The sequence below is a fragment of the Oncorhynchus keta genome, unplaced genomic scaffold, assembly GCF_023373465.1.
Source record: "Oncorhynchus keta strain PuntledgeMale-10-30-2019 unplaced genomic scaffold, Oket_V2 Un_scaffold_3114_pilon_pilon, whole genome shotgun sequence".
Taxonomy (NCBI): Eukaryota; Metazoa; Chordata; class Actinopteri; order Salmoniformes; family Salmonidae; genus Oncorhynchus; species Oncorhynchus keta.
The window spans coordinates 650397-722485 of NW_026290913.1; the positions used below are offsets into that span (position 1 = coordinate 650397).

Consider the following 72089-nt stretch of genomic DNA (forward strand, 5'->3'; position numbering starts at 1 on the left):
GGACACACACCAACACACAGGTGATAGTAAACAGGGACACGCACCAACACACAGGTGATAGTAAACAGGGACACACACCAACACACAGGGACACACACCAACACACAGGGACACACACTAACACACAGGTGAAAGCAAGGAGGGACACACACTAACACACAGGTGAAAGCAAGGAGGGACACACACCAACACACAGGTGAAAGCAAGGAGGGACATGCACAAACACACTGGGATATACATGCAGGCTAGGACTCCGATTTAAAAAAATCTATGTTAACCGTTCTGAAAGTTGTCTGTTCTGATGGACCAATCCATTTTTAAACTTGTATTTCTCCATATGTAGACACACCCTACGTGTTTTAATAAAACCAACTCTACACATTGAGTTTGTCTGATGCAAGCTCATGCTTACTGTTTGATAAAATAAGACAATGCCTCAAGAGGGCGCCAGAGATCTAGATAACCAGAAGACAAAACCTTAACTTGACCCAACTATTCTCCTCCCGCTGGCTTTCACAGATTCTGCCATTACTTTCCTGAATTCGCTAGTAATAGGCTACGAGATGAGTCGGCAACCTTTCTTATGTGGGATGCCAATTTATCGTACAATTTCTACCGATCTGCATGCCATTTTTTACAATATATTTTTAAATTGAACCTTTATTTAACTAAGCACGTCAGTTGACGGCCTACCTGGTAACAGTGGGTTAATTAACTGCCTTGTTCAGGGGCAGAACGACAGATTTGTACCTTTTCAGCTCGGAGATTCGATCCAGCAACCTTTCAGTTACTGGCCCAACACTCTAACCGCTAGCCTTCCTGCCGCCTCAAATGTAAATTACATTTTTAATAACATCTTCATATCTCAAAATCATTGTCATGTGGCTACTCAAAATTATTTCCAAATCTAAATGAAAATTACACTAACCTAAAAAGTAACTTCTATTGCCATTGCCAACTATGTAAATATAGCCCACATAAAGACAACAAATAAAAACATTGCAGCCTGCAGGTAGAAAATATCCTGATAAAAATAAATATCCTAGAAATCACATTGGCTACACATGGCCTGTCTGCAATGAACTTGAATCAACTATTAACTTGGGTCAGAAGAGATGGCTTCCGGCGCCGACAGAGATGGCCGCCTCGCTTCGCGTTCCTAGGAAACTATGCAGTAATTTGTTTTTTTACAAGTTATTTCTTACATTGGTACCCCAGGTAATCTTAGGTTTCTAGGTTTCATTAAATACAGTCGGGAAGAATTACTGAATATAAGAGCAACGTCAACTCACCATCAGTACGACCAGGAATATGACTTTCCCGAAGTGGATCCAGTGTTCTGCCTTCCACCCAGGACAACGGAATGGATCCCAGCCTGTCCGGTGGCTTGCACAGCCGACCCACCCGTGAGTAAGTATTGGCTCTGACAGGGGTAGGATTAGGGGCACGAGCTGGAGAGCTTGGTGGGGTAGAAGCCTCACCTTCAGTTGGCCCATGTATCAGTTCTGCGCCCCTTACCCTTGGGCCTGGACTGTGATCCAGCTCATCTAGGTGAGTGTATGGCGTGTTCTGGTTTGTCTGCTCTGCTACGCGCAGATCCACCCGATTGCTTTTGCTTTTGCTGTTCATGAGCGTACTCGTTGCATGTGGTACAGTTGCTGACAAAGTCTTTAATTTCTGCTTGCATGTTTGGCCAGTATAATGTTTTACGAGCCTGGCGGTAACATGCGTCACCTCCAACGTGACTGGAGTGTATGCGGGTAAGCATCTCTGGACGTAGTGATTTGGGAATAATGACCTTCTGACCTCTGAACAAGACGCCATTTTGCACGCTGATCTCATCTCGAAAGGTCCAGTAATCTCTCACTGTGAAAGGTGTCTCCTCTTTCAGTTATGGCCAACCTGCGAGAGCCATGGACTTCAGTGACTGTAGGTGTTCGTCCTTGTCAGTGTGTTGCCTTATCTGGGCTAGGCGGTGATCTGTTACGTTTAAGTAGTCTGCCTGATTGATCTGTTGCACATCTTGTTGTTCTTGCTGTAGCGAACAGATGGCCTGCCGCTGATAGACAGTGCCTCTGCCTGTACATTGTGTTGTTGCCCTGCTCAGTGTGTCGCTGATGTACATCTCTGGTCCTGGCTTGTAAATGACCTTCAGGCTGTAGTTTTGCAGAGTCAGGAGCATGCTTTGAAGCCTCTTGGGCGCATTGAGGAGAGGTTTACTGAATATGGCAATGAGTGGTTTGTGGTCAGTTTCAGCGGTGACCAGCTCTCGCCCATATAAGTAGTGATGGAATCGCTAGCAGGAGAAGACGATGCTGAGGCACTCTTTCTCAATTTGTGCATAGTTTTGTTCGGTGGAGGTGAGCGCTCTCGAAGCAAACGCAACGGGCTGGCCTTCCTCCATAAGGCAGCATCCAAGTCCCCTTTGGCTGGAGTCGCTCTGGATTGTGACAGGCTTCATGACGTCGTAGAAGCGCAAGACTGGCATGGATGAAGCCAGAGATTTCATCTCCTGCATTGTGGCCTCGTGCTTGGGTAGCCAGTGCCATGGTGTGTCTTTGTCCAGCAACCGGCGCAGAGGCTCACAGACTGCTGATAGGTGTGGCATGAACTTTGCAAGATAGTTTGCAAAGCCGATGAGACGCTGTACTCCTTTTGCATCAGACGGGTTTGGCATGTCGAGGATCGCTCTGACCTTGTCTGGGTCCGGCTTCAGGCCTTTTGCCGAGAGAATGTGGCAATGGAAGTGGACGTCTTTAACTTTGAACTGCAGCTTCTTGAGGCCAAGGCGAAGCTTAACTGATCGGCAGCGCTCCATCAGTGCCAGGAGCTTCACATCGTGGTCGCGTTCTGCTTCTTCGTCTGTGTCACCACAGCCTACGATCAGGACATCATCGGCGATGGGTTCAATGCCCTTGAGCCCAGCCAGTAACTCGTGCTGCTTCAGTTGTTATATCTCAGGCGCCACTGAGACACCAAACGGGAGCTTGAGACAGCGTTTCCGACCCCAGGGGGGCCAGAAGGTAGTCATGAAGCTGGAATCGCTGGCAGGAGAAGATCCCTACTGTCTGTTGTTTCCATCTTTCCTACGACCTGCCCAGTCTGGAACTGCAGGGAGCAACAGCATAGCCTATTTTGCTACCATGACAAAGACCAAAGTCGGTGGGAGTACCGTTGAGGACAGTTGTGGCTCACTATCACAGGTGAAGAATATTTTAAACAAACCAAATTAGTTCTACAAGCAGTTGTTACAACAAGAAAATTGCTTCAAGTGTAGTGTGCAAATACTGGTGGAGTCAACTAATAAAAGGATGGATGACCTGACCAGAGAGCTCCAGGACCTGAAGAATAGTTTGCAGTTCTGCCAGGGTCAGCTCAATGAGTTTAATAAACAGGAAAATGGCAAGATGTCAGCAATCTGTAAGTCATTGAGAGAGGACATCCGTTCTGTATTTGAATCCATGATAACAACAATGAAGAAATCAGATTATCTTGAGGGACAATCAAGGCGGATCAACATGGTTGTGGATGGGAATTTCAGAATCTCCACGAGACCTGGATGGAGTCCGAGGACAAAGCGAGAGAAATTACATCGGAGAAACTGAACATGGACCACAGGAAAATTGTGGTGGAGCACGCCCACAGGACTGGTAACCCACCACCGGCCCAAGTTCCTGAGCTTCAAGGACAAGGTAGCTGTTCTGGAAAGAGCCAAGGAAATGGCTGAAAGCCTTAGAAATAAGGTTCATGAAATCAATAACTTTCTAACATCAGTTAACATTCATATACTAGCCATTTTTGAGATATGAGATAATGAGATAATTATCTACATAGATAATTATTTTCATTTTGATGATAAAGCAGCAGCAATAGAAGGATATAACATCTAAAGAAGAGACAGGAATGCTCATGCGGGACGTGTTGCTGTATATATTCAGAGCCATATCCCTTTAATGCTTAGAGAAGATCTCAGGTCAAGTGTTATTGAAGTGCTGTAGTTGCAGGTTCAAATGCTTCATCTAAAGCCTATTATTTTGGTGTGTTGCTATAGGCCACCAAGTGCTAACAGTCAGTATCTAAATAATGTCTGTGAAATGCTTGTATGTCATGTAAACAGACAGGTCTACTTTCTTGAGGACCTGAATATTGACTGGTTTTCCTCAAACTGTCCACTCAAGAGGAAGCTTAACGGCTCGCATGGTCCTAGGGCTCAGGTCCTCCGAGAGAGAGAAAGAAAGAGAGAATTAGAGAGAGCATAAGACAGGAGAAGTACTCCAGATATAACAAACTGATCCTAGCCCACCGACACAAACTACTGCAGCATAAATACTGGAGGCTGAGACAGGAGGGTTCAGGAGACACTGTGGCCCCATCCGATGATGCTCCCGGACAGGGCCAAACAGGAAGGATATAACCCCACCCACTTCGCCAAATCACAGCCCCCACACCACTAGAGGGATATCTTCAACCAGCAACTTACCATCCTGAGACAAGGCCGCGTATAGCCCACAAAGATCTCCGCCACGGCACAACCCAAGGGGGGCACCAACCCAGACAGGAAGATCACTTAAGTGACTCAACCCACTCAAGTGACTCATCCCTCCTAGGGACGGCATGAAAGAGCACCAGTAAGCCAGTGACTCAGACCCTGTAATAGGGTTAGAGGCAGAGAATCCCAGTGGAAAGAGGGGAACCGGCCAGGCAGAGACAGCAAGGGCAGTTCGTTGCTCCAGAGCCTTTCTGTTCACCTTCACACTCCTGGGCCAGACTACACTCAATCATATGACCCACTGAAGAGATCAGTCTTCAGTAAAGACTTAAAGGTTAAGACCGAGTTTGCGTCTCTCACATGGGTAGGCAGACCATTCCATAAAAATGGAGCTCAGAAATTCTAGGGACAATTAGGAGGCCTGCGTCTTGTGACCGTAGCGTACGTGAAGGTATGTACGACAGGACCAAATCAGAGAGATAGGTAGGAGCAAACCCATGTAATGCTCTGTAGGTTAGCAGTAAAACCTTGAAATCAGCCCTTGCCTTGACAGGAAGCCAGTGTAGGGAGGCTAGCACTGGAGTAATATGATCCATTTTTTTGGTTCTAGTCAGGATTCTAGCAGACGTATTTAGCACAAACTGAAGTTTATTTAGTGCTTTATCCGGGTAGCCGGAAAGTAGAGCATTGCAGTAGTCTAACCTAGAAGTAACAAAAGCATGGATTCATTTTTCGGCATCATTTATGGACAGAAAGTTTCTGATTTTTGCAATGTTATGTAGTTGGAAAAAAGCTGTCCTTGAAACAGTCTTGATATGTTTGTCAAAAGAGAGATCAGGGTCCAGAGTAACGCTGAGGTGCTTCACAGTTTTATTTGAGACGACTGTACAACCATTAAGATTAATTGTCAGATTCAACAGAAGATCTCTTTGTTTCTTGGGACCTAGAACAAGCATCTCTGAGTTTAAAAGGGTTAGTTTAAAAGTTTGCAGCCATCCACTCCCTTATGTCTGAAACACAGGCTTCTAGCGAGAGCAATTTTGGGGCTTCACCATGTTTCATTGAAATGTACAGCTGTGTGTCATCCGCATAGCAGTGAAAGTTAACATTATGTTTTCGAATGACATCCCCAAGAGGTAAAATATATAGTGAAAACAATAGTGGTCCTGAAATGAAACCTTGAGGAACACCGAAATTTACAGTTGATTTGTCAGAGGACAAACGATTCACAGAGACAAACTGATATCTTTCTGACAGATAAGATCTAAACCAGGCCAGAACTTGTCTGTGTAGACCAATTTTGGTTTCAAATCTCTCCAAAAGAATGTGGTGATCGATGGTATCAAAAGCAGCACTAAGGTCTTCGAGTACAGATGCAAAGCCTCGGTCTGATGCCATTAAAAGGTCCTTTACCACCTTTACAAGTGCAGTCTCAGTGCTATGATGGGGTCTAAAACCAGACTGAAGCATTTAGTATACATTGCTTGTCTTCAGGAAGGCAGTGAGTTGCTGCGCAACAGCCTTTTCTAAAATGTTCCAGATTCGATATAGGCCGATAGTTTATTATATTTTCTGGGTCAAGGTTTGGCTTTTTCAAGAGAGGCTTTTTTATTACTGCCACTTTTAGTGAGTTTGGTACACATCCGGTGGATCGAGAGACGTTTATTATGTTCAACATAGGAGGGCCAAGCACAGGAAGCAGCTCTTTCAGTAGTTTAGTTGGAACAGGGTCCAGTATGCAGCTTGAAGGTTTAGAGGCCATGATTACTTTCGTCATTGTGTCAAGAGATATAGTACTAAAACACTTGAGTGTCTCTCTTGATCCTAGGTCCTGGTAGAGTTGTGCAGACTCAGGACAACTGAGCTTTGAAGGAATACACAGATTTAAAGAGTAGTCCGAAAAATAGGATGATCGAGCAGCAGTAAGGGCTCTTCGATACTGCACGGTACTGTCTTTCCAAGCTAGTTGGAAGTCTTCCAGTTTGGTGTGGCGCCATTTCCGTTCCAATTTTCTGGAAGCTTGCTTCAGAGCTCAGGTATTTTCTGTATACCAGGGAGCTAGTTTTTTATGAGAAATGTTTTTAGTTTTTAGGGGTGCAACTGCATCTAGGGTATTGCGCAATGTTAAATTGAGTTCCTCAGTTAGGTGGTTAACTGATTTTTGTCCTCTGGCGTCCTTGGGTAGACAGAGGGAGTCTGGAAGGACATCAAGGAATATTTGTGTTGTCTGTGAATTTATAGCTCGACTTTTGATGTTCCTTGGTTGGGGTCTGAGCAGATTATTTGTTGCAATTGCAAACATAATAAAATGGTGGTCCGATAGTCCAGGATTATGAGAAAAAACATTAAGATCCACAACATTTATTCCATGGGACAAAACTAGGTCCAGAGTATGACTGTGACAGTGAGTAGGTCCAGAGACATGTTGGACAAAACCCCGAAAGCCTTTTGGAGTGGGTTTGTGGACTTTTCCATGTGAATATTAAAGTCACCAAAAATTAGAATATTATCTGCTATGACTACAAGGTCCGATAGGAATTCAGGGAATTCAATGAGGAACGCTGCATATGGCCCAGGAGGCTTGTAAACAGTAGCTATAAAAAGTGATTGAGTAGGCTGCATAGATTTCATTACTAGAAACTCAAAAGACGAAAACGTTTTTTTTTTTTTTTGTAAATTGAAATTTGATATCGTAAATTTTAGCAACACCTCCACCTTTGCGGGATGCACGGAGGATATGGTCACTATAGTGTAGCCAGGAGGTGAGGCCTCATTTAACACAGTAAATTCATCAGGCTTAAGCCATGTTTCAGTCAGGCCAATCACATCAAGATTATGATCAGTGATTATTAGTTAATTGACTATAATTGCCTTTGAAGTAAGGGATCTAATATTAAGTAGCCCTATTTTGAGATGTGAGGTATCACAAACTCTTTCAATAATGACAGGAATGGTGGAGGTCTTTATCCTAGTGAGATTGTTAAGGCGAACACCGCCATGTTTAGTTTTGCCCAACCTAGGTTGAGGCACAGACACGGCCTCAATGGGGATAGCTGAGCTGACTACACTGACTGTGCTTGTGGCAGACTTCACTATGCTGGCAGGCTAGCTAATAGCCTGCTGCCTGGCCTGCACCCTATTTCATTGTGGAGCTAGAGGAGTTAGAGCCCTGTCTATGTTCGTAGATAAGATGAGAGCACCCCTCCAGCTAGGATGGAGTCCGTCACTCCTCAGCAGGTCAGGCTTGGTCCTGTTTGTGGGTGAGTCCCAGAAAGAGGGCCAATTATCTACAAATTCTATCTTTTGGGAGTGGCAGAAAACTGTTTTCAACCAGCGATTGAGTTGTGAAACTCTGCTGTAGAGCTTATCACTCCCCCTAACTGGGAGGGGGCCAGAGACAATTACTCGATGCCGACACATCTTTCTAGTTGATTTACATGCTGAAGCTATGTTGCGCTTGGTGACCTCTGACTGTTTTATCGTAACATCATTGGTGCCGACGTGGATAACAATATCTCTATACTCTCTACACTCGCCAGTTTTAGCTTTAGCCAGCACCATCTTCAGATTAGCCTTAACGTCGGTAGCCCTGCCCCCTGCTAACAGTGTATGATCGCTGGATGATTCATTTTAAGTCTAATACTGCGGGTAATGGAGTCACCAATGACTAGAGTTTTCAATTTGTCAGAGCTAATGGTGGGAAGCTTCGGTGTCTCAGACCCCGTAATGGGAGGAGTATAGACAAGAGAAGGCCCGGCTTCTGACTCCAACTCGTTGCTTAATGGGGAAAACCGGTTGAAAGTATCTGTGGCTGAATGAGCGACACCGGTTGAGCATTCCTACAGCATTTCCCTCCAGAGACCTTGAGGAAGTTTTCCGGCTGCGGGGACCGTGCGAGGAGATTTATACTGAGGTTACTATCTGTACTTACTGGTGGCACAGATGCTGTTTCATCCTTTCCTACACTGAAATTACCCTTGCCTAACGATTGCGTCTGAAGCTGGGCTTGTAGCACAGCTATCTTCGCCGTAAGGTGATCGTTCTCCTGTATATTAGGAGTACAGCGACTGCAATTAGAAGGCATCATGTTAATGTTACTACTTAGCTTCGGTTGTTGGAGGTCCTGACGAACCATGTCCAGATAAAGCGTCCGGAGTGAAAAAGTTTAATGAAAAAAGTTAGGAAAAACAAAAATATAAACGGTAATTAAAAAGTAAAAACCGTAAAGTTGTCAGGTAGCAAAGTAAATAAAATAAAAATAAAACCCAACTTTGAGAAATTATCACCAGACCATGTTTTTCTCCATTAGGAGAGTACAAAGGTTGTAGACCATTGCTGAATCTTTTAACCATACCACGTGGTTAAACTCTTCGATACTTTCAATACCGACAGAATAAGAACAAGTCTTTGATATTAATTACTAGTCTGCAGCTAGGAATTCGGTATCATTGAACGCGAAGAACGACAACCGCAAAAACATACATTCTATAACAAATGAATGAATGTCACTCTGAACAATCCCCTCTAACCAAGACAGAGAGAGAGGGAGAAAGAGAGAGAGAGAGAGGACGAAACTCTCAAACAGAAACAAACTTTTCACCAGCGATCAAGACGACACACTGAGCGTAAATATATATATTGATTGCAATTGTTCCCGAATGAGTGACCGTTCATGTGCAAAGGATTAGCATTTCAATTGTTAAATCCAAAGTACCTGTACCTGACTGCCACTGAGCAGACTTTGAATGTCTGCTTTGGAGGAACTTAAAAGTATGTCTCAGCAATACTTCTGTGCATGTTGCTCTTCTCGTGCTCTTCTACCCTTTGGTTAACATGTTTCCAATCCGTCATTTCACTCATAAAAATACTGCTGTCAGTAGGCTTCAGTATAACGCATGGCTTTCTTCATTGTAGAATAGCCATTTCGGATCAGTGCCATCTTTTAAACAGAACGTTTTTTGATTGCTCCATAGGGTGGAAACAATGTTTTTAAGTCATCTGACTTGGGTCTCTTGAAATAATCAAAGTTGGTCTGGCATCCTGGCCTTCCCTGACTTTCTCTTCCACTGAAACTGGACTGGGCCTGTCATCAACCTCAATGCTCTCTTCTACTGAAACTGGACTGGGCCTGTCATCAACATCAATGCTCACTTCCACTGAAACTGGACTGGGCCTGTCATCCACCTCAATGCTCACTTCCACTGAAACTGGACAGGGCCTGTCATCCACCTCAATGCTCACTTCCACTGAAACTGGACTGGGCCTGTCATCAACCTCAATGCTCACTTCCACCGAAACTGGACTGGGCCAGTCATCCACCTCAATGCTCACTTCCACTGAAACTGGACAGGGCCTGTCATCCACCTCAATGCTCACTTCCACTGAAACTGGACTGGGCCTGTCATCAACCTCAATGCTCACTTCCACTGAAACTGGACTGGGCCTGTCATCAACCTCAATGCTCACTTCCACTGAAACTGGACTGGGCCTGTCATCAACCTCAATGCTCACTTCCACTGAAACTGGACTGGGCCTGTCATCAACCTCAATGCTCACTTCCACTGAAACTGGACTGGGCCTGTCATCAACCTCAATGCTCACTTCCACTGAAACTGGACTGGGCCTGTCATCAACATCAATGCTCACTTCCACTGAAACTGGACTGGGCCTGTCATCAACCTCAATGCTCACTTCCACTGAAACTGGACTGGGCCTGTCATCAACCTCAATGCTCACTTCCACTGAAACTGGACTGGGCCTGTCATCAACCTCAATGCTCACTTCCACTGAAACTGGACTGGGCCTGTCATCAACCTCAATGCTCACTTCCACTGAAACTGGACTGGGCCTGTCATATACATCAATGCTCACTTCCACTGAAACTGGACTGGGCCTGTCATCAACCTGGATATGAATAAAATAATATATAAATTAACTAATAAAGGCCCAATTTTGAAAAACTACAAAAATACAGCAGCAGCCCCACTATTTCATATCAAGTGAATGAATGACAACACAACACATTTTTTTGTGTGACTTTACTCGCCGTTCACACCGGACTGTTGGCATGATGATGAGTTTCAATGCATTGTCTAGTAAGAAGTGAAGTGGTAGAAACCCTGGCGATGAGGATCATAGCTAGCAAATCACTGTAGCCATATTCTCTGGCAACAAAATATGAATTTGAGAGGGAAAGGACTTGATTGGGTTTACAATTTGTATACTATTTGCTACCAATGGCTGTATTGACATGAAATCAAATTAGCTAATTAACATTTGATCAGTCATGGCCAAAGGTTTTGAGAATTACACAAATATTAATTTCCACAAAGTTTGCTGCTTCAGTGTCTTTCGATATTTGTGTCGATATTTCCATGTCAGAAACTATGAATACTGAAGTATAATTACTATGGAATACTGAAGTATAATGGCAAGCATTTCATAAGTGTCAAAGTCTTGACAATTACATGAAGTTGATGCAAAGAGTCAATATTAGCAGTGTTGACCCTTCTTTTTCAAGACCTCTGCAATCTGCCCTGTCATGCTGTCAATTAACTTCTGGGCCACATCCTGACTGGTGGCAGCCCATTCTTGCATAATTAAGGCTTGGAGTTTGTCAGAATTTGTGGGTTTTTGTTTGTCCACCCGTCTCTTGAGGATGGAACACAAGTTCTCAATGGGATTAAGGACTGGGGAGTTTACTGGACATGGACCCAAAATATCAACAATATCATGTTCCCTGAGCCACTTAGTTATCACCTTTGCCTTATGGCAAGGTGCTCCATCATGTTGGAAAAGGCATTGTTCGTTACCAAACTGTTCCTGGATGGTTGGGAGAAGTTGCTCTCGGAGGATGTGTTGGTACCATTCTTTATTCATGGCTGTGTTCTTAGGCAAAGTTGTGAGTGATCCCACTCCCTTGGCTGAGAAGCAACCCCACACATGAATGGTCTCAGGATGCTTTACTGTTGGCATGACACAGGACTGATGGTAGCGCTCACCTTGTCTTCTCCGGACAAGCTTTTTTCCGGATGCCCCAAACAATCGGTAAGGGGATTCATCAGAGAAAATGACTTTACCCCAGTCCTCAGTCCAATCCCTGTACCTTTTGCAGAATATCAGTCTGTCCCTGATGTTTTTCCTGGAGAGAAGTGGCTTCTTTGCTGCCCTTCTTGACACCAGGCCATCCTCCAAAAGTCTTTGCCTCACTGTGCGTGCAGATGCACTCACACCTGCCTGCTGCCATTCCTGAGCAAGCTCTGTACTGGTGGTGCTCCGATCCCGCAGCTGAATCAACTTTACGAGACGATCCTGGCGCTTGCTGGACTTTCTTGGGCGCCCTGAAACCTTCTTCACAACAATTGAACCGCTCTCCTTGAAGTTCTTGATGATCTGATAAATGGTGGATTTAGGTGCAATCTTACTGGCAACAATATCCTTGCCTGTGAAGCCCTTTTTGTGCCAAGCATTGATGATGGCACGGGTTTCCTTGCAGGTAACCATAGTTGACAGAGGAAGAACAATGATTCCAAGCACCACCTTCCTTTTGAAGCTTCCAGTCTGTTTTTCAAACGCAATCAGCATGACAGAGTGATCTCCAGGCTTGTCCTCGTCAACACTCACACCTATGTTAACAAGAGAATCACTGACATGATGTCAGCTGGTCCTTTTGTGGCAGGGCTGAAATGCAGTGGAAATGTTTTTGGGGGATTCAGTTCATATGCATGGCAAAGAGGGACTTTGCAATTAATTGAAATTCATCTGATCACTCTTCATAACATTCTGGAGTATATGCAAATTGCCATCATACAAACTAAGGCAGCAGACTATGAAAATTAATATTTGTGTCATTCTCATTTTGGCCATGACTGAATATGTCTAATGCAATTTAGCATTTAGAACGACAAGGCAAAAGCAATCAGAATCAAATGAAAATGCTTATTTTAGCTAACTAAAATTATACGACAGTAAATCACAGGAAGGCGAAATCGAGGCATTCAAATTTGAGTTTTTCCGCTAGCCGGTTTGAACACCCAGTTGCTGTATGTCTTTATCTCAATTATTTCTTTCTGGTACATTTACACATTAGTAGCTGACCAATAGCATTTGCATTTCACTCATAAATTCTGATATAACATGTTGTATTTGTAACACATTTAGGCACATATCTATAGCTTCGGCTGCACTGTCTTTGGCTTTGCTGTCCTCTCCGTCCACTCTTTAACCCGCAAACCGGGTTGTGGCATCTTCCACTTGCCAGTCCAGCACATCAATGTTAGAGTAGGTGGCACTGTAACTGGAATTTGAGAGACAAAGGGGGCAGGGCTAAGGATTGCATTGACGTTCGTTTGTAATAGACCAACGGGCCTGGGGGAAAGGGGGGATTGGCCCGTGTCGCTCAACCTTCTGCCAACTTTTTTATTAGTAGCAAAAATATATAAGGCAGGCAGTACGGCTGGTTGGCTGTGTATCGGAGGACGCATGACTTTCAACCTTCGTCTCTCCCGAGCCGTACGGGAGTTTTAGCGATGAGACAAGATAGTAGCTACAACAATTGGATACCACGAAATTGGGGAGAAAAAATTTAATTTAAAAAATAAACTTTTCTCTTTGAAGTTTGAATGTATTTCATTATAGAATAAGAATAACACATTTTCACTTTATTGACTGTACTAAAGTATATGTAACAAGAATGAATCAGAAATGCAGCAATTTGCTTCAATAGCCTTAATTGTTTCTATATATTTGCATAGTAATTAACCTGTGAAAAATAAAAAGTTGAAACAAAAAAAAAAAAATCCAGAAATTCCAGGTCTGCAATAATAATAACAAAAAAACATAGACAACGTGTCTAGTATAATCACTCATACTGTACAGTACTGTGAGGGTTCTAGTTCTCATCAACATGTAAAGTATAATCACTCATACTGTACAGTACTGTGAGGGTTCTAGTTCTCATCAACATGTATAGTATAATCACTCATACTGTACAGTACTGTGAGGGTTCTAGTTCTCATCAACATGTATAGTATAATCACTCATACTGTACAGTACTGTGAGGGTTCTAGTTCTCATCAACATGTATAGTATAATCACTCATACTGTACAGTACTGTGAGGGTTCTAGTTCTCATCAACATGTATAGTATAATCACTCATACTGTACAGTACTGTGAGGGTTCTAGTTCTCATCAACATGTAAAGTATAATCACTCATACTGTACAGTACTGTGAGGATTCTAGTTCTCATCAACATGTATAGTATAATCACTCATACTGTACAGTACTGTGAGGGTTCTAGTTCTCATCAACATGTATAGTATAATCACTCATACTGTACAGTACTGTGAAGGTTCTAGTTCTCATCAACATGTATAGTATAATCACTCATACTGTACAGCACTGTGAGGGTTCTAGTTCTCATCAACATGTATAGTATAATCATTCATACTGTACAGTACTGTGAAGGTTCTAGTCCTCCCTGTCTCCTGCATTTGGCCACAAGTTCTCATCAATATCACATCTTGGAAAGTATCTTCTGAAATGTCTAATCCAACCCTGGCAGTCTTCAGGAGAAGTGTCTCCACACCCTGTCAGTCTTCAGGAGAAGTGTCTCCACACCCTGGCAGTCTTCAGGAGAAGTGTCTCCACACCCTGGCAGTCTTCAGGAGAAGTGTCTCCACACCCTGTCAGTCTTCAGGAGAAGTGTCTCCACACCCTGGCAGTCTTCAGGAGAAGTGTCTCCACACCCTGTCAGTCTTCAGGAGAAGTGTCTCCACACCCTGTCAGTCTTCAGGAGAAGTGTCTCCACACCCTGGCAGTCTTCAGGAGAAGTGTCTCCACACCCTGGCAGTCTTCAGGAGAAGTGTCTCCACACCCTGTCAGTCTTCAGGAGAAGTGTCTCCACACCCTGGCAGTCTTCAGGAGAAGTGTCTCCACACCCTGGCAGTCTTCAGGAGAAGTCTCTGCACACCCTGGCAGTCTTCAGGAGAAGTGTCTCCACACCCCGCATTCATGTCATTCAGTAAAGATGTGCAGCAAACCAGTCCGTGACTGCAGCCGAATGGTGGAATGCCACATTATCCCACACAACAACGAAGGTAGGGGAATTCATTGCCCCTCTCTCCTCCGCTGGCACAAGTCGATCGTGCAGGTCATACAGAAAATAAATGTGACTCTCTGTATTGTAGGGGCCAATGAGTGGTTTGTGTAACAGCAAACCATCACTGGACAGTGCTGCACACATTGTAACGTGAGCTCCTCTGCCTGGGAAATCCATGGTTGCTCTCTGTCCAATCACATTTCCCCTGCTGCGTGTTTTTGCCAGGTTGAATCCAGCTTCATCCACAAAGATGAATGTATGTGCAGTTTGCCTGACTTCCGTCTCCATTACTCTCTATAATAGAGTAAATCCACAGTTTTACAGTACTTTACATTGTGCATAGCTGTGTATGTTCCCTGTTTGGTTATTAAACAGACATCTTACCTGGACATGTTGATACCTGAGTTCATTCACACGTTCAACGTTTCTCTTAAAGGCTACAGTGTACAACTGCTTCATCCTTATTTAATGTTTCTCTGGGACTCTGGCAATTGTCGTTGTGCTGACCGTATTCACATTACCAAAAGTGATTTTGTCTCCCAGGACTCTGTCCCAAATTTCCTGCAGTTTTATTGCATTTTTGCCAGTCACCATGTCAACAATGGCAATTTCCAGTGCACCTGGCCTCTCCCTCCTGTGGGAGGCAATCTTTGGATCCTACTGAAAAACACAAAACAATCAATATATTTCAAAATGTCAGTACAATATGTCCGTAAACACACAAGCCAGCTGGTCTGCGCATGCTCTGAGGACGCGGCTTGACCTGTGTGCACATGCGTTGTAAACTTTCATTCATAGGCTGGGTTGGAGCAACCTCATGATGGGTATAGGGGAAATGTTTTGTATCATGTAGTAACCTAAATCTATCGATGTTACATTGAACTGGGTGAATGGAATATGAATGACAGTCATCCAATATGCTCTAATAGAATTAAGGCCAAGCTTATGAAAAAAAAACAATTCTCCTCATCTGAAAAGGTACTGACCACCACTGATACACACACCAGCTGGGAAAGGGTATGATAAGGAGGGAGGGTGGGTGGGAGAGAGTGAGGAGAAGGGGGGGAACAGAGAGAAAGACCTCATGAATTAGGGATGCAGCAACAAGCTCTCACAGTCTCGTGTCAGAATTAGACGTTCACCCATGTCTCTCAAATGTCAACATTTTGATGTTGGTTAGGTATTAACTCAAATGGTTAAGGTAAGGGTTAAGGTTTGGGATAGGCTTAAAAATAAAATAAAATCAACAACTTTCTATCACTCGATCTGAACATGCAACCTCTGGCACCAGAGGTGGATAATTAAGCCCATCCGCGATCCCTATTCAAAACCGAATCCCACTTGAAGGTAACATCGCTCAATGTTGCCCCTAGTGGCCGGTTTCCACATAATCTCCCGATGTCCTCAGACATGGATGGACATCAAATACGGACTTGTATCACAGGTGAGCTGGCTGGATGCAGAGGAACAGTGGAATTGGACTGGAAAGCAGAGGCTGATACAGAATGACTGAACTGCTACAGACTAACTTCTGCTCTAAAGCTGATCCACCCTATGGGAATCAGTTCCTCTCCTCTCTTCCCTCCTTCCTTACTTCCGCTCCTCTTCCCCTCACCCATTTATCTCAGAGCATTCAGTTATCCCCTCATCTTCTCTACTCTTTCCTCCATCCCTCTCCCACCTCTATCCCAGAGTGTAGACGGTAAAGTAATGTGTCTCATTGTCAGGAAGGAAGTCCCAATAAGAAGGATGATGAATTAACACAGAGTCTGGTTTCTCTGCTCCACTTTCCCTCCTTTTAATCACATCTTTCTTTGCCCTCTTTCCCTCCTCCCCTTCCCTTCCCCAACCATCTTCCCTCCCCTTCCTTCCATCTTCCATCTTCCCTCCCCTTCCCATCCTCTCTTATCTTCCCTCCACTTCCTTTCCCTCCCATCTTCCCTCCCCTTCCATTCTCCTTCTTTCTTTTCCATCATCACTGAACAGGTGTTTCATTCCACTTGTTTTCAGATGTCAGGTGAAGGCCATGTTTCTTATTACCAACCCACATACAGGTATAGAATACAATGCTGCGTAATATATACAGTGCCTTGCGAAAGTATTCGGCCTCCTTGAACTTTGCGACCTTTTGCCACATTTCAGGCTTCAAACATAAAGATATAAAACTGTATATTTTTGTGAAGTATCAACAACAAGTGGGACACAATCATGAAGTGGAACGACATTTATTGGATATTTCAAACTTTTTTAACAAATCAAAAACTGAAAAATTGGGCGTGCAAAATTATTCAGCCCCTTTACTTTCAGTGCAGCAAACTCTCTCCAGAAGTTCAGTGAGGATCTCTGAATGATCCAATGTTGACCTAAATGACTAATGATGATAAATACAATCCACCTGTGTGTAATCAAGTCTCCGTATAAATGCACCTGCACTGTGATAGTCTCAGAGGTCCGTTAAAAGCGCAGAGAGCATCATGAAGAACAAGGAACACACCAGGCAGGTTCGAGATACTGTTGTGAAGAAGTTTAAAGCCGGATTTGGATACAAAAAGATTTCCCAAGCTTTAAACATCCCAAGGAGCACTGTGCAAGCGATAATATTGAAATGGAAGGAGTATCAGACCACTGCAAATCTACCAAGAACTGGCCGTCCTTCTAAACTTTCAGCTCATACAAGGAAAATACTGATCAGAGATGCAGCCAAGAGGCCTATGATCACTCTGGATGAACTGCAGAGATCTACAGCTGAGGTGGGAGACTCTGTCCATAGGACAACAATCAGTCGTATATTGCACAAATCTGGCCTTTATGGAAGAGTGGCAAGAAGAAAGCCATTTCTTAAAGATATCCATAAAAAGTGTTGTGTAAAGTTTGCCACAAGCCACCTGGGAGACACACCAAACATGTGGAAGAAGGTGCTCTGGTCAGATGAAACCGAAATTGAACTTTTTGGCAACAATGCAAAACGTTATGTTTGGCGTAAAAGCAACACCCTGAACACACCATCCCCACTGTCAAACATGGTGGTGGCAGCATCATGGTTTGGGCCTGCTTTTCTTCAGCAGGGACAGGGAAGATGGTTCAAATTGATGGGAAGATGGATGGAGCCAAATACAGGACCATTCTGGAAGAAAACCTGATGGAGTCTGCAAAAGACCTGAGACCGGGCCGCCCCCAGGTGGTGAGGGTAGGCAACAACATCTCCTCCCTGCTGATCCTCAACACGGGGGCCCCACAAGGGTGCGTTCTGAGCCCTCTCCTGTACTCCCTGTTCACCCACGACTGCATGGCCACGCACGCCTCCAACTCAATCATCAAGTTTGCGGACGACACAACAGTGGTAGGCTTGATTACCAACAACGACGAGACGGCCTACAGGGAGGAGGTGAGGGCCCTCGGAGTGTGGTGTCAGGAAAATAACCTCACACTCAACGTCAACAAAACTAAGGAGATGATTGTGGACTTCAGGAAACAGCAGAGGGAACACCCCCCTATCCACATCGATGGAACAGTAGTGGAGAGGGTAGAAAGTTTTAAGTTCCTCGGCATACACATCACAGACAAACTGAATTGGTCCACTCACACTGACAGCGTCGTTAAGAAGGCGCAGCAGCGCCTCTTCAACCTCAGGAGGCTGAAGAAATTCGGCTTGTCACCAAAAGCACTCACAAACTTCTACAGATGCACAATCGAGTGCATCCTGGCGGGCTGTATCACCGCCTGGTACGGCAACTGCTCCGCCCTCAACCGTAAGGCTCTCCAGAGGGTAGTGAGGTCTGCACAACGCATCACCGGGGCAAACTACCTGCCCTCCAGGACACCTACACCACCCGGTGTTACAGGAAGGCCATAAAAATCATCAAGGACATCAACCACCCGAACCACTGCCTGTTCACCCCGCTATCATCCAGAAGGGGAGGTCAGTACAGGTGCATCAAAGCTGGGACCGAGAGACTGAAAAACAGCGTCTATCTCAAGGCCATCAGACTGTTAAACAGCCACCACTAACATTGAGTGGCTGCTGCCAACACACTGTCATTGACACTGACCCAACTCCAGCCACTTTAATAATGGGAATTGATGGGAAATGATGTAAATATATCACTAGCCACTTTAAACAATGCTACCTTATATAATGTTACTTACCCTACATTATTCATCTCATATGCATACGTATATACTGTACTCTACATCATCGACTGCATCCTTATGTAATACATGTATCACTAGCCACTTTAACTATGCCACTTTGTTTACTTTGTCTACATACTCATCTCATATGTATATACTGTACTCGATACCATCTACTGTATGCTGCTCTGTACCATCACTCATTCATATATCCTTATGTACATATTCCTTATCCCCTTACACTGTGTATAAGACAGTAGTTTTGGAATTGTTAGTTAGATTACTTGTTGGTTATCACTGCATTGTCGGAACTAGAAGCACAAGCATTTCGCTATACTCGCATTAACATCTGCTAACCATGTGTATGTGACAAATAACATTTGATTTGATTTGATTTGAGATTTGTCTTCCAACAAGACAATGATCCAAAACATAAAGCAAAATCTACAATGGAATGGTTCAAAAATAAAACATATCCAGGTGTTAGAATGGCCAAGTCAAAGTCCAGACCTGAATCCAATCGAGAATCTGTGGAAAGAACTGAAAACTGCTGTTCACAAATGCTCTCCATCCAACCTCACTGAGCTCGAGCTGTTTTGCAAGGAGGAATGGGAAAAAAATGCAGTCTCTCGATGTGCAAAACTGATAGAGACATACCCCAAGCGACTTACAGCTGTAATCGCAGCAAAAGGTGGCGCTACAAAGTATTAACTTAAGGGGGCTGAATAATTTTGCACGCCCAATTTTTCAGTTTTTGATTTGTTAAAAAAGTTTGAAATATCCAATAAATGTCGTTCCACTTCATGATTGTCCCACTTGTTGTTGATTCTTCACAAAAAAATACAGTTTTATATCTTTATGTTTGAAGCCTGAAATGTGGCAAAAGGTCGCAAAGTTCAAGGGGGCCGAATACTTTCGCAAGGCACTGTAGAATATAAACTAAACTCCTTGCCTGATGGTGAATGCCCCAGAACCATATTATCTAGATTATAAACCCAGATTGATAGACAGTATACAGTATAGTGCAGCTGTCATCCACATTCATTGATAACAGGAGTTCTCCAGCTCAGTCAAACGATCTACATGAATCATCATACCTTATCATAGGATACCATACATGAACAGGACCAAGCTATGAAGGAAAGAGAGAGAGGGGGCAGAGGGAGAGAGAGAGGACAGGGGAAGAGGGAGAGAATGGAGGGAGAGAAAGAGAGGACGGGAAGAGGGAGAGAATGGAGGGAGAGAGGGAGAGGACAGGGAAGATAGGAGGGCAGAGGGAGAGAGAGAGGACAGGGGAAGAGGGAGAGAATGGAGGGAGAGAGAGAGAGGACAGGGAAGAGAGGAGGGCAGAGGGAGAGAGAGAGGACAGGGGAAGAGGGAGAGAATGGGGGGAGAGAGAGAGAGGACAGGGAAGATAGGAGGGCAGAGGGAGAGAGAGAGGACAGGGGAAGAGGGAGAGAATGGAGGGAGAGAAAGAGAGGACAGGGGAAGAGTGAGAAGGAGAAGGAGGGGTAAAGAGGGAGATATAGAGAGAGATAGAGAGAAAGAGAGAGGACAGAGGGAGAGAGAGAAAGAGAGGACAGGGGAAGAGGGAGAACGAGAAGGAGGGGGAGAGAGGGAGATATAGAGAGAGATGGAGAGAGAAAGAGAGAGGATATTTGAATGATAGCTAAAAGCCAGTCTTCTTCCAGGTTCAAAGAAATCTTCTAAATCATCTTCCAATATAATCTACCTTTCTTTTCTCCCGTTCTCATTTGTCTTCCAGCAGCCAATCTCCTGCTGTGTGAGGAATACACATAATATAAAGATGCCTTTAGACTGAAAGAAGACGGAAAGCAGACTGTGTTGTGATGGATAATTGCCTGAACCTGCTCTACACAGATGCGGCTGCTATGAAGAGAACATACAACTTTGTTCTAAATGCCACCCTATTCCCTATTTAGTGCCCTACTTTTGACCAGGAACCATAGGGCTCTGGGCAAAAGTAGTGCACTATATAGGGAATAGGGTGCCAATTGGGGCATATAACAATCTCCTGCTCATTTCAGATGGAAGCAATATGACCTCGTCTTTTACTTCTCCAGTTTCTTATCTGAACTTCTTATCCACTGTGACACAAAACAGGCTCTTGTACTCACTCAGAACACACACACACACACACACGTGCATGCACACACAATCAAAACACAGACACACACATCTATAAAAATACACACTGACTATGTTGTCATCTTATTTAAAGCCAGCTTGACGAGCTCGAGAGCTTTACATCACTAAAAACTACAGGCCTGCTTACAGAGGTAGAGTTGTGTGCGTGTGGCTCTGTCCGTGCGTAGCGGCAGGGAAAGGCTTCAACTCTGACAGCCGAAGCAGGTAAAACTGTTTCCTTGGCAACACCATGGAGACACCTGGAGCATCACCATGGAGACAGTTACTAAGGCTTGATGAGGAGCATTTGCTGCGCTATCAAGCCTATTCTTTACTCCTTGACGTGTGTGTGTGTGTGTGTGTGTGTGTGTGTGTGTGTGTGTGTGTGTGTGTGTGTGTGTGTGTGTGTGTGTGTGTGTGTGTGTGTGTGTGTGTGTGTGTGTGTGTGTGTGTGTGTGTGTGTGTGTGTGTGTGTGTGTGTGTGTGTGTGTGTGTGTGTGTGTGTGTGTGTGTGTGTGTGTGTGTGTGTGTCTAATTGAATTAACATGCCTGTCGAAGGATGGATTTCAATCAGCAATGTTTAACTCAATGGTATTTTCATTATGGTAAATCTATGTAGACATAAAGGTTTATTAGGTTTCCTGTTGTTTCTGTCTCTGTCTTCCTTTGACTTGGACCCTGTCCAGTCCACTCCAACACTCAGACATAATTTACAATTGAAGCATTTGTGTTTATTGAGTCCGCCAGAACAGAGGCAGTAGGAATGATATGGCATGTTCTCTAGATAAGTGTGTGAATTGAACCATTTTCCTGTCCTGCTAAAGCTTCTTAGGGCTAGGCGTCCCGCCAGCTAAGCATTCAAAATGTTACTAGTACTTTTGGGTGTCAGGGAACATGTATGGAGTAAAAAATATTCCTATTCATGAAAATCACAAATGAAATATATTGAGACACAGCTTAGCCTTTTGTTAATCACCCAGTCATCTCAGATTTTCAAAATATGCTTTACAGCCAAAGCTAGACAAGCATTTGTGTAAGTTTACCGATAGCCTAGCATAGCATTATGCCTTGCTAGCAGCAGGCAACCTTGTCACAAATCAGAAAAGCAATCAAATTAAATCGTTTACCTTTGATGAACTTTGGATGTTTTCACTCACGAAACTCCCAGGTAGATAGCCAAAGTTAATTTTTTCCCAAAATATTATTTTTGGAGGCGAAATAGCTCCGTTTGTTCTTCACGTTTAGCTGAGAAATCGCCCGGAAATTGCAGTCACGAAAACAGCAAAAAAATATTCAAAATTAGCTCCATAATATCGACAGAAACATGGCAAACGTTGTTTATAATCAATCCTCAAGGTGTTTTTCAAATATCTATTCGATAATATATCCGTCGGGACAATTCGTTTTTCAGTAGGACCGATTGGAGTAATGGCGAGAGTCACCCTGGGAGCCATCAGGTGACCACTTACGCAATGTAGCCGTCTATGGCTATTCTTCAACATAAATGCGTAAAATCACATCACAGTGCTGTAGACACCTTGGGGAATACGTAGAAAGCGTAAGCTGGTTGATAGCACAATTACAGCTCAATAGGGACTCATTGGAACGCTGCGCTTTCAAAATATGGGGCACTTCCGGATTGGATTTTTCTCAGGCTTTCGCCTGCAACATCAGTTCTGTTATACTCACAGACAATATCTTTACAGTTTTGGAAATGTTAGTGTTTTCTATCCACAGCTGTCAATTATATGCATATTCTAGCATCTTGTCCTGACAAAATATCCCGTTAAAAATGGGAACATTTTTTTCCAAAAAATGAAAATACTGCCCCTAGAGTAGCAGACAGGATCAGACAAGGGGGGACCAGACAGGATCAGACAAGCCCAGACTGGGTCAGACAGGATCAGACAGGACCAAAGATGGCTCGTGGGTAAGCAGCCAGTTAGCAAATAACTCATAATGAATGTCATATTTGATCTTGGCTTGCCTGAGGGTGATATAGAATAGGAATGTTTCCCAGATTGTGTTAAAGTCCATCAGATTTGATTTAATTTGAAGGAGAATCTCTCCAAGGGGGGCAGGTTAGACAGTAAATTAAGGCAGTGTAGGCAGGTTAGACAGTAAATTAAGGCAGTGTAGGCAGGTCAGACAGTAAATTAAGCCAGTGTATGGTTTAAACATTGGATCTGCTTTTCCAGTTTAACAGTATGTGTTTTTTTGCAGATGAAGGAAAACAGTAGGAACTGTTTTTTGTCCTTGGGGATAGAAGAAACACAGGGGTCGTCATCATCAAAGTACATATGCAGAGTGATACGGATGCAGGAAGGGTAATATGGAGGATGACAGAGAATGCTCAGAACTTCTTTCCAGTAATTCTCAATAATGGGACAAAACCAGTACCTCATGGAGATGAGTGTTGGGGAGGTCTGTTTGGCAGAATTGACACAGAGGTGAGTCAACAAGACCCATCAGTGACTGAGTTCTATTGGTATAGTCGAATTTATGTCAAATTTTGTACTGGATAACATTTATTTTGATATTACGCAAGATGCTGTGAGGGCTGGTAAATACTTTGTTCTGAGCTTCCCTATTAAGGGAGATGTCCAAATCTTTGGTCCATTTCTCTAGGGTTTCTCTATCCGTTTTAATATTTCTTGAACTGCAGTTGTCTAAGAAAAATTGGCTTAGCTCTGAGATGTTGTTCCGTTGGGTAGAGTTGCAATTTAGATCTAAGTAACTGTTTAATCTGTAGGTATTGAAAGCTTGAGGAGCTATTCAGATGAAACCTATCCTGTAACTCCTTAAAATAAATTAACTGTCCTTTAACAAATAACTGATAGATGCATGTAATGCCTTTATTCTTCCATAGAGTAAACTCTAACCATTTCCCTGCAATTAGAAAATCATGATTGGACCAAATAGGAGAGTGTAACACTCGTCTGAAGAAGAGGACCAAAGCACAGATTGGTACGTGTTCATGATAATTCATTCAAACTGAACACTGACAAAATAACAAACTGTCACAAAACAGTTCTGTCTGGTGCAGACACAAAACATCTACCCACAAACCAGTTCTGTCTGGTGCAGACACAAAACATCTACCCACAAACCAGTTCTGTCTGGTGCAGACAAAAAACATCTACCCACAAACCAGTTCTGTCTGGTGCAGACACAAAACATCTACCCACAAACCAGTTCTGTCTGGTGCAGACACAAAACATCTACCCCTAAACCAGTTCTGTCTGGTGCAGACACAAAACATCTACCCCTAAACCAGTTCTGTCTGGTGCATACACAAAACAACTACCCACAAACCAGTTCTGTCTGGTGCAGACACAAAACATCTACCCACAAACCAGCTCTGTCTGGTGCAGACACAAAACAGTTCTGTCTGGTGCAAACACAAAACATTTGTCTGGTGCAAACACAAAACAGTTCTGTCTGGTGCAGGCACAAACCAGTTCTGTCTGGTGCAGGCACAAACCAGTTCTGTCTGGTGCAGGCACAAACCAGTTCTGTCTGGTGCAGACACAAACCAGTTCTGTCTGGTGCAGACACAAAACATCTACCCACAAACCAGTTCTGTCTGGTGCAGACACAAAACATCTACCCACAAAACAGTTCTGTCTGGTGCAGACATAAAACATCTACCCACAAACCAGTTCTGTCTGGTGCAGACACAAAACATCTACCCCCAAACCAGTTCTGTCTGGTGCAGACACAAAACATCTACCCCTAAACCAGTTCTGTCTGGTGCAGACACAAAACATCTACCCCTAAACCAGTTCTGTCTGGTGCATACACAAAACAACTACCCACAAAACAGTTCTGTCTGGTGCAGGCACAAACCAGTTCTGTCTGGTGCAGGCACAAACCAGTTCTGTCTGGTGCAGGCACAAACCAGTTCTGTCTGGTGCAGGCACAAACCAGTTCTGTCTGGTGCAGGCACAAACCAGTTCTGTCTGGTGCAGGCACAAACCAGTTCTGTCTGGTGCAGGCACAAACCAGTTCTGTCTGGTGCAGGCACAAACCAGTTCTGTCTGGTGCAGGCACAAACCATTTCTGTCTGGTGCAGGCACAAACCATTTCTGTCTGGTGCAGGCACAAACCAGTTCTGTCTGGTGCAGGCACAAACCAGTTCTGTCTGGTGCAGGCACAAACCAGTTCTGTCTGGTGCAGGCACAAACCAGTTCTGTCTGGTGCAGGCACAAACCAATTCTGTCTGGTGCAGGCACAAACCAGTTCTGTCTGGTGCAGGCACAAACCAGTTCTGTCTGGTGCAGGCACAAACCAGTTCTGTCTGGTGCAGGCACAAACCAGTTCTGTCTGGTGCAGGCACAAACCAGTTCTGTCTGGTGCAGGCACAAACCAGTTCTGTCTGGTGCAGGCACAAACCAGTTCTGTCTGGTGCAGACACAAAACATCTACCCACAAACCAGTTCTGTCTGGTGCAGACACAAAACAACTACCCACAAACCAGCTCTGTGAGGTGCAGACACAAAACAGTTCTGTCTGGTGCAGACACAAAACAGTTCTGTCTGGTGCAGACACAAAACAGTTCTGTCTGGTGCAGACACAAAACAGTTCTGTCTGGTGCAGACACAAAACAGTTCTGTCTGGTGCAGACACAAACCAGTTCTGTCTGGTGCAGGCACAAAACAGTTCTGTCTGGTGCAGACACAAAACAGTTCTGTCTGTTGCAGGCACAAACCAGTTCTGTCTGGTGCAGGCACAAACCAGTTATGTCTGGTGCAGGCACAAACCAGTTCTGTCTGGTGCAGGCACAAACCAGTTCTGTCTGGTGCAGGCACAAACCAGTTCTGTCTGGTGCAGACACAAAACATCTACCCACAAACCAGTTCTGTCTGGTGCAGACACAAAACAACTACCCACAAACCAGCTCTGTGAGGTGCAGGCACAAACCAGTTCTGTCTGGTGCAGGCACAAACCAGTTCTGTCTGGTGCAGGCACAAACCAGTTCTGTCTGGTGCAGGCACAAACCAATTCTGTCTGGTGCAGGCACAAACCAATTCTGTCTGGTGCAGGCACAAACCAATTCTGTCTGGTGCAGGCACAAACCAGTTCTGTCTGGTGCAGGCACAAACCAGTTCTGTCTGGTGCAGGCACAAACCAGTTCTGTCTGGTGCAGGCACAAACCAGTTCTGTCTGGTGCAGGCACAAACCAGTTCTGTCTGGTGCAGGCACAAACCAGTTCTGTCTGGTGCAGACACAAAACATCTACCCACAAACCAGTTCTGTCTGGTGCAGACACAAAACAACTACCCACAAACCAGCTCTGTGAGGTGCAGACACAAAACAGTTCTGTCTGGTGCAGACACAAAACAGTTCTGTCTGGTGCAGACACAAAACAGTTCTGTCTGGTGCAGACACAAAACAGTTCTGTCTGGTGCAGACACAAAACAGTTATGTCTGGTGCAGACACAAAAGAGTTATGTCTGGTGCAGACACAAAACAGTTCTGTCTGGTGCAGACACAAACCAGTTCTGTCTGGTGCAGACACAAAACAGTTCTGTCTGGTACAGACACAAAACAGTTCTGTCTGTTGCAGGCACAAACCAGTTCTGTCTGGTGCAGGCACAAACCAGTTCTGTCTGGTGCAGACACAAAACATCTACCCACAAACCAGTTCTGTCTGGTGCAGACACAAAACAACTACCCACAAACCAGCTCTGTGAGGTGCAGACACAAAACAGTTATGTCTGGTGCAGACACAAAAGAGTTATGTCTGGTGCAGACACAAAACAGTTCTGTCTGGTGCAGACACAAACCAGTTCTGTCTGGTGCAGACACAACCCAGTTCTGTCTGGTGCAGACACAAACCAGTTCTGTCTGGTGCAGGCACAAACCAGTTCTGTCTGGTGCAGGCACAAACCAGTTCTGTCTGGTGCAGACACAAAACAACTACCCACAAACCAGCTCTGTGAGGTGCAGACACAAAACAGTACTGTCTGGTGCAGACACAAACTCCTGATTATTTTTGTGCTTGATGAGACTTAGGGCATAAATTCCAAGTATTAACTGTCAATTATTTTTTGTGTTTGATGAGACTTAGGGCATAAATTCCAAGTATAAAACGCTGATTGTTGTGATAGAGTTAAGGGTTTGACTGTTTTTCTGATAAGGGTTTGTAATTGTTCTATGTATTTTGTAATTGTTCTATGTATCATGTCTTCTGTGTGGTTTAATAACTGGATGGTTGGATGATAAATCAGGAGTTGGTTAGAGATAATATAAAGCCTGTGTATTTGAATTAGCGGAGTGGACTTTTGGATCAGATGCTCAAAGGGTTTACTGTGGGGGATAAACACCACTGCTGTATTAGGGAATACACCTGCCCGTGTGTTACTGACCCACGCTATTTTAAAAAGAAATTGTTTTGAAGTAACAGTTTCTCCCTTGGAAGGAGGAGATTATCACATAGATGCCAGGATTGTTGTGGAGGTTCCACAAGTTTATACCAGTTATAATCATCTTGAACCCTTTACTATTTCCTGCTTTCTCCATAGAGGATGATTATTTTACATCACCCATACATTGCATGGTGTTTAATTATAATTGACTTATCACCATGCTTTAAATAAACGTATGTGAGTTAAGGGATAGACTATACACATATTGGGTTATTTTTCATTAATTTTTCTGTATTCACATTACACGTAGAACCTAATTTTAAAATATATATATATATATATTGTTTTGAGATATGGCAGACAGGAGCTCAGGGTTACCTGAGGGGCCCTTCGCTATGAAACCCGCCACCCCTCTACTCTCTGAGATATGGCAGACAGGAGCTCAGGGTTACCTGAGGGGCCAGTCGCTATGAAACCCGCCACCCCTCTACTCTCTGAGATATGGCAGACAGGAGCTCAGGGTTACCTGAGGGGCCAGTCGCTATGAAACCCGCCACCCCTCTACTCTCTGAGATATGGCAGACAGGAGCTCAGGGTTACCTGAGGGGCCAGTCGCTATGAATCCCGCCACCCCTCTACTCTCTGAGATATGGCAGACAGGAGCTCAGAGTTACCTGAGGGGCCAGTCGCTATGAATCCCGCCACCCCTCTACTCTCTGAGATATGGCAGACAGGAGCTCAGGGTTACCTGAGGGGCCAGTCGCTATGAAACCCGCCACCCCTCTACTCTCTGAGATATGGCAGACAGGAGCTCAGGGTTACCTGAGGGGCCAGTCGCTATGAATCCCGCCACCCCTCTACTCTCTGAGATATGGCAGACAGGAGCTCAGAGTTACCTGAGGGGCCAGTCGCTATGAATCCCGCCACCCCTCTACTCTCTGAGATATGGCAGACAGGAGCTCAGGGTTACCTGAGGGGCCAGTTGCTATGAAACCCGCCACCCCTCTACTCTCTGAGATATGGCAGACAGGAGCTCAGGGTTACCTGAGGGGCCAGTCGCTATGAAACCCGCCACCCCTCTACTCTCTGAGATATGGCAGACAGGAGCTCAGGGTTACCTGAGGGGCCAGTCGCTATGAAACCCGCCACCCCTCTACTCTCTGAGATATGGCAGACAGGAGCTCAGGGTTACCTGAGGGGCCAGTCGCTATGAAACCCGCCACCCCTCTACTCTCTGAGATATGGCAGACAGGAGCTCAGGGTTACCTGAGGGGCCAGTCGCTATGAAACCCGCCACCCCTCTACTCTCTGAGATATGGCAGACAGGAGCTCAGGGTTTTCAAGAAATGTCCTGATTGGACCAAAGAAGCCTCTGAATATAGATGGCCTAAGGATGGGTCGTTTAATACAACCAAGTATTAACCAGTACAGAATATCATGAAAAGAAGCCTCTGAATATAGATGGCCTAAGGATGGGTCGTTTAATACAACCAGGTATTAACATGTACAGAATATCGTGAAAAGAAGACAAGAAAATAAGACCAAGGAAAATAAAAACTCCACCCTATTTTCTGTGACTGCTTTGTCGATGTTAAAAACGGAGGGTAACCTATTCCGGACTCAACAGAAAGCTACCTAAATGAAAAAGGAATTGACAAAGATTAAAGACCCTGGCTCTCTCAAGATGTATGGAATGATGCCAGGACACAATCAACAACCCTAGAGTCACCACGGCGAAGGACCTCATGGCAGCTCAAGAAAACAAGGTGCAGAGAGAAATGGATAAAGCTGTTGACAAATTCAGACGACATTGCGATGATGAAGACAGAAACAAAAGGATAAGTGGAAGCAACATAACGGAAGAGAAGAGGAGATAAGACGAGAGGAAGCAGAAAGTGAAGAAAGAGCAAGAAGTGAACAATAAATAAGACAGTGGGAAGAAAAGAAGAGAGAGGAGAGAATGTGAACAAAAAAGAACACAAAAGTGGAGCTCAAATTGAAGAAGAAGGCGAGTTTCCCGATAGTCTGAAGGACTTTCATGCACCTTCTGCCGGTTCACAGAGTATGCAGCAACAGCTGGATCGCTCACGGGCAGAACTAAGACGATTATCATACATGGTGCAAAGTGAGGCAGCGATATTACAGGGTGGATTTAAAAACATAGAACAAGAACATCAAAGAGACTGGAGATGAAACGGACTGAATGGATGAAGACACAACCAGGTGAAGATGACTGTCCCGTGGGAACTTACCCTCTGGTGATAACCTCTGGTACAGGACAACTGTACTATGATTACAAACCATGGAGTTTTGGGCACTTGGATACCGCAGCAAAACAATTGCCCCGCCGATCTAAAAGAGCAGACAGGTGGATTCCTACCTTTGAGACTGTTATAGCTTCACACCATCAGCTGTGCCTGGGTGATCTCATAGCTCTTATGGCTAAGGTGTTGACCCCAGGACAGTGTTTTAGTTTTAGTTTAGTTTAGTTTATTTTATTTTTACAGGGACAGTGCACATTAATCAACGTTTCAGTAAAAGTGACGGTTTTAGCCAGCCGGCTAATTTTCAACCGCAGTCCCTGGGCAGGTTATTAAAAACAATTACAATATAGACAATAGCACCATAGACATAGCAACATAGCAACATAGGACAAGCAAGACATAGCATACAGACAGAGCAACATAGAACAAAAAGCAGCAAGACACCAACTACAGCTGACTCAAGGCCAAGTGGAACTGCCGTTTACCCATTTCAGACAAGCACTCTACCAACAGTTGAGGGAAATGTTTCCCACCACCAGAGATGTTGCAAGACTGGGTGAACTTCTCTTCACTGAAGATGATGATATCCTCGACTGGATGGATAAGATGAAGACAGAATGGCAAGTGGAAACCACTGAGAGATTTGGGTCCACTGGGTCCGTGATAAACTGATGAATGTCGTGGGATGGTACAGATTTCAAGGACCTACTAAAGAGGACCACATTAGTCATCACTGCAGAGCCTGGAAGAAGATAAAGACTGAGGAAAGAGCAAGGAAGGCTGGACTTGACACACTGCTCAAGGCCCATCTGGTCCAACTGGACAAAGGAAAAACCAACAATCTAATGGTGGCTGAAACCCCAGCTGCCCTGCAGCAGCAGCCTCCTCCACAACCTGCTCCGCAGTTTCATCAATCACCTGCGACTCAGTTCCCTCCTCATTCATATTGGAACCCATAACCATTGAGAAACCTGCCACTCTGAAGTTACAACACCCTACTACTGTTTACGTCTAACATGCTGTGATGTTACTCTCTTTGTTGATGGCTCTGCCTTTATAGGTTAAGGACACTGGAAGAAAATATGCAGGGTTTGGTATAGTTTCAACAGATAGGACAGTATTGATTGAACAGCCTTTGCCAGAACATTGCTCAGCACAACAAGCTGAGCTCCTGGCCCTTACTGAAGCATGTAAATTAGGTAATGGTATGAAGGTTAACATTTATTCTGACTCTGCATAAGCCATTGGCGTTTGCCTGTCTTGGATAGGGGTTTGGAAAGGTAGGGACTTTGTTAACGCGTCTGGTACCCCTATTAAGCACTGTTTACAGATAGAAGCCCTGCTTGAAGCTAAGTTGCTTCTTGCCAAGTTGGCTATTCTTAAGGTCCGTGCCCACACAGGTAACACTGCCAGCGTTAGTTTGGGTAATGCAGCTGCTGATGCTGCTGCTAAGAATGCTGCTTCCCGCTGGCATACTCATGCTGTTATGCTTGCCTCCCTGTGTACGTCTGAAATCACTGATCTGGACCAACACCAGTCTACTGACGCACTTAATCACCCCTTATGGGAATCTAGGGGCTGCTCCAGAGGCCCTGATGGCCTGTGGAGGCAATAACTCTCTGGCAAACCAGTTCTGCCTCTACCTGTTGTCTCCTCTGTGTGTCTCCTGGTCCACAAGGTGGGTCACATGCCGAGCGGGGAGATGGTAAGACTAATATCTGACACCAAGTTTGGTCCATATCTAATTGAAATTTGCAAAACAAACAAGTATAAATGTACTACATGCATGCAAAACAACATTGGTAAGAGTACCCCCTTAAAATCAGCTAACTTTCCAGCGCCGGCCAGCCCGTTCATCCATTGAGCTATGGATTTCATAGACATGGCTGAACGAAAGGAAAGAATGAGATATTGCCTTGTAATAATTGACCGTTTTACCAGGTGGGTCGAAGCAATTCCAACCGTGCACTGTGAAGCTAAAATGGTAGCAAAACTCCTGGTAAGGGGTCTCATCCCTTTAATTATAAACATTGCGCAATAGTGTAAACCGCGGAACAGGGCTTTAGCCCACATGAGCTCTTAACTGGCAATCCAATTAACGTTCCTTTACACAGACCACTGACCTGACTGCACTGGATGATGATTTGAGCAAATATATGAAGGAACTAACTCATGCTGTTATGTATTTGTGTTCCCAATACAGGAAAGCCCAGGAAGTTCCAGGACAGGGTGAACCAGACAGCCTACCTGTTGACGTTGGAGAATGGATCAAGCAGAATGTCCACAAAAGGAAGTGGAAGCACCCTAGATGGATGGGGTCCTACCAGGTCATCGCAGAATCACCTACAGCGGTGAAGGTCTAGGAGCATCAGTGGTGGCACCACCTATCGCACTACCAGAAGACCGCACAACCACCATAACAGATAAGAGTGTATACCAAGACCGTTATTTCTATCCTCAGTCTCCTGAGGATTGCTTACAGTCTAAATCACATTTTATGGATGATTCTTATAATCACTATGCTTGAGTTACTTTGCATTTGTTGAGGCCTGGTGGCCTCAAAGGAGGGAATGACGGGGTTAAACAAAGGCCTCATACCTTTTAAAGGGTTAATAAATTGTGTTATGATAAACTGTAGGGTCTCCTCTTAGGAGACTTCTGTGTGTGTGTGTTAACACCTGTTTTGAGTGTTGTGCCCTTCAGACAATATCAGAAGGCGGAAACCACCTACGTTCATACTCCTCCTGTCTGGGCCCCACCATGGCTGTCTGAGGCTCTGAGAACACAAGGCCACTGCAGGCCTGATGGAAACCACCTACGCTCATACTCCTCCTGTCTGGGCCCCACCATGGCTGTCTGAGGCTCTGAGAACACAAGGCCACTGCAGGCCTGATGGAAACCCCCTACGCTCATACTCCTCCTGTCTGGGCCCCACCATGGCTGTCTGAGGCTCTGAGAACACAAGGCCACTGCAGGCCTGATGGAAACCACCTACGCTCATACTCCTCCTGTCTGGGCCCCACCATGGCTGTCTGAGGCTCTGAGAACACAAGGCCACTGCAGGCCTGATGGAAACCACCTACGCTCATACTCCTCCTGTCTGGGCCCCACCATGGCTGTCTGAGGCTCTGAGAACACAAGGCCACTGCAGACCTGATGGAAACCACCTACGCTCATACTCCTCCTGTCTGGGCCCCACCATGGCTGTCTGAGGCTCTGAGAACACAAGGCCACTGCAGGCCTGATGGAAACCACCTACGCTCATACTCCTCCTGTCTGGGCCCCACCATGGCTGTCTGAGGCTCTGAGAACACAAGGCCACTGCAGGCCTGATGGAAACCACCTACGCTCATACTCCTCCTGTCTGGGCCCCACCATGGCTGTCTGAGGCTCTGAGAACACAAGGCCACTGCAGGCCTGATGGAAACCACCTACGCTCATACTCCTCCTGTCTGGGCCCCACCATGGCTGTCTGAGGCTCTGAGAACACAAGGCCACTGCAGGCCTGATGGAAACCACCTACGTTCATACTCCTCCTGTCTGGGCCCCACCATGGCTGTCTGAGGCTCTGAGAATACAAGGCCACTGCAGGCCTGATGGAAACCACCTACGTTCATACTCCTCCTGTCTGGGCCCCACCATGGCTGTCTGAGGCTCTGAGAACACAAGGCCACTGCAGGCCTGATGGAAACCACCTACGCTCATACTCCTCCTGTCTGGGCCCCACCATGGCTGTCTGAGGCTCTGAGAACACAAGGCCACTGCAGGCCTGATGGAAACCACCTACGCTCATACTCCTCCTGTCTGGGCCCCACCATGGCTGTCTGAGGCTCTGAGAACACAAGGCCACTGCAGGCCTGATGGAAACCACCTACGCTCATACTCCTCCTGTCTGGGCCCCACCATGGCTGTCTGAGGCTCTGAGAACACAAGGCCACTGCAGACCTGATGGAAACCACCTACGCTCATACTCCTCCTGTCTGGGCCCCACCATGGCTGTCTGAGGCTCTGAGAACACAAGGCCACTGCAGGCCTGATGGAAACCACCTACGCTCATACTCCTCCTGTCTGGGCCCCACCATGGCTGTCTGAGGCTCTGAGAACACAAGGCCACTGCAGGCCTGATGGAAACCACCTACGCTCATACTCCTCCTGTCTGGGCCCCACCATGGCTGTCTGAGGCTCTGAGAACACAAGGCCACTGCAGGCCTGATGGAAACCACCTACGCTCATACTCCTCCTGTCTGGGCCCCACCATGGCTGTCTGAGGCTCTGAGAACACAAGGCCACTGCAGACCTGATGGAAACCACCTACGCTCATACTCCTCCTGTCTGGGCCCCACCATGGCTGTCTGAGGCTCTGAGAACACAAGGCCACTGCAGGCCTGATGGAAACCACCTACGCTCATACTCCTCCTGTCTGGGCCCCACCATGGCTGTCTGAGGCTCTGAGAACACAAGGCCACTGCAGGCCTGATGGAAACCACCTACGCTCATACTCCTCCTGTCTGGGCCCCACCATGGCTGTCTGAGGCTCTGAGAACACAAGGCCACTGCAGACCTGATGGAAACCACCTACGCTCATACTCCTCCTGTCTGGGCCCCACCATGGCTGTCTGAGGCTCTGAGAACACAAGGCCACTGCAGGCCTGATGGAAACCACCTACGCTCATACTCCTCCTGTCTGGGCCCCACCATGGCTGTCTGAGGCTCTGAGAACACAAGGCCACTGCAGACCTGATGGAAACCACCTACGCTCATACTCCTCCTGTCTGGGCCCCACCATGGCTGTCTGAGGCTCTGAGAACACAAGGCCACTGCAGGCCTGATGGAAACCACCTACGCTCATACTCCTCCTGTCTGGGCCCCACCATGGCTGTCTGAGGCTCTGAGAACACAAGGCCACTGCAGACCTGATGGAAACCACCTACGCTCATACTCCTCCTGTCTGGGCCCCACCATGGCTGTCTGAGGCTCTGAGAACACAAGGCCACTGCAGGCCTGATGGAAACCACCTACGCTCATACTCCTCCTGTCTGGGCCCCACCATGGCTGTCTGAGGCTCTGAGAACACAAGGCCACTGCAGGCCTGATGGAAACCACCTACGCTCATACTCCTCCTGTCTGGGCCCCACCATGGCTGTCTGAGGCTCTGAGAACACAAGGCCACTGCAGACCTGATGGAAACCACCTACGCTCATACTCCTCCTGTCTGGGCCCCACCATGGCTGTCTGAGGCTCTGAGAACACAAGGCCACTGCAGGCCTGATGGAAACCACCTACGCTCATACTCCTCCTGTCTGGGCCCCACCATGGCTGTCTGAGGCTCTGAGAACACAAGGCCACTGCAGACCTGATGGAAACCACCTACGCTCATACTCCTCCTGTCTGGGCCCACCATGGCTGTCTGAGGCTCTGAGAACACAAGGCCACTGCAGGCCTGATGGAAACCACCTACGCTCATACTCCTCCTGTCTGGGCCCCACCATGGCTGTCTGAGGCTCTGAGAACACAAGGCCACTGCAGGCCTGATGGAAACCACCTACGCTCATACTCCTCCTGTCTGGGCCCCACCATGGCTGTCTGAGGCTCTGAGAACACAAGGCCACTGCAGGCCTGATGGAAACCACCTACGTTCATACTCCTCCTGTCTGGGCCCCACCATGGCTGTCTGAGGCTCTGAGAACACAAGGCCACTGCAGGCCTGATGGAAACCACCACGCTCATACTCCTCCTGTCTGGGCCCCACCATGGCTGTCTGAGGCTCTGAGAACACAAGGCCACTGCAGACCTGATGGAAACCACCTACGCTCATACTCCTCCTGTCTGGGCCCCACCATGGCTGTCTGAGGCTCTGAGAACACAAGGCCACTGCAGGCCTGATGGAAACCACCTACGCTCATACTCCTCCTGTCTGGGCCCCACCATGGCTGTCTGAGGCTCTGAGAACACAAGGCCACTGCAGGCCTGATGGAAACCACCTACGCTCATACTCCTCCTGTCTGGGCCCCACCATGGCTGTCTGAGGCTCTGAGAACACAAGGCCACTGCAGGCCTGATGGAAACCACCTACGCTCATACTCCTCCTGTCTGGGCCCCACCATGGCTGTCTGAGGCTCTGAGAACACAAGGCCACTGCAGGCCTGATGGAAACCACCTACGCTCATACTCCTCCTGTCTGGGCCCCACCATGGCTGTCTGAGGCTCTGAGAACACAAGGCCACTGCAGGCCTGATGGAAACCACCTACGCTCATACTCCTCCTGTCTGGGCCCCACCATGGCTGTCTGAGGCTCTGAGAACACAAGGCCACTGCAGGCCTGATGGAAACCACCTACGCTCATACTCCTCCTGTCTGGGCCCCACCATGGCTGTCTGAGGCTCTGAGAACACAAGGCCACTGCAGGCCTGATGGAAACCACCTACGTTCATACTCCTCCTGTCTGGGCCCCACCATGGCTGTCTGAGGCTCTGAGAACACAAGGCCACTGCAGGCCTGATGGAAACCACCTACGCTCATACTCCTCCTGTCTGGGCCCCCCACCATGGCTGTCTGAGGCTCTGAGAACACAAGGCCACTGCAGGCCTGATGGAAACCACCTACGTTCATACTCCTCCTGTCTGGGCCCCACCATGGCTGTCTGAGGCTCTGAGAACACAAGGCCACTGCAGACCTGATGGAAACCACCTACGCTCATACTCCTCCTGTCTGGGCCCCACCATGGCTGTCTGAGGCTCTGAGAACACAAGGCCACTGCAGGCCTGATGGAAACCACCTACGCTCATACTCCTCCTGTCTGGGCCCCACCATGGCTGTCTGAGGCTCTGAGAACACAAGGCCACTGCAGGCCTGATGGAAACCACCTACGCTCATACTCCTCCTGTCTGGGCCCCACCATGGCTGTCTGAGGCTCTGAGAACACAAGGCCACTGCAGGCCTGATGGAAACCACCTACGTTCATACTCCTCCTGTCTGGGCCCCACCATGGCTGTCTGAGGCTCTGAGAACACAAGGCCACTGCAGGCCTGATGGAAACCACCTACGCTCATACTCCTCCTGTCTGGGCCCCACCATGGCTGTCTGAGGCTCTGAGAACACAAGGCCACTGCAGGCCTGATGGAAACCACCTACGCTCATACTCCTCCTGTCTGGGCCCCACCATGGCTGTCTGAGGCTCTGAGAACACAAGGCCACTGCAGGCCTGATGGAAACCACCTACGCTCATACTCCTCCTGTCTGGGCCCCACCATGGCTGTCTGAGGCTCTGAGAACACAAGGCCACTGCAGGCCTGATGGAAACCACCACGCTCATACTCCTCCTGTCTGGGCCCCACCATGGCTGTCTGAGGCTCTGAGAACACAAGGCCACTGCAGGCCTGATGGAAACCACCTACGTTCATACTCCTCCTGTCTGGGCCCCACCATGGCTGTCTGAGGCTCTGAGAACACAAGGCCACTGCAGGCCTGATGGAAACCACCTACGCTCATACTCCTCCTGTCTGGGCCCCACCATGGCTGTCTGAGGCTCTGAGAACACAAGGCCACTGCAGGCCTGATGGAAACCACCTACGCTCATACTCCTCCTGTCTGGGCCCCACCATGGCTGTCTGAGGCTCTGAGAACACAAGGCCACTGCAGGCCTGATGGAAACCACCTACGCTCATACTCCTCCTGTCTGGGCCCCACCATGGCTGTCTGAGGCTCTGAGAACACAAGGCCACTGCAGGCCTGATGGAAACCACCTACGCTCATACTCCTCCTGTCTGGGCCCCACCATGGCTGTCTGAGGCTCTGAGAACACAAGGCCACTGCAGACCTGATGGAAACCACCTACGCTCATACTCCTCCTGTCTGGGCCCCACCATGGCTGTCTGAGGCTCTGAGAACACAAGGCCACTGCAGGCCTGATGGAAACCGTCACCGTGTCACATTCTGACCTTAGTTCCTTTGTGATGTCTTTGTTTTAGTATGGTCAGGGCACGAGTTGGGTGGGCAGTCTATGTTCGTTTTTCTATGATTTGTAATTTCTATGTTTGGCCTGGTATGGTTCTCAATCAGAGGCAGCTGTCAATCATTGTCCCGGATTGAGAACCATACTTAGGCAGCCTGTTTTCACCCTTGAGTGGGGGTGATTATTTTCTGTTGTGTGTCTTCAGGGTAGCCTAGTGGTTAGAGCATTGGACTAGTAACCGGAAGGTTGCAAGTTCAAACCCCCGAGCTGACAAGGTACAAAACCACTGTTCCTAGGTTGTCATTGAAAATGTTGTTCTTGTTCTTAACTGACTTGCCTAGTTAAATAAAGATAAAATAAAAAAAGACAGGACTGTTGTTGCTTTGTTCTTTCACTTTGTTGTTTTGTATTTCAGTGTTCAGCTTGATTCATTAAATATTAACATCATGAACACTTACCACGATGCGCTTTGGTCCTCACCTTCTTCCATCAACAACGCCCGTTACACACCTGGCAGAAGATGCTTAGACTTATCTGTTGTGAAATGTCAATGGGGAGGCTATATAAGTTGTAGGATGTCTTAGACAGCTTGCAGAAGCTGGGGAGAGCTATCATATTCTGTACCAACTTCTGCCTACAATTGTATTACTAAAGGAGAATTTCTATACTTATGCTGTAGCAGAGAGAACAATCTATGACTTGGGTGGCTGGAGACTTTGACCACTTTTAGGGCCTTCCTTTTAGGGCCTTCCGAATGTCAGGGAATTTGGCTCCAGTGATGTACTGGGCCATACGCACTACCCTCTGCACTGCCTTGCGGTCGGATGCCGAGCAGTTTCCATGCCAAGCGATGATTCAACCGGTCAAAATGCTCTCAGTGATGCAGCTGTAGAAATTTTTCCGGATCTGAGGGCCCATGCCAAATCTTTTCCGCCTCCTGGGGGGGAAGAGGTGTTATCGTGCCCTCTTCACGACTCTGTTGGTGTGTATGGACCATGACTTTAGTGATGTGGACACTGAGGAACTTGAAGCTCTCTACCTGCTCAAACACATCCTGCCTCTTATGGAAACTCTAGAGGACATCATACTTTCTATCTATCTCTCTCACTACACACACACACACACACACACACACACACACACACACACACACACACACACACACACACACACACACACACACACACACACACACACACACACACACACACACACACACACACACACACACACACACACACACACACACACACCCATTTGAACACATACACAAAGAACGTTTAAAGGCTATATACGATTGCACTAATATCCTTGTATTGCTGATGCTAGTGGTGATATATACATTTCCTGTCATGTAATCAATAATGTTCTACTACTTGTCATGATGTTGGCCTGTGGGTAAGGTTTATGACCCCCCCATAAATACCTTTCTCCCCTCTCTTGACTCTACTGAAGGACTCTTGAATAACCTTTGTTGAACATAGAGAGTCTGGGAACATCAAACAAGTGGGGGGAAAGGAACCATATTTGGGTAACATAACTAGTTGAAAATATGAGTTGGTACTTAATGAATATGATGTCAGTTCGGTTGTCATCTGAGACATTATGAATGATGACAGGATGACAAACTGTATCTGGGAAAGTCTACACATTATAGTTATCAGATTCACATGGAATTGTTGTGCAATTTAAATGTTTGAATATGAAACTATTTGTGAAAAGATTCAATGTAATTTTAGCTTCCAAATGAGAGAATTGGGTTTTCATAAGGTTAGAGCTCTGCCCAATCAGTGGCCCGCCCCTGTGAAGAGACATGGGTTATAAACTATGAAATACACCCTTTTCTAAAGTTTATTTGGAAGATAACAGCTCTATAAACACTCTTTCGTGGTGCACCGACTTTCTAGTTAATTACATTTACATGATCCGCTCAATCAGGTAATATTAATTACAGAGAAAGGATTTGTCATATCACTTGATCCGGTATAACCAAAGACACGACATACTACAACTATTACTAACCCTAATACACAGCCACTCTCCTTCCTCTAACCCTATGTCGTGTCTTTACTATCATTAAATTAGAAGACTGTTATTTTATCAAATCCATCCTCTATGTGTAATTACTATTATGAGATTAAACTAATCATGTAAACGTAATTAACTAGGAAGTTGGGGCATCTGATCGATTAGTCATTCTCATTAATTTATTATTATTACCTTGTTAGTCTCGTTCCAAACGTTGTAACATTCTTGGTTATCTGAACGCGAACCCTAGCATAAATTATGAATCAGCAATATACAAATTTGCTTAATTATTTACTAACTAACTAACTAACTAACTAATCACAGAAATACATAACAAACAAACAGTAGATATTGGTTACTAACAATGATAGAAAAGTCCCTAGTGGGCTCAGCCGATATGACAGCTTGGTAGACTAAAGGAAAGGGGTGTGACTGAGAAAGAGCGGGAAAGACTAAATAAATTCATTTCACACAGTCTATAATTATATTAATTGAAATGCTAATCCTTTGCACATGCACGGCCGCTCATTCGAGAATAATTGCAATGTATATATATTTACGCCCGTATGTTGTTGTCTTCTTCTGAAATCCTCGATCGTCCTGAAGGATTCATCAGAGTCTCTGGTTAACTTTCATTGAAGTCAGAAAGTATTTTGTGGTTGTAGGTGGTTAGAATGGATACTGCAGAGTACCATTCAGAAATGTTCTCATAGAATAGTTGCTTCGGCGGTTGTGGGTATTCTCGTTCTAAGGTTATGTCATTTCTAGCTGCAAACTAGTAGCTCTAGAATTTTCTCTTTCTGTAGTGAATCGATAGTCTCAGAGTTTAACCATTTCCAGTCGTGTAGCCAATGCGCCACGTGGGATGGTTTTCTAGTCTTATGGTTTGCGTGGTCTTAACCATTAGAGATGTCCTCAATGCGCCACGTGGGATGGTTTTCTAGTCTTATGGTTTGCGTGGTCTTAACCATTAGAGATGTCCACATGGGATGGTTTTCTAGTCTTATGGTTTGCGTGGTCTTAACCATTATAGAATGTCCACGTGGGATGGTTTTCTAGTCTTATGGTTTGCGTGGTCTTAACCATTAGAGATGTCCTCAATGCGCCACGTGGGATGGTTTTCTAGTCTTATGGTTTGCGTGGTCTTAACCATTAGAGATGTCCACATGGGATGGTTTTCTAGTCTTATGGTTTGCGTGGTCTTAACCATTATATAATGTCCACGTGGGATGGTTTTCTAGTCTTATGGTTTGCGTGGTCTTAACCATTAGAGATGTCCACGTGGGATGGTTTTCTAGTCTTATGGTTTGCGTGGTCTCAACCATTATAGAATGTCCACGTGGGATGGTTTTCTAGTCTTATGGTTTGCGTGGTCTTAACCATTAGAGATGTCCACGTGGGATGGTTTTCTAGTCTTGTGGTTTGCGTGGTCTTAACCATTAGAGATGTCCACGTGGGATGGTTTTCTAGTCTTATGGTTTGCGTGGTCTTAACCATTAGAGATGTCCACGTGGGATGGTTTTCTAGTCTTGTGGTTTGCGTGGTCTTAACCATTAGAGATGTCCACGTGGGATGGTTTTCTAGTCTTATGGTTTGCGTGGTCTTAACCATTAGAGATGTCCACGTGGGATGGTTTTCTAGTCTTATGGTTTGCGTGGTCTTAACCATTAGAGATGTCCACGTGGGATGGTTTTCTAGTCTTGTGGTTTGTGTGGTCTTAACCATTAGAGATGTCCACGTGGGATGGTTTTCTAGTCTTATGGTTTGTGTGGTCTTAACCATTAGAGATGTCCACGTGGGATGGTTTTCTAGTCTTGTGGTTTGTGTGGTCTTAACCATTAGAGATGTCCGCGTGGGATGGTTTTCTAGTCTTATGGTTTGTGTGGTCTTAACCATTAGAGATGTCCACGTGGGATGGTTTTCTAGTCTTGTGGTTTGTGTGGTCTTAACCATTAGAGATGTCCACGTGGGATGGTTTTCTAGTCTTATGGTTTGCGTGGTCTTAACCATTAGAGATGTCCACGTGGGATGGTTTTCTAGTCTTATGGTTTGTGTGGTCTTAACCATTAGAGATGTCCACGTGGGATGGTTTTCTAGTCTTGTGGTTTGTGTGGTCTTAACCATTAGAGATGTCCGCGTGGGATGGTTTTCTAGTCTTATGGTTTGTGTGGTCTTAACCATTAGAGATGTCCACGTGGGATGGTTTTCTAGTCTTGTGGTTTGTGTGGTCTTAACCATTAGAGATGTCCACGTGGGATGGTTTTCTAGTCTTATGGTTTGCGTGGTCTTAACCATTAGAGATGTCCGGTTTACCGTGGGTCTCCTTGGCTTGAACTGTACATTTTGTCACGGGGGGTTTTATACATTTCAGAAAAAGGGCGGTTCCAGGACACCGACGTAATGTCTATGCTCACGTGGGTGTGGCCACTGACAAGTTCATCTTTATATGAAAATCCATACTCTCATTTAGAAGGTTAACATCACATTACATCTTTCACAAATAGTTTCATATTTAATCACACACGTTTCACAATATTGAGATGTAAACCTGACAGCTGGGAAATGCACAAGAGATACTGTTATGTGTGTTTCCTGTCCTTTATGAGATCACCAAATGAAACACACTCATCATAACTGTCCCCTAAGTGTCCACGGACCATTCCCAGATTCTCAGAAGTAGAAATATCGTTTAATTCTCACATTTTGGGTATTTAGGAGGTTGGCCGTCTTTCTTTGTTCTCTCTAGGCTCTCTACCTCAATACTGCATGGCAGTTTCTACCCGGTATTGATGTCCTGAGGTACTAAACCTGGTTTAGGAGAGAGAGTGAGAGAGGGGGGGGGGGCACGATCTACACCCAGAAAGGGCCACGTCATGACACCTAACACACAGCCACTCTCCTTCCTCTAACCCTAACACACAGCCACTCTCCTTCCTCTCTCCTCTAACCCTAACACACAGCCACTCTCCTTCCTCTCTCCTCTAACCCTAACACACAGCCACTCTCCTTCCTCTCTCCTCTAACCCTAACACACAGCCACTCTCCTTCCTCTCTCCTCTAACCCTAACACACAGCCACTCTCCTTCCTCTCTCCTCTAACCCTAACACACAGCCACTCTCCTTCCTCTCTCCTCTAACCCTAACACACAGCCACTCTCCTTCCTCTCTCCTCTAACCTTAACACACAGCCACTCTCCTTCCTCTCTCCTCTAACCCTAACACACAGCCACTCTCCCTCCTCTCTCCTCTAACCCTAACACACAGCCACTCTCCCTCCTCTCTCCTCTAACCCTAACACACAGCCACTCTCCATTCCTCTCTCCTCTAACCCTAACACACAGCCACTCTCCCTCCTCTCTCCTCTAACCCTAACACACAGCCACTCTCCTTCCTCTCTCCTCTAACCCTAACACACAGCCACTCTCCTTCCTCTCTCCTCTAACCCTAACACACAGCCACTCTCCCTCCTCTGTCCTCGCTCTTTTTCTCTGCATCATGTCTCTTTATATATCAACCTCGACTCAGTCTTCGTCCTTTCCTTTCCTCTCCCGTGTTTGTGTGTGTGTGTGTGTGTGTGTGTGTGTGTGTGTGTGTGTGTGTGTGTGTGTGTGTGTGTGTGTGTGTGTGTGTGTGTGTGTGTGTGTGTGTGTGTGTGTGTGTGTGGTTCCCAGAGGACTTCCTTGGCAGGAGATAGAGATGAGTGAACGACCCCCATCCTCCTCCTCATCCTCCTCCTTTTCCCTCCAACATGATGGAAAGATAGCGAGAGGAGAGGAGACTCGCGGTGTAGCAACACCTGGTCACGCCTCACAGCACTAGGCCTCTCTGGGACTGCTCTGATAGAAACTCCCCTGGGATTACACACACACACACACACACACACACACACACACACACACACACACACACACACACACACACACACACACACACACACACACACACACACACACACACACACACACACACACACAGTCTAACAAGGCCCTTTGTCTATGGCTTATATCTCCATCATCATCAATTCAGCTTTAACACGTTTCTTATACACACACATCTACAAAACACATCAACACAACACAACTCATCTGCACAACTCATCTACAGAAATGACACAATGCTATTAGAACCACAACTACACAGCATATCTACTCAACAACATCTACACAACAGTCACAATCACACATACAACATACATTATTTACAGTTGAAGTCGGAAGTTTACATAGACCTTAGCCATTTTTTTTCACAATTCCTGAGACTTAGGTCAGTTAGGATCAGCACTTTATTTTAAGAATGTGAAATGTCAGAATGATTGTAGAGAGAATGATTTATTTCAGCTTGTATTTCATTCATCACATTCCCAGTGGGTCAGAAGTTCACATACACTCAATTAGTATTTGGTAGCAATGCCTTTAAATTGTTTAACTAAGGTCAAATGATTCAGGTAGTGTTCAACAAGCTTCCCACAACAAATTGGGTGAATTGTGGCCCATTCCTCCTGACAGCTGGTGTAACTGAGTCAGGTTTGTAGGCCTCCTTGCTCGCACACGCTTTTTCAGTTCTGCCCACACATTTTCTATGGGATTGAGGTCAGGGCTTTGTGATGGCCACTCCAATACCTTGACTTTGTTGTCCTTAAGCCATTTTGTCACAACTTTGGAAGTATGCTTGGGGTCAATGTCCATTTGGAAGACCCCTTTGTGACCAAGCTTTAACTTCCTGACTGATATCCAAATGATGCCATCTATTTTGTGAAGTGCACCAGTCCCTCCTGCAGCAAAGCACCCCACAACATGATGCTGCCACCCCTGTGCTTCACGGTTGGGATGGTGTTCTTCAGCTTGCAAGCCTCCCCCTTTTCCTCCAAACATAACGATGGTCATTATGGCCAAACAGTTCTATTTTTGTTTCATCAGACCAGGGGACATTTCTCCAAAAAGTATGATCTTTGTCCCCATGTGCAGTTGCAAACCGTAGTCTGGCTTTTTTATGGCGGTTTTGGAGCAGTGGCTTGTTCCTTGCTGAGCGGCCTTTCAGGTTATGTCGATATAGGACTTGTTTTACTGTGGATATAAATACTTTTGTACCCGTTTCCTCCAGCATCTTCACAGGGGCCTTTGCTGTTGTTCTGGGATCGATTTGCACTTATCGCACCAAAGTACACTCATCTCTAGGATACAGAATGCGTCTCCTTCCTGAGTGGTATGACAGCTGCGTGGTCCCATGGTGTTTATTATTCTGTGCTATTGTTTGTACAGATGAACGTGGTACCTTCAGATGTTTGGAAATTTGCTCCCAAGGATGAACCAGACTTATTGAGGTCTACAATTTGGCTGATTTATTTTGATTTTCCCATGATGTCAAGCAAAGAGGCACTGAGTTTGAAGGTAGGCCTTGAAATACATCCACAGGTACACCTCCAATTGACTCAAATCATGACAATTAGCCGATCAGAAGCTTCTAAAGCCATGACATAATTTTCTGGTGTTTAATGGCACAGTCAACTGAGTGTATGTAAACTTCTGACCCACAGGAATTACTGGATACAGTGAATTATAAGTGAAATAATCTGTCTGTATTAAATTGTCATGCACAAAGTAGGTAGTGCGTACGGCCCAGTACATCACTGGGGCTAAGCTGCCTGCCATCCAGGACCTCTACACCAGGCGGTGTCAGAGGAAGGCCCTAAAAATTGTCAAAGACCACAGCCACCCCAGTCATAGACTGTTCTCTCCACTACCGCATGGCAAGTGGTACTAGAGTGCCAAGTCTAGGACAAAAAGGCTTCTCAACAGTTTTTACCACCCAAGCCATAAGACTCCTGAACAGGTAATCAAATGGCTACCCGGACTATTTGCATTGCGTGTGTCCCCCAACCTCTCTTTTACGCTGCTGCTATTCTCTGTTTATCATATATGCATAGTCACTTTAACTATACATTCATGTACATACTACCTCAGTTGGGCCGACCAACCAGTGCTCCCACATAGAGAATATGGATCCCTGTGGGTTGGTTCTATAGAGACTATGGATCCCTGTGGGTTGGTCCTATAGAGACTATGGATCCCTTTGGGTTGGTCCTATAGAGACTATGGATCCCTGTGGGTTGGTCCTATAGAGACTATGGATCCCTTTGGGTTGGTCCTATAGAGACTATGGATCCCTGTGGGTTGGTTCTATAGACAGTATGGATCCCTGTGGGTTGGTCTTATAGAGCAGTGGTTCTCAAACTTCTCTTCAGGGACCCCCAGCTGTTCCATGTGTTTGATCTATTCCAGAGCTAGCACACCTGATTTGAGCGTACTAATCATCATGATTAGGTGAATCAGGTGAGACAGAAACGTCTGGGGGTCCCAGAGGAGAAGTTTGAGAACTACTGCTGTAGAGAGATTGCAGGTTAGATGTTGGTACGCTAGACCTGTACCTGGACTATCCATAGGGGATACACAATAACTAATTAGGCCTAATAATCAGTTCCACATAAGGAGGTACTTTAGGCAGACTGATTTGTGATCCGGGGTTCAGTATCCAAGTAGGTAACTGCTATTGACTTTGAGAATAGAGACAATTCTCTTCTTTGAGGCTGCAAGACTTTACAAACTACTGATCAGAATATTAATCACCCATCACATTGATGGGTGAATGGAATATGAATGACTGTAATGCTGTAATAGAAATAAGGCCACGCTCACAGACCGCCACTGGTCTGTCCATGGCCTTATTTAAAATAATACTATTGTCCCTTCTGGGAAGTGTAGGAGTAATTCATTATCTGCTAGTTGTTGTCTTGGTGCTGTGACATCATCTTCCTGTGGCCTGATAATCAACTGTTGCTCCAAGAGTGACACACTAGTTTCTTGGTACCGAAGTTGACGCTTTGGTGCCAGAAATGTTTGGAGATACAACATCTTGTGATCGTAATGGTTTCGTTCTATGGAGAGCCTGGTATGGATCCCTGTGGGTTGGTTCTATAGAGAGTATGGATCCCTGTGGGTTGGTCCTATAGAGACTATGGACCCCTGTGGGTTGGTTCTATAGAGACTATGGATCCCTGTGGGTTGGTTCTATAGAGACTATGGATCCCTGTGGGTTGGTCCTATAGAGACTATGGACCCCTGTGGGTTGGTCCTATAGAGACTATGGATCCCTGTGGGTTGGTCCTATAGAGACTATGGATCCCTGTGGGTTGGTCCTATAGAGACTATGGATACCTGTGGGTTGGTTCTACAGAGAGTATGGATCCCTGTGGGTTGGTTCTACAGAGAGTATGGATCCCTGTGGGTTGGTTCTATAGAGACTATGGATCCCTGTGGGTTGGTCCTATAGAGACTATGCATCCCTGTGGGTTGGTCCTATAGACAGTATGGATCCCTGTGGGCTGGTCCTATAGAGACTATGGATCCCTGTGGGTTGGTTCTATAGAGACTATGGATCCCTGTGGGTTGGTCCTATAGAGACTATGGATCCCTGTGGGTTGGTCCTATAGAGACTATGCATCCCTGTGGGTTGGTCCTATAGACAGTATGGATCCCTGTGGGCTGGTCCTATAGAGACTATGGATCCCTGTGGGTTGGTCCTATAGAGACTATGGATACCTGTGGGTTGGTTCTACAGAGAGTATGGATCCCTGTGGGTTGGTCCTATAGACAGTATGGACCCCTGTGGGTTGGTCCTATATAGACTATGGACCCCTGTGGGTTGGTCCTATAGACAGTATGGACCCCTGTGGGTTGGTTCTATAAGACTATGGATCCCTGTGGGTTGGTCCTATATAGACTATGGACCCCTGTGGGTTGGTCCTATAGACAGTATGGACCCCTGTGGGTTGGTTCTATAAGACTATGGATCCCTGTGGGTTGGTCCTATATAGACTATGGACCCCTGTGGGTTGGTCCTATAGACAGTATGGACCCCTGTGGGTTGGTTCTATAGAGACTATGGATCCCTGTGGGTTGGTCCTATAGACACTATGCATCCCTGTGGGTTGGTCCTATAGACAGTATGGATCCCTGTGGGCTGGTCCTATAGAGACTATGGATCCCTGTGGGTTGGTCCTATAGAGACTATGGATACCTGTGGGTTGGTTCTACAGAGAGTATGGATCCCTGTGGGTTGGTTCTACAGAGAGTTCTACAGGGATCCATAGTCTCTATAGAACCAACCCACAGGGATCCATAGTCTTATAGAACCAACCCACAGGGATCCATAGTCTCTATAGAACCAACCCACAGGGATCCATAGTCTTATAGAACCAACCCACAGGGATCCATAGTCTCTATAGGACCAACCCACAGGGATCCATAGTCTCCATAGGACCAACCCACAGGGATCCATAGTCTCTATAGAACCAACCCACAGGGATCCATAGTCTTATAGAACCAACCCACAGGGATCCATAGTCTTATAGAACCAACCCACAGGGATCCATAGTCTCTATAGAACCAACCCACAGGGATCCATACCAGGCTCTCCATAGAACGAAACCATTACGATCACAAGATGTTGTATCTCCAAACATTTCTGGCACCAAAGCGTCAACTTCGGTACCAAGAAACTAGTGTGTCACTCTTGGAGCAACAGTTGATTATCAGGCCACAGGAAGATGATGTCACAGCACCAAGACAACAACTAGCAGATAATGAATTACTCCTACACTTCCCAGAAGGGACAATAGTATTATTTTAAATAAGGCCATGGACAGACCAGTGGCGGTCTGTGAGCATGGCCTTATTTCTATTACAGCATTACAGTCGTTCATATTCCATTCACCCATCAATGTAACATCGATGCCCATAGTTGTGGAGATGGATGGATATAAAATCCTAGACACAATGATATGATAGCACAGACTCTGTGTTATATATTTATATCCATCCGTCTCCATGACGATGTCTGTTGGGAAATGTAAATATTGGTGACCAATATCAAATTATGTTTTGTAACTTAGGTGTAATTCCTGCAAAAAAAATGTATACCTATCAATTGGAAAGCATCATACTCACAGTCAATAATGTCATTCTATTCTATTCTGTGTTTAATAAAATTAAGCAAAACCCAAAAGACGTTTGTTAAAATCTGCAAACCTTACATTGACCATCTTGAGGACAGGGACATTTCCTAACAGACATAATTATGTTTGAATTTGGTATATGTTTATTGAAAAGGGAGACTACTGTGTGGTTTTGTGCATTCATGGACAGGTGTGAGCATGTTGTGATGTGTGTCAGGTGTAGGGGTTGTGTTTCTGTTTGTATGTGTTTATAAATCAAATGAAAAAAGAAGGGAAGAGTATTAGGTAACCCTTTACTTGACACTCTGTGTCATAACCAGTTAGGACACGGTCATAACCATGTCATAATACGTCATAACAGCTGACATAATAATCAAATCATAATATGGTCATTATACTGTCATGCCCCATATAGTGGCACATGTTGTGACATATGTTATTCTATGGCAGGTTATGACACCGACGTAAGAGTGTCAAAACACACCTTTTTCAAATGTCTTTTTTCTTTCCAAGAAGTTTCCTTTAGTTTGAAAGTTTGTTTCTTAAGTCCTTTGGTATTGTTGTAATTCTTTCTGTTTACAGGCATGTTTTTTCATCATATTTTAAATGACGTGCACTTTATGACCATCCTGTGTGACTTTACTTGGACTAAGAAATTGCACTTTATGACACTGTATTTGTGTTTGTATTTATTATAGATCCCAATTAGCTGCTGGCAAGGCAGTAACTCTTTCCAGCTCAAATTAAAGCAGTAATATACAATATAATACCATTTTTAAACGTCAAATACATTTTACAAGCGATTTCACAATAAATTAAATGTGTGCTCACCAAGCATTATGAGCATCATAATCATATAAACCAGATAGGCCTGTCACCTACATGTCCTTATATCAGTCATCAGTCAAAAAAGAGGGTGTCTTGTCCTGCTCCTGAAATCTGCTCCTGTAGTCATCCCAGTCATCAGCAACAGAGCATTGGGGTAGGTGCACGTCTGACATCAATGTGTGCATAATTACAATGATAATTTAACATGGTCAATATACCCCAAAATGTTATAACATAAACATACTGTTGACAAGTAGACTATGGTGTAATGGAATGTTGTGCCTTGTGTGGTAGGTTTTGTGGGTTTTTACACTTTTATGTAGGTGTCATAACCAGACATAAAATAATGCAATATGTCACAACAGGTCTAAATACATGTCATGACTGTGTTTTGACCATATTATAACAGGTTATGACAAGTTATGTCAGCTGTGGACACATTATGAAATGGTTATGACCCTGCAATAACATGCTATGATTTTGGGTGTCAAGTAAAGGGTCCAATTTGTAAGTCGCTCTGGATAAGAGCGTCTGCTAAATGACTTAAATGTAAATGTTACTAAATATTATATGAATCCCATACATTAAAATGGCCAATTTGTGTGCAATCAACTAGCTTAATTTCTCAGCGATATCCTTTCTCAACAAAAGAATGTTGCAGGAATGCTAATCTTTTTTTGTTTCTAACAACATAAACTACTATTGCAGAACAATGTGAGATGGTGGGTGTCGAAATCCTCTTTCTTGTGCTTTCTGAGGTGGAATGACCCCATCAGAACACAGGCTCCGTGACAATCTCTGTCATACAGTATCTCTCTGTCCTGCTGCTCTGCTCAGTGTTCTGTCTGATTTAAACACTGTCTAGATTTACCCTACTCAAACACACACAGAGGCAACACACACACTACAGACTGTAGAGAATGTAATCAAGGCAGGCCTGGGGGAGACTGTATGCTTTCATATATCCAGTAAAGCTGATCCTCCGGAGAGGAAGCTATGTTTAGATGGCGGCTGCAGAGAGAGGGCAGAGCGAGAGGGAGAGAAAAAGAGAGAGGGAGGGAGGAGGTAGTAATTATATTGATAAGATAGAGGAGAGGGGGGGTGATGAAGAGAGGGAGAGCTATATTGATTAGGGAGAAGAGAAGAGAGGAGAGAGAGAGAGAGAGAGAGAGAGAGAGAGAGAGAGAGAGAGACAGAGAGAAAGAGAGAGAGAGCGAGAAAGAGGTAGAGAGAGGGAGAGGGAGAGGGAGAGGGAGAGGGAGAGAGAGTTGGTGATGTAGAGAGGGAGAGCTATATTGATAAGGGAGAAGAGAGAGAGAGAAAGCGAGAGAGAGATAGAGAGAGAGAAAAGAGAAAAAGAAAGTACGGAGAGAGGGTAGAGATAGGTGGAGAGGGAGAGGGGGTGATGAAGAGGGGGGAAAGAGAGGGAAAGAACGAGAGGGAGAAACTCTCCCTCTTTCGCTGTCTCTCTCTCCCTCTATCGCTGTCTCTCTCTCTCCCTCTATCGCTGTCTCTTTCTCTCCCTCTATCGCTGTCTCTCTCTCTCCCTCTATCGCTGTCTCTCTCTCTTCCTCTATCGCTGTCTCTCTCTCTCCCTCTATCGCTGTCTCTCTCTCTCCCTCTATCGCTGTCTCTCTCTCTCCCTCTATCGCTGTCTCTCTTCTCTCCCTCTATCGCTGTCTCTCTCTCTTCCTCTATTGCTGTCTCTTCTCTACCTCTATCGCTGTCTCTCTCATAATCTATGAGCAGAATTACTGACTTAACTCAATTAGCCACAATATCCCTAGTTTTAAATACTTTTTTCTTGAAGCTGTGCTGCACAATTTCCCCTTCATTTCCCCCACGTGGGCCAGCCCCTAGCCATTTGAGTTCTATCCAATGAGCTTCTGCCCCTCACATTTGAGTGACAACTTGAAAGAGGCCTGCCTTGAGTATTCCAATAACATTGCAGGGTAGGCCCCTACCTCTCAGTAGACACAATAGAGAGAGAGAGAGCCATGACATATGCACATGTCTATATATATATATATGACATGGCACGCAATTTTCGGGGACCACTTTTTCAGTGCCACTTTTTGAGAAATACTGGCTAAAAACTATACAAAAGTACTGGAGGATATCTTTAACCTGAGTATCACTACAACAAGCTCTCAGTCTTAGATTTTCATCCACATTCTCCAAACGTCAAATTTATAAGTGTTTTTGTTGCTCCTACTAGTCTGTTTCGTTCCATTCTCCAAACCTCATATTTAAAAGTTAAGGGTTAAGTTCCAGCACTCATTCCAAATGGTTAAGGTAAGGGGTTGGGATAGAAAAAAAGAGAAAAAAAACCAGTGTCCACAACTGGTATCAACACGGAACCTTCTGATACAGAGTCATGGAATTACACTCACTGTTGCCCCTGGTGGACGGTTCTGAACACATTTCTCTGCCCTCAGGACATGGATAGACATCCAATTTCGACGTCAATCTTGAACGATCTCTCTGATCTCTAATTCCACCAAACATTGTGCTTTGCAAGAACACAAATGGCAGTGTATTTCATGTAATGTCATGAATATAGTAATCATATCATGAATTTAGAAATGTTTAGCTTTCTATTTATTTTGTTTGAAAAGGCATCATTTTCCCCTCACCACCTCATAGGTATTAGGTGAAACCAAAATCTCACAAGAAAGTTCACAGATTTAGCATCAAACACTCAAGAGAAAGTTCCTGGATTTAGCTCAAACGCTCACGAGAAAGTTCCCAGATTTAGCATCAAACGCTCAAGAGAACGTTTCTGGATTTAGCTCAAACGCTCACGAGAAAGTTCCCAGATTTAGCATCAAACACTCAAGAGAAAGTTCCTGGATTTAGCTCAAACGCTCACGACAAAAGTTCCCAGATTTAGCATCAAACACTCAAGAGAAAGTTCCTGGATTTAGCATCAAACACTCAAGAGAAAGTTCCTGGATTTAGCTCAAATGCTCACGAGAAAGTTCCTGGATTTAGCTCAAATGCTCACGAGAAAGTTCCCAGATTTAGCATCAAACACTCAAGAGAAAGTTCCTGGATTTAGCATCAAACACTCAAGAGAAAGTTCCTGGATTTAGCTCAAATGCTCACGAGAAAGTTCCCAGATTTAGCATCAAACACTCAAGAGAAAGTTCCTGGATTTAGCCACAGGTTGTGCTCATTTGGTTTCTCCAACTGTTTTTGTGACAGGTGACCACTTTAATGAGCTCTCCTGTGTTTCGCCCGTCAAGTACTGCTGACATATTTGTATTGTTTATTGTAAACGCTAAGATTAATGCAAATTAGATATTTGTTTTCACAACGATTTTGTCCATGTTGTTTGTACGTATTGTCCGTTGTTAGTGTACATGTGCAATAGTAGCCTATTGCTATTCAAGTGTATTATCACCGTACCTGTTTAAAGGTGTTAGTGGTTTTTGCCCGGGTAAGGTTAAGTCCTTTTAGGGTGGCCATGCTGTAGTAATTGTCTCTGGCCCCCTCCCAGTTAGGGGGAGTGATAAGCTCTACAGCAAAGTCTCACCACTCAATCGCTGGTTGAAAACAGTTTTCTGCCACTCCCAAAAGATAGAATTTGTAGATAATTGGCCCTCTTTCTGGGACTCACCCACAAACAGGACCAAGCCTGGTCTGCTGAGGAGTGATGGACTCCATCCTAGCTGGAGGGGTGCTCTCATCTTATCTACAAACATAGACAGGGCTCTAACTCCCCTAGCTCCACAATGAGATAGGGTGCAGGCCAGGCAGCAGACTGTTGGCCAGCCTGCCAAATTAATGGAGTCTGCCACTAGCACAGTCAATTTATTCAGCTCAGCTATCCCCATTGAGACCGTGTCTGTGCCTTGATCTCGGTTGGGCAAAACTAAACATGGCGGTGTTCACCTTAGCAATCTCACTGGAATAAAGACCTCCTCCATTCCTGTCATTATTGAAAGAGATTGTGATATCTCACATCTCAAAATAGGGCTACATAATGTTAGATCCCTCACTTCAATGAACTGATCATAATCTTGATGTGATTGGGCTGACTGAAACATGACTTCAGCCTGATGAATTTACTGTGTTAAATTAGGCCTCTCCTCCTGGATACACTAGTGACCATATCCCCCGCGTATCCTGCAAAGGCGGAGGTGTTGCTAACATTTACGACACAAATTTAAATTTACAAAAAAAGGGTTAGGGTTAGTTTTTGTCTTCTGAGCTTCTAGTCATGAAATGTATGCAACCTACTCAATCACCTTTTATAGCTACTGTTTACAGGCCTCCTGGGCCGTATACAGCGGTCCTCACTGAGTTCCCTGAATTCCTATTGGAACGTGTAGCCATAACTTTTGGTGACTTTAATATTCACATGGAAAAGTCCACAGACCCACTCCAAAGGGCTTTCAGAGCCATCATCAACTCAGTTAACCACCTAACTGAGGAACTCAATTTAACCTTGTGTAATACCTTAGATGCAGTCACACCCCTAAAAACAAAAAACATTTGTCATAAGAAACTAGCTCCCTGGTATACAGAAAATACCCAAGCCCTGAAGCAAGCTTCCAGAAAATTGGAACGGAAATGGCGCTACACCAAACTGGAAGTCTTCTGACCAGCTTGGAAAGACAGTACCACGCAGTATCGAAGAGCCCTCAATGCTGATCGATCATCCTATTTTTACAACGTATTTGAGGAAAATAAGAACAATCCAAAATGTATTTTTGATACTGTTGCAAAGCTAACTAAAAAGCAGCATTCCCCAAGAGAGGATGGCATTCACTCCAACAGTGATAAATTCATGAACTTCTTTGAGGAAAAGATCATGATTACACTCCTCTTTAAATCTGCGCATTTCTCCAAAGCGCAGTTGTCCTGAGTCTGAACAACACTGCCAGGACCTAGGATCAAGAGAAACACTCAAGTGTTTTAGTACTATATCTCTTGACACATTGATGAAAATAGTCATGGCCTCTAAATCTTCAACCTGCATACTGAACCCTATTCCAACTAAACTACTGGAAAAGCTGCTTCCTGTGCTTGGCCCTCCTATGTTGAACATAATAAACGGCTCTCTATCCACCGGATGTGTACCAAACTCACTAAAAGTGGCAGTAATAAAGCCTCTCTTGAAAAAGTCAACCCTTAAACCAGAAATATAACTAACTATTGGCCTATATCGAATCTCCCTTTCCTCTCAAAATGTTTTGAAAAAGCTGTTGCACTGCAACTCACTGCTTTCCTGAAGACAAACAATGTATACAAAATGTTTCAGTCTGGTTTTAGACCCAATCATTGCACTGAGACTGCACTTGTGAAGTTGGTAAATTACCTGTCAGACTGAGTCTCTGCATCTGTCGTTGTGCTCCTAGACCTTGGTGCTGCTTTTGATACCATCGATCACCACATTTTTTTGGAGAGATTGAAAGCCAAAATTGGTCTACACAGACCTGGCCTGTTTATTCTGTCGGAAAGATATTAGTTTGTCTCTGTAGATGGTTTGTCCTCTGACAAATCAACTGTAAATTGTGGTGTTCCTCAAGGCTTCGTTTTAGGACCGCAATTGTTTTCACTATATATTTGACCTCTTGGTGATGTCATTCGGAAACATAATGTTAACTTGCACTGCTATGTGGATTACATTTACATTTACATTTAAGTCATTTAGCAGACGCTCTTATCCAGAGCGACTTACAAATTGGTGCATACACCTTATGACAACCAGTGGAACAGCCACTTGCATCTAAATCTTGTTGGGGGAGAAGAAGGATTACCTACCCTTACTTACCCTATCCTAGGTATTCCTTGAAGAGGTGGGGTTTCAGGTGTCTCCGGAAGGTGGTGATTGACTCCGCTGTCCTGGCGTCGTGAGGGAGTTTGTTCCACCATTGGGGGCCAGAGCAGCGAACAGTTTTGACTGGGCTGAGCGGGAACTGTACTTCCTCAGTGGTAGGGAGGCGAGCAGGCCAGAGGTGGATGAACGCAGTGCCCTTGTTTGGGTGTAGGGCCTGATCAGAGCCTGGAGGTACTGAGGTGCCGTTCCCTCACAGCTCCGTAGGCGAGCACCATGGTCTTGTAGCGGATGCGAGCTTCAACTGGAAGCCAGTGGAGAGAGCGGAGGAGCGGGGTGACGTGAGAGAACTTGGGAAGGTTGAACACCAGACGGGCTGCGGCGTTCTGGATGAGTTGTAGGGGTTTAATGGCACAGGCAGGGAGCCCAGCCAACAGCGAGTTGCAGTAATCAAGACGGGAGATGACAAGTGCCTGGATTAGGACCTGCGCCGCTTCCTGTGTGAGGCAGGGTCGTACTCTGCGGATGTTGTAGAGCATGAACCTACAGGAACGGGACACCGCCTTGATGTTAGTTGAGAACGTCAGGGTGTTGTCCAGGATCACGCCAAGGTTCTTAGCGCTCTGGGAGGAGGACACAATGGAGTTGTCAACCGTGATGGCGAGATCATGGAACGGGCAGTCCTTCCCCGGGAGGAAGAGGAGCTCCGTCTTGCTGAGGTTCAGCTTGAGGTGGTGATCCGTCATCCACACTGATATGTCTGCCAGACATGCAGAGATGCGATTCGCCACCTGGTCATCAGAAGGGGGAAAGGAGAAGATTAATTGTGTGTCGTCTGCATAGCAATGATAGGAGAGACCATGTGAGGTTATGACAGAGCCAAGTGACTTGGTGTATAGCGAGAATAAGAGAGGGCCTAGAACAGAGCCCTGGGGACACCAGTGGTGAGAGCGCGTGGTGAGGAGACAGATTCTCGCCACGCCACCTGGTAGGAGCGACCTGTCAGGTAGGACGCAATCCAAGCGTGGGCCGCGCCGGAGATGCCCAACTCGGAGAGGGTGGAGAGGAGGATCTGATGGTTCACAGTATCGAAGGCAGCCGATAGGTCTAGAAGGATGAGAGCAGAGGAGAGAGAGATTACACACAGCTTATATTTTGATTAAACATGGTGAAGCCCCAAAAGTCCCTCCCTGGAAGCCTGTGTTTCAGACATAAGGAAGTGGAGGTCGGCAAATGTTCTACTTTTAAACTCGGACAAAACAGAGACACCAGTTCCCAAGAAACAAGAAGATCTTCTGTTGAATCTGACAATTAATCTTGATTGTTGTAAAGTCGTCTCAAATAAAACTGTGCTACTCTGGACCCTGATCTCCCTTTTGACGAACATATCAAGACAGTTTCAAGGACAGCTTTTTTCCATCTATGTAACATTGCAAAAATCTGAAACTTTCTGTCCAAATATTATGCAGAAAAATGTATCCATGCTTTACTTCTAGGTTGGACTACTGCAGTGCTCTACTTTCCGGCTACCTGGATAAAGCACTAAATAAACTTCAGTTAGTGTTAAACACGGCTGCTAGAATCTTGATTAGAACCAAAAAATGTGATCACATTACTCCAGTGCTAGCCTCTCTACACTGGCTTCCTGTCAAGGCTAGGGATGATTTCAATGTTTTACTGCTAAACTATAAAGCATTACATGGGCTTGCTCCTACATATCTTTCCGATTTGGTCCTCCCATACATACCCACCCGTACGCTTTGGTCACAAGACACAGGCCTCCTTACTCTCCCTAGAATTTCTAAAGAAACAGCTGGAGGCAGGGCTTTCTCCTATAGAACTCCACTTTTATGGAATGGTCTGCCTATCCTATCCATGTGAGAGATGCAGACTCAATCTTGACCTTTAAGTCTTTACTGGAGAATCATCTCTTCAGTAGGTCCTATGATTGAATATAGTCTGGCCCAGGAGTGTGAATGTGAACTGAAAGGCACTGGAGCAATGAACCGCCTATGCTGTCTCTGCCTGGCCAGTTCCCCTCTCTCCACTGGGATTCTCTGCCTCAAACCCTATTACGGGGGCTAAGTCACTGGCTTACTGGTGTTCTTCCATGCCATCCATAGGAGGGGTGCGTCACTTGAGTGGGTTGTCCGGGTTCCTGTCCGGGTTGGTGCCCCCCCACAGGTTTGTGCTGTGGGGGAGATCTTCGTGGGCTATACTCTGCCTCTCTCTCTCTCTCTCTCTCTCTCTCTCTCTCTCTCTCTCTCTCTCTCTCTCGGTGCATGCTGGGTGTTTTTGGGGTTTGAGTGTTTGGTGTGGAAAGCTCTATCCTAACTAACTTTCTTGATTCTATTCTTTTCTTTACATGTTATTTTCTATGGTGGAGGGTTAATGCAATATTTGTTTTTAGCGGTATCCAAAGTTTTTTTTTCAAAGTTAGGGTGGAAGAGGACAGAGTAACGTTCCGGGGGGTTGCAAGGTCTAGTGTGCGCAATGGCTTCTCAGCCTAGCGCGCAGGAGACGCTGTCGATACAGCATGGATTCAGGTGTGTTCCTGAGAACGGAGTTAAGGTGGAGGAGGTTCTGCTCGCGGTCGGTGAACAGGTAGGAGCTGAGTTTATACATTCTGCTTCTAGAATGAACAAGGCTGTGGTTGTGTTCATGAAAAGGGCTAATTTGGTCGGTAGGCTAATTGCTAGCGGAATATTTGTAAGGGATGTGTTGGTGTCAATTTCACCTCTCTCTACCCCTTCAACAAGAGTTGTAGTGGCAAATTTGCCTCCGTTTATTACGGATGATCAAATTAGGAAAGAGCTGAATCGTTTTGGTAAGTTTGCTAGCGGTTTGCGTGTACTGTCAGCAGGTTTTCAGGCAGATGCCGTTAAGCACGTTGTTTCATTCAGGAGGCAAGTGTTTATGTTTCTGAACAATAATGAGCAACAGCTAAATGTGCATTTTAAAGTGAGGCATGGGGAGGGGCTCTATGCAGGTTTTGCCAGCACAGATAGTCTACGGTGTTTTGAATGTGGGGATTTGGGGCACAAGAGCTTTGCGTGCCCACATAAAGGCCATAGACAAGGGAGGGTACGAGCGCAAGGGGGAAATCGAGGTCAAAATGCAGGGGGTAAGGAGATGCAGACAGCAGAGGCTGGGCCTAGTCAGTCTAGAGATGGTGGTGTAGATGAGGCTGGGTCTAGTCAGGCTAGAGATGGTGGAGAAGCAGAGGCTGGGTCTAGTCAGGCTAGAGATGGTGGGGTAGCTGAGGCTGGGCCTAGACATGCTATGGAGGGTGGTATAGCTGAGGCTGGCCCTAGTCATGCTATGGAGGGTGTTGTAGCTGAGGCTGGCCCTAGTCATGCTATGGAGGGTGGTGCAGATGATACTGCGTCTAGTCAGGTTATTCTAGTGGATGCGGAGATTATAGTGGGGAAGTGTAAGAGATTAGGGGAGGAGGAGGAGGGTGTCAAGAGGAAAAAGAAAAAGGGTGTGGACAAAGGCACCATGGAAATGTTGCCTGTTGCTGTGGGTGAGGCCCTAACCAGAGAGAAAGGGCAGGTGGTCAGGGTGGGAGATAGAGAAGAGGAGGAAAGTGAGTCTGAGGAAGAGGATGAGGAGGTATTTTTTTCAGACTCCTCTTCAATTGGCCCGGAGCTGACAGCCAGTCAACCAGAGGGGTCTAAGTACACGTTGAGAGAACTGACAAGGTTCCTGAATGAGACTAAGGGGAAAAAAGTTAATCTTGAGGCTTTTTTTCCTGATCCTAGAAAGTTTGTAAGATCAGTACAACATGCTATGAGAAATGAGGGGCATGGTGTCCTCTCACCCAAGAAACGGTTTAGGTTGAGGAAGTGGGTCACAACAGTGCGTAAAGGTTTACCTTCAGACACTGTTTAAATGTTTAATTTCTTACTGACACTGGGGCTTTTTGAGCTTTGCTATTGGTCTATTTCTCTGCTGGCTTTTCTCCCACTTCTTATGGAGACTCTTCGGGTAGGCTCGCTCAATATAAATGGCGCCAGAGATGCGGGAAAGAGGAGTGTGTTGAGTGAATTCTGCAGGAGATGCATAGTGATGTGGTGAATGAAGTTGATTGGGGGCTCTGGTGGAAAGGGGCAAGTGTGTTGAGCCATGGGACAAATCTTAGTGCAGGGGTGGCAGTCCTTTTTGCACCGGGTCTGGCTGTAAAAATTTGCTCCTCAAAGGAGGTGTGTAGGGGTAGGTTGCTTGTTGTTAAAGCAGAAATTAACAACATGTGTTTTGTCTTTATAAATGTGTATGCGCCTAACACAGGGAGAGAAAGAGGGGTTCTATTTGGGAGTCTTAGACAGGAACTCTCACAAGTAGCGCCTGAGGAGTCGCTGGTGATCGGAGGTGACTGGAACTGTACAATGGATTTTACAAAAGACAGAAATGGGGAAGAGCCTCATTCAGTGTCAGTGGGAGTGTTAAGGGACATCTTTAATCAGTTTGACCTAGTGGATGTTTGGAGAACTAAACATCCAAACACAAGACAGTATACGTGGGTGAAGGTTTTTGGGGCTAGGGTGAGTGCAGCTCGACTTGATCGTTTTTACATGTCCAGGAATCAGAGCAATAGGCTTGGGTGCTACCATTCTCCCAGTGGGGTTTTCGGATCACCACATAACCATGGCTCGGCTGTCTATTTCACCAGGGCCCCGGCAGGCATCTTATTGGAAGTTCAATGTAAAGCTCTTACAAGATGCCACTTTTTGCTCAGGTTTCCAGACTTTTTGGGAAAGATGGGGGCAGCGAAGAGAGGAGTATGTGTCTCTGAGTCAGTGGTGGGATGTGGGGAAAGTGCAAATTCGGCTTTTCTGTCAACAGTACACAGCTCTCTCATCCTCAGAGGCTAGGAGAGTGTTGGGGGAACTAGAGCGGTGTATTAGTGAGATGGAGGTAGAGATGGTGGGGCAAGGCAATGTAGGCCTCCAGGCTAACTTAGCCGAATTACGTAGGGACCTGGGCAGTTTTTTCCAGGTTAAAGCAAAGGGAGCACTTGTAAGAGCTAGGTTCTCCATGCTCAAGGAGATGGATGCTCCCAGCTCCTTCTTCTTTGGTTTGGAAAGACAGAGCAGTGAAGCCAAGGGTATGCATTGTCTACGGCTGTCTGATGGGCGGGTGACCTCTGTGGTGGGGGAGATGCGGGAGCGGACTGTGGAGTTTTATACTGAATTGTATAGGGCAGAAATGTGTGATCCTATGTGTGCTCAGGTCTTGTTCGCAGGACTCCCTAAGCTCTCTCGGGCACAGAGGGATGAAATGGACATTCCTCTGTTGTCACATGAACTGGCAGAGGCAGTAACCCAGATGTCCCCCGGTCGTGCACCCGGGGTTGATGGACTTCCAGTGGAATTTTACAAAAAATTCTGGGGAACAATTGGACAGGATTTCTTTTGCGTGTTGCGAGAATGCGTAGGGGTAGGAGAGTTGCCGATGAGCTGCCGTCGGGCGGCTCTGACTCTCCTGCTCAAAAAAAAGGGGACTTGTGTGAACTTAAGAACTGGAGGCCTGTGGCATTACTCTGTGCGGACTACAAGGTTTTTGCCAAGGTCCTCTCTAACAGACTGAAGTCCCATCTGGACTCTATAATACACAAGGACCAGACATATTGTGTACCGGGACGCTCAATCACGGACAACTTGTTCTTGATTAGGGACATGTTGGACTTGTCGAGAAGTTCTAATGTGAACTTTGGACTGGTCTCTTTAGATCAAGAGAAGGCTTTTGATAGAGTGGATCATGAGTATCTGTTTAATGTGATGTCTGTGTTTGGGTTTGGGAAGAGTTTTGTGACCTGTGTGAAGCTGTTGTATGCTGGGGCGTCATGTATGGTTAAGGTGGGAGGGGGCTCAGTAGGCCAGTCTGGGTGAGACGGGGCATTAGACAAGGATGCCCTCTATCTGGGCAGCTGTACACACTAGCCATTGAGCCTTTTTAGGACTGCTACGCAGGAGACTGCGGGGAGTGTGCTGGACAGGCATGGATGTGGTGACAGGAATTGCAGTCTCAGCATATGCAGATGATGTTTCTGTGATGGTCAGGGATGGGCAAGATATGCAGGAACTAGAGACCAGTCTGAAGGTGTATGAGGGAGCTTCATCAGCTAAGGTAAACTGGGGAAAGAGCAAAGCTCTGTTATGTGGGGCATGGGGGGATAGGGCTCCTCCTCTGCTTCCAGGGGGTTTGCAGTGGGGTTGTGAAGGGCTTAAAGTGTTGGGGGTGTACCTGGGCTCGGAGAGGTGGGTCAGCAAGAACTGGGAGGGGCTGACACAGGCAGTGGTGTCAAGACTGGCCAGGTGGAGGTGGCTCCTGTCCCAAGTGTCATATAGAGGGAGGGTGCTGATAATCAACAACCTGGTGGCATCTTCCTTGCGGCATAAACTGGCTGTCCTCAACCCCCCCGCCGGTCTGCTTGCAGACCTGCAACGCAAGCTGGTGGACTTTTTTTGGTCGGGACATCACTGGCTGAAGGCAGCAGTTTTGTACATGACCGTCCACGAAGGAGGACAGGGCCTGGTGGAACTGGAGAGCAGGATGGCTGCTTTCAGACTAAAGGCGGTGCAGAGACTGCTGTACCACACTGATGTTGGCTGGAGGGAACCAGCATGCGCGCTGCTGAGGAGAGCTGGCGGATTAGGGTTGGACCGGCAGCTGTTCCTCATGAAGCTGGAGAGGCTGAGTACAGCAGGTCTCTCAGAGTTTTACTCTGCGGTGCTGAGGGCCTGGCAGCTGCTAAGGCCCACACGAGAAGGGGTGTGGAGCCTGGGCAGTGGGTGTGGGAGGAGCCCATCTTCCACAACCCAGCCATCCCTTTGAGATCGGTTCAGTCGGCCACCCTGCAGAGGCAACTGATGGCAGGGGGTTTACAAAGGCTGGGTGACCCGAGACTGCTGGGAGAGGAGGGGTGGAAAACCCAGGAGGTCTTGGCGCAACAAACAGGAATAACGTCTCTTAGGCTGCTGGAGAGATTCCTGGAGGAGGTCCAGGAGGCACTGTCTGAGCCGGTAAGGGGGGTGTTTGAGAGGCCAAAGGGAGAGGGGCCACCAATGTTCCCGCCACTGCAGGTGACGGCAGAGACTGGAGACTGGCAAGGGGGTCTGGAGGACTTGTTAGATTTTAACACTCCGAGCCTGGGGGAGTTTGAGGGGTGGGAGGTAAAGCCCTCTACAACCTCTGCGTTAAGGTGAGGAGCATTAGAAGCCTAACAGGAGTGAAGGCACATCAGTGGCAGGGGGTATGTGGGGCGGAGAGTATGGTGGGTTTTAGATGGAGGGCGCTCTACAAACCCCCAGTACCAAAGAGGTCAGGGGACCTCCAGTGGAGGGTTCTTCATGGAGCCCTGGCCACTAACAGCTGGTTGGCACGGGTTGATCCGGGAATTGGGCAGGGGTGTCCTTTCTGTCAAATGAAAGAAACTGTAATTCATGTGTTTTCTGTGTGCACCAGGTTAATGCCATTAATGTCTCTGTTGGAATGTCTGTGTGACAGGTTGGGGGTGGTTTTTGCTGTTGGGATGTTTATAATGGGATACAGGTATTCGAGTAAGGAGAAAGAAAAATGTGTTTTGTTGAATTTTCTGTTTGCTCAGGCAAAGTTAGCTATTTGGCTAACAAGGAGGAACAGGGTCAAAGGTGGGGGGATAACAGACCCTTTACTACTGTTTCATGGGATGGTCTCTGCGCGCCTTAGGGTTGAGTTTGAGTTCTATAAAATGATCAAATGTGTGGAGATGTTTGAGGAGATATGGTGTGTTGGGGGGGCTGTCTGTATTGCTGGGGAAGATGTTTTGGATATACGGTTGTAGGAGATGGTTTTTGTGTATTTTTATTTATTTTTTATTTATTTTAGGAGTGGGGGGGTGAGTTTTAAATGAATTAAGAATGTTTCAATAAAGCAAGACCAAAAGTCAAAGTCTCTTTCTCTCTCTCTCTCTCTCTCTCTCTCTCTCTCTCTCTCTCTCTTTCTCTCTCTCTCTCTTCTTACTTTAGCTCTTCCATTTTCAGATGTTTTTGGGCTAAGACCTAAGTTTATTATTTTTGTTAAGTTCATTAGTTTTGTCATTTATTTTTATGTTGTTTTTTAATCTTTACATTCCAGTAAATACAAACTCTGGATCCAATCTTCATCATCACCACCTGATTCCATCTCAACTGTTGGTGCTCCACCGAAAAAAAATAGACCTCTATTCTAACACACACACTTAAAGAAAAAATACACATATACATGCTATAACCTGACTTCCTGTCAATAGTGGGACCAATGAGGGCAGACAGACTTCTGATCGGTGCACCACGGGTCCTAAGGGAGTGTGTGTGTGTGTGTGTGTGTGTGTGTGTGTGTGTGTGTGTGTGTGTGTGTGTGTGTGTGTGTGTGTGTGTGTGTGCGTGCGTGCGTGCGTGCGTGCGTGCGTGCGTGCGTGCGTGCGTGCGTGCGTTGTGTGTGCGTGCGTGCGTGCGTGCGTGCGTGCGTGCGTGCGTGTGTGTGTGTGTGTGTGTCCTAAAGGAAGTGGAGGAGAGGGGTCAGACTATTTCAGTCTCTGATCAATGGATCAGCTCTGTTGGAGCATCAATCACTTGACCTTCAGAGTTACAGCACCACACCCAGCATGCTAAAACTTGACTTCCTACCCCTATCTCCTTACCTCTGACTTCCAACCACTCTATCTATCCCCCATAGGCATCTTGGGTCTGAAAGAGACACAGGGAGACACAGTGTGTCATCATTCTTCCCTTTCAAACAGCACCAGAGTGTTCACTAGGAGCAATCAGGTTCAATGACTTGTCAAAAGCAGAGGATAAAATTAGCAGGACAGCAGCTCCCTAGAACCTAAGCCCTAATTCCTACCACTACTCTACTCTACCTCTCTCTTTCTACTTCCCTAGGACCTAAGCCCTCATTCCTACCACTACTCTACTCTACTCTACCTCTCTCTTTCTACCTCCCTAGGACCTAAGACCTAATTCCTACCACTAATCTACTCTACCTCTCTCTTTCTACCTCCCTAGGACCTAAGCCCTAATTCCTACCACTACTCGACCTCTCTCTCTCTCTCTCCCTCCCTAGGACCTAAACCCTAATTCCTACCACTACTCGACCTCTCTCTCTCTCTCCCTCCCTAGGACCTAAGCCCTAATTCCTACCACCTCTCTCTCTCTCTGTCTCTCTCGTAGTAAGTGTAACATTAACGTGGGATCTTCTGAGTGCTTCTGCTCACAGAACACATCTCCTCATATCAATCACACACACCTTCTCTGAAGTAGGATTTTCCTGCACACACACAAACACCCTGGAGTAGGCTTTCCCTGTGCCTTATGCCCTAACACGCACACAAAAACCCTGTAGTAGGCTTTCCCTGTGACCTATGCCCTAACACGCACACAAATACCCTGGAGTAGGCTTTCCCTGTGACCTATGCCCTAACACGCACACAAATACCCTGGAGTAGGCTTTTCCTGTGACCTATGCCTTAACACGCACACAAATACCCTGGAGTAGGCTTTTCCTGTGACCTATGCCTTAACACGCACACAAATACCCTGGAGTAGGCTTTCCCTGTGACCTATGCCCTAACACGCACACAAATACCCTGGAGTAGGCTTTTCCTGTGACCTATGCCTTAACACGCACACAAATACCCTGGAGTAGGCTTTCCCTGTGACCTATGCCCTAACACGCACACAAATACCCTGGAGTAGGCTTTCCCTGTGACCTATGCCCTAACACGCACACAAATACCCTGGAGTAGGCTTTCCCTGTGACCTATGCCCTAACACGCACACAAATACCCTGGAGTAGGCTTTTCCTGTGACCTATGCCTTAACACGCACACAAATACCCTGGAGTAGGCTTTCCCTGTGACCTATGCCCTAACACGCACACAAATACCCTGGAGTAGGCTTTTCCTGTGACCTATGCCCTAACACGCACACAAATACCCTGGAGTAGGCTTTCCCTGTGACCTATGCCCTAACACGCACACAAATACCCTGGAGTAGGCTTTCCCGTGACCTATGCCCTAACACGCACACAAATACCCTAGAGTAGGCTTTTCCTTTGACCTATGCCCTAACACGCACACAAATACCCTGGAGTAGGCTTTCCCTGTGACCTATGCCCTAACACGCACACAAATACCCTAGAGTAGGCTTTTCCTGTGACCTATGCCCTAACACGCACACAAATACCCTGGAGTAGGCTTTCCCGTGACCTATGCCCTAACACGCACACAAATACCCTAGAGTAGGCTTTTCCTGTGACCTATGCCCTAACACGCACACAAATACCCTGGAGAAGGCTTTCCCTGTGACCTATGCCCTAACACGCACACAAATACCCTGGAGTAGGCTTTCCCTGTGACCTATGCCCTAACACGCACACAAATACCCTGGAGTAGGCTTTCCCTGTGACCTATGCCCTAACACGCACACAAATACCCTGGAGTAGGCTTTTCCTGTGACCTATGCCCTAACACGCAGACAAATACCCTGGAGTAGGCTTTTCCTGTGACCTATGCCCTAACACGCACACAAATACCCTGGAGTAGGCTTTTCCTGTGACCTATGCCCTAACACGCACACAAATACCCTGGAGTAGGCTTTTCCTGTGACCTATGCCCTAACACGCACACAAATACCCTGGAGTAGGCTTTTCCTGTGACCTATGCCCTAACACGCACACAAATACCCTGGAGTAGGCTTTTCCTGTGACCTATGCCCTAACACGCACACAAATACCCTGGAGTAGGCTTTTCCTGTGACCTATGCCCTAACACGCACACAAATACCCTGGAGTAGGCTTTTCCTGTGACCTATGCCCTAACACGCACACAAATACCCTGGAGTAGGCTTTTCCTGTGACCTATGCCCTAACACGCAAACAAATACCCTGGAGTAGGCTTTACCTGTGACCTATGCCCTAACACGCACACAAATACCCTGGAGTAGGCTTTTCCTGTGACCTATGAGGGGATGAGGGGGTGAGGGGATGAGGGAATGAGGGGATGAGGAGCTGGTCGACGTAGGTGTGCTAACTGAGACCCTCTGTCATATGGCCACAGAGAGCATGGAAGGCAGGTGGGAAAGAGAAGACGTGTCAGTTGTGGGAGTAATGAGGAGGGGATTTGGAGAGGGAGAGGAGAGAGGGGTGGGAAGGGAAAGGGGAGAGGAGAGGAGAGAGGGGTGGGAAGGGAAAGGGGAGAGGAGAGGAGAGAGGGGTGGGAAGGGAAAGGGGAGAGGAGAGGAGAGAGGGGTGGGAAGGGAAAGGGGAGAGGAGAGGAGAGAGGGGTGGGAAGGGAAAAGGGAGAGGAGAGGAGAGAGGGGTGGGAAGGGAAAGGGGAGAGGAGAGAGGGGTGGGAAGGGAAAGGGGAGAGGAGAGAGGGGTGGGAAGGGAAAGGGGAGAGGAGAGAGGGGTGGGAAGGGAAAGGGGAGAGGAGAGAGGGGTGGGAAGGGAAAGGGGAGAGGAGAGGAGAGGAGAGGAGAGGAGAGGAGAGGAGAGGAGAGGAGAGGAGAGGAGAGGAGAGGAGAGGAGAGGAGAGAGAGGTGGGAAGGGAAAGGGGAGAGGAGAGAAGAGAGGGGTGGGAAGGGAAAGGGGAGAGGAGAGAGGGGTGGGAAGGGAAAGGGGAGAGGAGAGAGGGGTGGGAAGGGTAAACCTACTCCAATAATATATTTCTTTGAATGAGCTGCCTCGCTGAACAGGAGAACAATAATCCACCTCTGATGTCTAACCTTAAACAGGTCTTGTTTTGTAAATGTCTGATGTCTAACCTTAAACAGGTCTTGTTTTGTAAATGTCTGATGTCTAACATTAAACAGGTCTTGTTTTGTAAATGTCTGATGTCTAACATTAAACAGGTCTTGCTTTGTAAATGTCTGATGTCTAACATTAAACAGGTCTTGCTTTGTAAATGTCTGATGTCTTAACCTTAAACAGGTCTTGTTTTGTAAATGTCTGATGTCTAACCTTAAACAGGTCTTGTTTTGTAAATGTCTGATGTCTAACATTAAACAGGTCTTGTTTTGTAAATGTCTGATGTCTTAACCTTAAACAGGTCTTGTTTTGTAAATGTCTGATGTCTAACATTAAACAGGTCTTGCTTTGTAAATGTCTGATGTCTAACCTTAAACAGGTCTTGTTTTGTAAATGTCTGATGTCTAACCTTAAACAGGTCTTGCTTTGTAAATGTCTGATGTCTAACATTAAACAGGTCTTGTTTTGTAAATGTCTGATGTCTAACATTAAACAGGTCTTGCTTTGTAAATGTCTGATGTCTAACATTAAACAGGTCTTGCTTTGTAAATGTCTGATGTCTAACATTAAACAGGTCTTGCTTTGTAAATGTCTGATGTCTAACATTAAACAGGTCTTGCTTTGTAAATGTCTGATGTCTAACATTAAACAGGTCTTGCTTTGTAAATGTCTGATGTCTAACATTAAACAGGTCTTGTTTTGTAAATGTCTGATGTCTAACATTAAACAGGTCTTGCTTTGTAAATGTCTGATGTCTAACATTAAACAGGTCTTGCTTTGTAAATGTCTGATGTCTAACATTAAACAGGTCTTGCTTTGTAAATGTCTGATGTCTAACATTAAACAGGTCTTGTTTTGTAAATGTCTGATGTCTAACATTAAACAGGTCTTGTTTTGTAAATGTCTGATGTCTAACCTTAAACAGGTCTTGTTTTGTAAATGTCTGATGTCTAACATTAAACAGGTCTTGCTTTGTAAATGTCTGATGTCTAACCTTAAACAGGTCTTGTTTTGTAAATGTCTGATGTCTAACATTAAACAGGTCTTGTTTTGTAAATGTCTGATGTCTAACCTTAAACAGGTCTTGTTTTGTAAATGTCTGATGTCTAACATTAAACAGGTCTTGCTTTGTAAATGTCTGATGTCTAACCTTAAACAGGTCTTGTTTTGTAAATGTCTGATGTCTAACCTTAAACAGGTCTTGTTTTGTAAATGTCTGATGTCTAACATTAAACAGGTCTTGTTTTGTAAATGTCTGATGTCTAACATTAAACAGGTCTTGCTTTGTAAATGTCTGATGTCTAACATTAAACAGGTCTTGTTTTGTAAATGTCTGATGTCTAACATTAAACAGGTCTTGTTTTGTAAATGTCTGATGTCTAACCTGAAACAGGTCTTGTTTTGTAAATGTCTGATGTCTAACCTTAAACAGGTCTTGCTTTGTAAATGTCTGATGTCTAACATTAAACAGGTCTTGCTTTGTAAATGTCTGATGTCTAACATTAAACAGGTCTTGTTTTGTAAATGTCTGATGTCTAACCTTAAACAGGTCTTGTTTTGTAAATGTCTGATGTCTAACATTAAACAGGTCTTGTTTTGTAAATGTCTGATGTCTAACATTAAACAGGTCTTGTTTTGTAAATGTCTGATGTCTAACATTAAACAGGTCTTGCTTTGTAAATGTCTGATGTCTAACCTTAAACAGGTCTTGTTTTGTAAATGTCTGATGTCTAACATTAAACAGGTCTTGCTTTGTAAATGTCTGATGTCTAACATTAAACAGGTCTTGTTTTGTAAATGTCTGATGTCTAACATTAAACAGGTCTTGCTTTGTAAATGTCTGATGTCTAACATTAAACAGGTCTTGCTTTGTAAATGTCTGATGTCTAACATTAAACAGGTCTTGTTTTGTAAATGTCTGATGTCTAACCTTAAACAGGTCTTGTTTTGTAAATGTCTGATGTCTAACATTAAACAGGTCTTGTTTTGTAAATGTCTGATGTCTTAACCTTAAACAGGTCTTGTTTTGTAAATGTCTGATGTCTAACCTTAAACAGGTCTTGTTTTGTAAATGTCTGATGTCTAACATTAAACAGGTCTTGCTTTGTAAATGTCTGATGTCTTAACCTTAAACAGGTCTTGTTTTGTAAATGTCTGATGTCTAACCTTAAACAGGTCTTGTTTTGTAAATGTCTGATGTCTAACCTTAAACAGGTCTTGTTTTGTAAATGTCTGATGTCTAACATTAAACAGGTCTTGCTTTGTAAATGTCTGATGTCTAACCTTAAACAGGTCTTGTTTTGTAAATGTCTGATGTCTAACATTAAACAGGTCTTGCTTTGTAAATGTCTGATGTCTAACATTAAACAGGTCTTGTTTTGTAAATGTCTGATGTCTAACATTAAACAGGTCTTGCTTTGTAAATGTCTGATGTCTAACCTTAAACAGGTCTTGTTTTGTAAATGTCTGATGTCTAACCTTAAACAGGTCTTGCTTTGTAAATGTCTGATGTCTAACATTAAACAGGTCTTGTTTTGTAAATGTCTGATGTCTAACCTTAAACAGGTCTTGTTTTGTAAATGTCTGATGTCTAACATTAAACAGGTCTTGCTTTGTAAATGTCTGATTACTAACCTGAAACAGTCCAACTGTGAGGCCAAATCCATAAACTGTCACTTGAATACTGTACATTCCTTGGCTCGCTCTCTGAGAGATGAAGCATTGTTGCTTTGTTTATTGTAGAAATATGTTTTATATTCCTCTGTGTACACAGTGGTATGATCCATTTATCTTGTGTAATGTACACAGTGTGTATTTGTATGTATGTATGTATGTATGTATGTATGTATGTATGTATGTATGTATGTATGTATGTATGTATGTACAGTGGGGCAAAAAAGTATTTAGTCAGCCACCAATTGTGCAAGTTCTCCCAATTAAAAAGATGAGAGAGGCCTGTAATTTTCATCATAGGTACACTTCAACTATGACAGACAAAATGAGGGAAAAAATCCAGAAAATCACATTGTAGGATTTTTAATGAATTTATTTATATCTCCCTGGTTTTGCATTTACTGTGCTCTGGTGAGGAACGTATCAGTGTGTACTGTGTTATGTACAGCACATCACCATAAAGCAGACATATACTGTGCTCTGGTGAGGAACGTATCAGTGTGTACTGTGTTATGTACAGCACATCACCATAAAGCAGACATTTACTGTGCTCTGGTGAGGAACGTATCAGTGTGTACTGTGTTATGTACCGCACATCACCATAAAGCAGACATTTACTGTGCTCTGGTGAGGAACGTATCAGTGTGTACTGTGTTATGTACAGCACATCACCATAAAGCAGACATTTACTGTGCTCTGGTGAGGAACGTATCAGTGTGTACTGTGTTATGTACAGCACATCACCATAAAGCAGACATTTACTGTGCTCTGGTGAGGAACGTATCAGTGTGTACTGTGTTATTTACAGCACATCACCATAAAGCAGACATTTAATGAGCTCTGGTGAGGAACGTATCAGTGTGTACTGTGTTATGTACAGCACATCACCATAAAGCAGACATTTACTGTGCTCTGGTGAGGAACGTATCAGTGTGTACTGTGTTATTTACAGCACATCACCATAAAGCAGACATTTACTGTGCTCTGGTGAGGAACGTATCAGTGTGTACTGTGTTATTTACAGCACATCACCATAAAGCAGACATTTAATGAGCTCTGGTGAGGAACGTATCAGTGTGTACTGTGTTATGTACAGCACATCACCATAAAGCAGACATTTACTGTGCTCTGGTGAGGAACGTATCAGTGTGTACTGTGTTATTTACAGCACATCACCATAAAGCAGACATTTAATGAGCTCTGGTGAGGAACGTATCAGTGTGTACTGTGTTATGTACAGCACATCACCATAAAGCAGACATTTACTGTGCTCTGGTGAGGAACGTATCAGTGTGTACTGTGTTATTTACAGCACATCACCATAAAGCAGACATTTACTGTGCTCTGGTGAGGAACGTATCAGTGTGTACTGTGTTATTTACAGCACATCACCATAAAGCAGACATTTACTGAGCTCTGGTGAGGAACGTATCAGTGTGTACTGTGTTATGTACAGCACATCACCATAAAGCAGACATTTACTGTTCTCTGGTGAGGAACGTATCAGTGTGTACTGTGTTATGTACAGCACATCACCATAAAGCAGACATTTAATGAGCTCTGGTGAGGAACGTATCAGTGTGTACTGTGTTATGTACAGCACATCACCATAAAGCAGACATTTACTGTGCTCTGGTGAGGAACGTATCAGTGTGTACTGTGTTATGTACAGCACATCACCATAAAGCAGACATTTACTGAGCTCTGGTGAGGAACGTATCAGTGTGTACTGTGTTATTTACAGCACATCACCATAAAGCAGACATTTACTGTGCTCTGGTGAGGAACGTATCAGTGTGTACTGTGTTATGTACAGCACATCACCATAAAGCAGACATTTACTGTGCTCTGGTGAGGAACGTATCAGTGTGTACTGTGTTATGTACAGCACATCACCATAAAGCAGACATTTAATGAGCTCTGGTGAGGAACGTATCAGTGTGTACTGTGTTATGTACAGCACATCACCATAAAGCAGACATTTACTGAGCTCTGGTGAGGAACGTATCAGTGTGTACTGTGTTATGTACAGCACATCACCATAAAGCAGACATTTACTGTGCTCTGGTGAGGAACGTATCAGTGTGTACTGTGTTATGTACAGCACATCACCATAAAGCAGACATTTAATGAGCTCTGGTGAGGAACGTATCAGTGTGTACTGTGTTATTTACAGCACATCACCATAAAGCAGACATTTACTGAGCTCTGGTGAGGAACGTATCAGTGTGTACTGTGTTATGTACAGCACATCACCATAAAGCAGACATTTACTGTGCTCTGGTGAGGAACGTATCAGTGTGTACTGTGTTATGTACAGCACATCACCATAAAGCAGACATTTACTGTGCTCTGGTGAGGAACGTATCAGTGTGTACTGTGTTATGTACAGCGCATCACCATAAAGCAGACATTTACTGTGCTCTGGTGAGGAACGTATCAGTGTGTACTGTGTTATGTACAGCACATCACCATAAAGCAGACATTTACTGTGCTCTGGTGAGGAACGTATCAGTGTGTACTGTGTTATGTACAGCACATCAC

At 45.5% G+C, this 72089-nt stretch overlaps 2 long non-coding RNA genes across 4 annotated transcripts; both read right to left on the bottom strand.

Moving 5' to 3' along the window:
- Positions 1-9635: 9635 nt before the first annotated feature.
- On the bottom strand, positions 9636-10185 carry LOC127928652 (uncharacterized). Its single transcript, XR_008131716.1, has 3 exons — positions 9809-10185; positions 9719-9763; positions 9636-9673 (listed from the first exon to the last, which is right to left on the bottom strand). It is a non-coding gene; the product is annotated as an uncharacterized LOC127928652 (long non-coding RNA).
- A 22198-nt stretch (positions 10186-32383) lies between these two features.
- LOC127928655 (uncharacterized) lies at positions 32384-36791 on the bottom strand. 3 transcript variants are annotated; one of them, XR_008131735.1, is made up of 3 exons: positions 36104-36791; positions 33112-33991; positions 32384-33023 (listed from the first exon to the last, which is right to left on the bottom strand). It is a non-coding gene; the product is annotated as an uncharacterized LOC127928655 (long non-coding RNA). The 3 variants fall into 3 exon arrangements; XR_008131734.1 differs by having other exon boundaries at positions 33112-34607; XR_008131733.1 differs by having other exon boundaries at positions 33112-35046.
- Between the last annotated feature and the right edge of the window lie 35298 nt (positions 36792-72089).